At 41.7% G+C, this 72,089-nt stretch overlaps 2 protein-coding genes and 1 pseudogene across 2 annotated transcripts; all 3 read left to right on the forward strand.

The window, feature by feature from the left end:
• Positions 1-12,106: 12,106 nt before the first annotated feature.
• Positions 12,107-37,824, forward strand: LOC147885016 (fatty acid amide hydrolase-like). Its single transcript, XM_087397553.1, has 20 exons — positions 12,107-12,906; positions 13,590-13,699; positions 13,888-13,948; positions 14,175-14,365; positions 14,480-14,609; positions 28,296-28,373; positions 28,514-28,661; positions 28,873-28,985; positions 33,155-33,230; positions 33,795-33,866; positions 33,994-34,045; positions 34,162-34,251; positions 34,576-34,656; positions 35,650-35,753; positions 35,881-35,973; positions 36,174-36,242; positions 36,335-36,399; positions 36,727-36,788; positions 36,945-37,040; positions 37,305-37,824. Exons 1-20 carry the CDS (start codon positions 12,816-12,818, stop codon positions 37,359-37,361), a joined length of 1,839 nt encoding a protein of 612 aa, XP_087253679.1. The 5' UTR covers positions 12,107-12,815; the 3' UTR covers positions 37,362-37,824.
• On the forward strand, positions 23,151-23,909 carry LOC147885017 (uncharacterized; annotated as a pseudogene).
• Positions 37,825-56,562: 18,738 nt separating the features above from the next.
• On the forward strand, positions 56,563-59,349 carry LOC147885018 (phosphatidylinositol 4-kinase gamma 3-like). The gene is made up of 2 exons (XM_087397770.1): positions 56,563-58,777; positions 58,887-59,349. Exons 1-2 carry the CDS (start codon positions 57,308-57,310, stop codon positions 59,268-59,270), a joined length of 1,854 nt encoding a protein of 617 aa, XP_087253896.1. The 5' UTR covers positions 56,563-57,307; the 3' UTR covers positions 59,271-59,349.
• Positions 59,350-72,089: the final 12,740 nt, after the last annotated feature.

Below are 72,089 nucleotides of genomic sequence, written 5' to 3' on the forward strand. Positions count from 1 at the left end.
TGGTTATTTGTGATTGAGCTTTGGGATAGTTTACTTGTTTCATTTCTAAACTAGTTTGGCTTGGAGTTTTGGCCTGGAGTTAGTGTGATTGTCCTAAACCAGCCTCGTGGTTGGGACATCATGCAACCATGATTCAGCTCAAACAACAATTATGTGATTGTCTAGAACCAACGTACTTGTTTCATTTCTAAACCAAGCTAGCTTGGACTTAATGTGATTATCCTAAACCAGCCCAATAAACATCATGCAACTATGGCTGGTTCAGCTCAAACACAAGTTATGTGATTGTCCTAAACTAGTGTAATTAGACAAAAATTAACAGAAGTATACTTTCGCAATAGAACGGCAATATATTGTTATTGTCCTAAACTAGCCTAGTGGTTGGGACATCATGCAATAGTGGCTAGTTCAGCTCAAACACTACTTATGTGGTTGTCCTGAACTAGTGTGGTTAAGCAAAAATTAATAGCAATATATTTCATAATAGAACATCAATATATTATTATTTTACTAAACCAGCCCGGTGGTTGGAACATCAGTGCAACCGTGGCTGGTTTAGCTCAAACACTAGTTATGTGATTGTCTTGAACCAATGTGGTTGAACAGACATTAGTTGCTGACTAGCTCGGTTGTTGAAATTAATGTGTTTCTTAGTACTTAAATTAGTTAAATTTAATTTCCTACTACTCGAGTCATATACCACTTAATTTTTAGACTGAGATGGCTTGGACTTAATGTGATTGTCCTAAACTAGCCCGATGCTAGTTCAAGTCAAATAACAATTACTGGTTGAAATTGTGGTTGAACAAAAATAAAGAAATGAAAAGCAATACATTGGTATCGTCTAATTATGAAATTTGGAAATGGAAAGCAATATATTGTTATTTTCTAATTGTGAAATTCAAAAATGAAAAGAAATATACTTGTTATTGTCTAATATGTGAAGTTGTGACCATCAGGCTAAACCAACCTAGTAGTCGAAATTGTAACTGTCCTAAACCAACCCGGTGGTTGAAATTGTGACCATGTCCTAAACCAGCCCAATGGTTAAAATTTTGATTGTCCTAAACTAGCCCGATGGTTGAAATTGTGACTATCCTAAACCAGTATGGTGGTTGAAATTGTTTTGTTTTGCTAGTAGCTTCATGAGTTTAATTATTAGATTCGTTATATGTGATTGTATTAATCTAGCCTGGGGGTTGAAATTGTTTTGTTTTCCCATAGGTTGATTATATAATTAGACCATGTTTTTGCACGTATCGTGTTTTGTTTTGTTTTCCTCACATTAGTGTAAAAAGGGGGCTCAGTGTACTGTTGTTCCTACATGTTGGGTCAGTAGACGGAGCTATATCTCAAGTTTATGGATTAAAATCTTGACATTTCAATTGGGTAGAGGAGCTTTGAGCATTGTAAACCCTGGTACATCAGGAAACTCAAAGACATGAATGTTTGTTGTTGCAAAACACACCTAAACTTTGACGTGGCCTGGCAAGCTATAAATGACTTGAGATGAGGTCATGTTGGAGCATTGCTCCATGGGGATCGATGCCCATGTCTCCCCGATGAAGGCGTAGCTTGTAGGCCACTTGGATCCTCATCATGTGTTGCAAGGGGGACCAAGTTTTGTAGCCTAAGGTCTCTGTGGGAGCTAGTGGTTTATCCAAAGGGAGACCGTGAGTGGCACCACATTGAATGCATTTGTGGCACATGCAAGCATTGTAATGAAGCTGAACAAAAGGCAATTTCATGTCTGTCCAAGTGAAACAAGGGAAGACAACTCTGTTGCTCTAAAATGGAGGATATTTAAAAATGTCAATGTTGAAGGATCCAATAAAAAGAGATGGCTATCATATAAGAGCACCCAGCCAAGGGAGCTTATAGGTCACTTGGTTCAATACATCCCAAAATATGTGCTTCAAAATTTCATGGCCAGCTACTACTGGTAGGATAAGGACGTGCCTTGCCAATTTTCCCCATGACACTATTGTCTCTGTCATAGATTTTGTAGAAAATTATTCATTTCAAGAACAAGATGAGATACAAAGTGCTCAGTGGTATAACAAGCATATACAAATTCTTGTGCATATCATGTACAATCGTTTTATTGATTCTTCTACGATGACTGATGTCAATCTGCTTGCTAACTCACAGGAGTCCAGGTCAATGCAACACACATACCATTTCTACATTTCAGATGATAGGCAACATGGCACCTTATTTGTGCAGCATGCTTCTCTATTGCATTGGGAATGGCTGAAAAAAGAAGATCCCCATGTAGAAAATATAAAATAACATTGGGTGTGGTCAGATGGTGCTGCCTCTCAATTTAAATCAGCTCATGGATTCTACTTTGTCTCAAGGTTCAAATCCTTGATCGGTTTAGACATGATGTGGAATTTCCTTGGGTCTAGCCATGGCAAGGGTGAACATGATGGATGCGGTGTTGTTATTAAGCGAGCTCTATTTAAACACCCATTAACATGCCCACAAGAAAATTTTAATGATGCCCATGATGCTATAACATGGCTTATAGCCAACCTCTCCACATGCATACATTCAACATATAGTAAACAGAACCTTAAGAATAGTGTAGTGCACAGAGTGCTCCATGAAGTGAAAGTGGATGAAGTGCAAAGGAGAAGTTGTCACGATTGCGAGAAAGTTAAAGGAGTTTGTAGTTTGCACAGCATATGGGGCTTTTCAAATAACCACCTAATCAAAATAAGAAAACTTTTTTGTTTCTGTAGTGTGTTACACTTACTTGGGCCCATATGACGCCAAGGCATATGCTGATTATCTCAACCTTCTCTCTGTCTTCAAATGGCTCTTGTGTCATCCATATATGGGATCCAAATGGCTCTTGTGTTATCCTTAGCAATTGGGGCGATCCTGGCAACTACTTCGAAACTGAGCCATTTGTGGCTCAAAGCCCGTAGGGTTTGGATGGGCCAAATCTGTTAGCATGCTCAAGGGCTACCCGCTTTGAATAATAACTTTGTCTGATCCCTTCCCTACTTTCACAATACCTATGCACCCTTATCCCTAGGTTGAGATGTGGCCACTTTATCCTTCTTGGCCCTCTTCCAAACCTCCTTACTCATAGTTCTCGCTTAGGACCTAGTGACACATTTAAGGATATTGTCGAGACTTGGCTTCTCTCGATAATCAACAAATTAATCCTGGTCTTAGGATCCGTGGATGTTCTAGAGTTCCTTCTCATTGGACAACCCTTGTAAAGCTAGTCACCCTAGAGCATGAACACAATAGAGCATTCGTGTTGTTGGTGGTTGTTGCGAGCAATGGTTGATCATCCTTGTAGGGAAGTCCTTCAAGAATTGAGGGCCTTGGCATTTATAGCAAGCCATGATTGGTTGGTTGGGATCTTGTAGAGACAATCACTGGCTCAATGTGGTAGCAAGAGCCGTTTGGTAAACTAGGATGTATTGTTCATCATGCATGATATAATGTCTTATCTGCCTAGGCTGGTATAAGGGACTCTCAATGGCAAGGAGTCATCCACTGAAGGGGCATAATTTGGATCCTCCCACTCACTGGATGGCTCCTCAATGATCACTTAGTTCATAGGGGTGATTTGAGGTGGTAGAGGTTGAGGGCCTAAAACAGGTGGTGGCAATGGGAGGTTTTGAGCCCTATACTGCCCTAGGTTGGTAGAGAGGTCTCCTTGAATGGCCATTTGTCCCTGATTGAACTAATTCAGTGGTGTAGGGAGGGTCAGGGGCTACCTTTATTGGTACATTGGCTAGGGGATGACCTTAGGGTAGCGACACTGAGATGTCTCATGATTTTCCCATTTAGCGCAATGGGCACAGTAGAGTGTCGGCCTTGCCCTAAGGTAGTGGCACTCATTAGTAGGATGGTTTCCTGTGCAGAGACCACACCACACATTATCTCTTCTAGGGAATAGGTGAGGATTCCCTTGTTAATCCCCTCTTCCATTGTTGAGCCACTCGGTTCAAGAGCCACCTCATCTATATTTGCACCCTTGGCGAGTGGACTTGCCTCCTTGGCTTCACCTGCACTAATGGTTTTACCAATGTGGGACACATGAGATGAAGCCACTTGCAATTTTTCTACCTGGGCTTTGTCTTTCCTATTGTCATCGTGGAGCACAGCCATCTTGCTACACAACTCAAATGATGTGGGGTTCAGGATGAAAGATGATCATGAAGCTTTACATCCCTTGGCCCAATGAGGAAGCATTGCAACAATCGCTCATTACTCATCCTCTCACAAGACTCACAGCAGGACTTTAAATGCTTGATCCTTGTAATATACTCTTGCAAGGTCTCATTGTCCTTCTACTTTACCTCATACAACTTGTTAATAGGGCTCCCCATCTGGAACCAGTGTGGCCAAACCCCACTATAAATGTTTTTCTAAGCCTTTTCCAATTAATTTTCTCTTTGACGCTTAGAGCCCTATACCATTGGCTTGCCTTACCATTGAGGCTCAGACCAAATGCGTTGACCTTATCTAAGTCACCTATGTCTCTGAAGGTCTTGCAAATTTTCTTGAAGCTCTCTACGTGGGACACTGGATCTCCCTCTCCTAGGAATTTGGTGATAATCTTGGAGATGGTGATGACTGGCCTACTCCTTGAAGAGCTGGTATCCCTTCCAATGAAGTTTGGTGGCACAGCCCCCCTTCCTATTTCTTGCACTAGGATCCTCATAGCCTCATCAAGGAGAGTAATGTTTGCGGTGCAGGAGGAGTTGCTAGTGGAGCTGGTGCAATGTCATAGTTGGGTGGCACTAGGGGTGGATTGTAAAAGATCATTGGTTGTGTGGGTATAGCATTAGCGATTCCTAGTCCACTAGGAAAGCACTCTAGTTTTATTTGCAAAGGGGTTAACTAGGTTTGGGTCAGACAAACCAAACCTCCCCATAAAGTTCTAGAGTGATTCCCTAAGCCGTGAGGATGTGATTGATGGTGTGAGAGATTGGGATCTTAGTCATCTTGAGTTTGGATTCATGGAGGCCTTGGAGTTCAGGGTTTCACTCACTTCTGCATCGAAGCTCATTGTGTCCTCTGAGCTCGAGGTGTCCATGTATGTGGGACCATGCACTAAGTATGAACTTAAGGTCAAGATCCCAGAAGGAATCGACACCACGGTATTCATTGGGTCGGGTAGAATATTATTAGAGTCACTATCCTCTAGCCCTGGATCAAATCTTAGCACTCTATCAGACCTCAGGTGCATATGATGGTGACCTGTCGGGTTGCTCCAATCAATTTTAGTCACTGTGCAATTCTGGCCTTAAATCAACGAGTTGTTGCTTTAACCTTAAAGTAGTAACTTTTAGGTCGTTGCGTTGCATCAACCTTAAAGCAATGACTTTTTAAAGTGACGACTTCAATAAAGCGACGACTTCAGTAAAGCAACAACTTTAGTATGATAGTGACTTGTTAAAGCGATGACTTCTTAGCACGACGACTAGTTTATAGTATAATACTGTGAGGTCATAGTATTATACTTAAAGCAACGACTCCTTAACACAATGGGTCCTTAACACGACGGATTGGATATGGTAGCCACTTTTATAGCAGCAACTCAGTGGTTGTGTTAACCCCAATGCACAATTGACAGTTCTGTTAATGCCACATGTCGATTAGGTGAGGTAGGTGTCTGATAGAAATTAAAGAAGCGGGTCCCTACATTATTAAAACAAAGACTTTGTGTGCCCGGTGTGTTAAGCTTAACTCAATAACACATAGTATGGCTCTATAATGCTGACTGGTTTTTTATGATTCTTTCATATTTCTGAGTTTCTGTGTAGGATTTGTAAGCTATGGGGGTGCTATTCTACCTATTCTACCTACTCAAAGCAAAAAATAACAAAAAACAATAACTTTAAAGTGTAGAATAAGATGTTTTGAACGAAGAAATACAGTCCTCCTAGAAGAGGCTGCCTGTGAAGGGCTTTGCAGGCTAGCCCATATGGCTATCAAAGTGTGAATCGTCTCACTCCAAATACCCGTGAACACCTGTGATGGGTGTATGTGGGTGTCATCCAAGGCCTCTGTGCATTTGACTCTCCAAATGTGCCAAGAGGAAATTCTAGTCAAAATCTCCCAAGAGGTGTCCACTGAAACATGTGAAGCTCTGAAAGGAATATGTGGTACATCCTAAAGACAGTAGGGCTCTATCACCTGTCGGCGAGAGTGCCCAGGAAGAAGGCTCACCCTCATAAAACACCTGGGGCCCAGTAAGGGATAACCATGCAACCGAGCCCCAAGTCATGAAGAAAGGGGAAGTATGAAAAATGTTGAGTATCCGAGCAACTCCTTTCCAAACAATTCTCGCTTGATTGCAGTCCCAAAGGCAATGTCGCACTAACTCCTTTGCAAAATGATAGCAAGGGCAAGTGGGATCAGCCCCAAATCGTGATCTCCCCAGGTTCACCGCAACCCCTCCACGAATAGCCAAAAGAAAAGAGTGATCTTTCTATTTCTGAGGGATTTCCAAAGCCTCCTCTAGAAATTCCTACGCAAATCTGCAGTGATGAAGAAGCTATCGCAATGGGGGGCTCTAGAGGAAATCCAACCTCTACTGCTTAGCTGAAATCTCCTGGCATTACCAATTGTGAAACGAAAGAAGGGAATCCCCCTCTCTCGGTGCCCATGATCTATCCACTCCCACTCTCCTGGGTCCCACTGCAAGCACAGGGTTCCTGTCAACACACTCAAACCAGTTCTAAATTTGCTTGTAATTTCATTTCTTAGTGTTTTTTGTGATGTTTGACCGCATACAACCCTTACAATCATCTCTACTAGTTATTCCTATGAATCAACACCGAAAAACAACAAAAAAAAAGCTCCAATCAATCAAAATACTTGAAAAATAGATTTGGACAACTTCTTCTCTCGACACTCAACTTTCCACTCACAATTCACCTATACTCCACAATCAAAGCTCCTGGTTTAGCTGGAAACAATGAGAAATGGGTGGATAATGGAAGAAGGCTTATGCGTTGCAAAAGCATACCTTGAACTTCTCAGCAATGGCGCCAAAAAATGTGTGGTCTCTAGCGGTGACTCATGTGCCGTGGGGATCTTGAAGGAATGCCGAGGGAAATTCTCCTCCTACTACTCCTTGTGGGAGCAATGCAAGCATGAACCATCCTTGATTATCACACTCGAGACTCCTGGATTGTTGCAATGTCTTTCCACGAGAGAGAAAAAGAGGGAAGGGGAGATGGGAGAAGAGATAGGAGGAGGGGAGAGAAGAGTGGGTAACACAAGGGCATTACAATGGAAGCAAGAGAAGACTAGAGAAGACTCAAACACTTGGAAGCAAGAGAAGAGTACAATGGAAGCAAGAGAAGAGTCGAGAAGACTCAAACACTTGGAAGTTGAAAGAGAAAGAGAGAGCTCTATTTCCAATATTCTTATCAACCTTATTCTCTCTCTCTCTCTCTCTCTCTCTCTCTCTCTCTCTCTCTCTTTCTCTCTCTCTACAAGCACTTGGGCCCGCACGACTCCAAGGCGGATCTTGTATTGTCTACCTCTCATCCTCTCATTCTTCTCTGCTCTATCTTGCAAAATGTACGGCGCTTGTATGCATTGTTAATCATGGCAATTAACAATTGGCCAGAGTCCTAGTGGTTGTTAGGTTGACACTTGGACTAATGTCACTTTGGAAGGCATTATTGACATTCGGATTCATGGTAGACAATGATGTTTCATGTATTTAGTCAACCATCACATGATAACCTTTCAAGAACAAGTAAAATACAACTATTTGAATCTAGGCCAAATTAGCAATAGAGAATCTTCCAAAGGCCCTTACTCATCGACCCATTCCATGCTTGTGGGGCATTCAACATAGACTTTACGGATTCTAACAAATGGTGTTATGTTGGCAAAATAAATGCTTCCCTCATAGGCACATGGTCCTCAATTTCGTCTTTGGTTTTGAAGAGTGTCCATTGTTTTATGAACATATTCCAACATTCAAATTAGTATTGGTGACTTAAACAATGTTTCATGATCTCTCTTTTTGCATTTCCTACTTTTGGACTCAACTATCCACATTGCATGACAAGGATAAGTTTACACTATGCATGTGTGTGGATAATTAGAATGCACAGTTGTTAACAATCATGCACCACTAATGTTGAAAGTTTCCATGATTCTATGAACATGGTCCAAACATTCGAAATAGTATTGGTTATTCATACAATATTTCATGGGTTTACTTCTTTTTGCATTTTCCAATCATGCACCTAACTACCACGTATATGTTACGTACTCATATTGTAGGCTCATGCACAATACAAGAAAACATCATGTATGAATGTGGATAACCAATATGCACAAAGATGTTTTGATGTCCAAACTTGTGTAGGTGATATTAACAATGATAAATAATCTTTCTTATTTTGGCATTTCCACTCATGCACCCAACTATTACTTATCTACTATTTACCAACATTAGCCTCATGAACGTGTGTGGGAGGTTATCGGCCCATTAGTAACAAGCATAAGACTCCCAATTATGTGTGCTGGGATGGCATTTTATGGGCTTTTAAATCCTTTTAACCATTGCATAAGATGTTATGCATGTCACATTCAAACTTAGAACATAACCTCATCAGAGTGATTGTCAAGATAGCTTAAAGGTCACGATCCCGATGTTTGTAGCAACTTAAAGTTCATTAAAAATTTGGAACATCAGAGTGATTATATCAAGTTAAAGGCCATCATCCCAATGGTGGTTTGGAGTGGACTTCTAGAAGTCACTCTTTGTAAGTCCATATAGCACAAGTGAGTGCACATGCCAGCAGCCATGCATTTTAAATGCACTATATTTGAAGATTTTACCCCCTTCCATATGTATACATGTTTGGATGTTGAATTTGAAGCTCCTCTTTGTATTTTATAAAATCAAATCCTTATATATTGGTGCATAATTAAAAAAATCCCCTTTGTGAAGTAAAGTGCTAGATCTTCATAGCTTAAAGATTGTGTTCTTAGGCACCATCATCTTGACAATGCAAGCATTGGAGAGCATGACACATTTTTATCTGTTAATGTGTGTACCAATAGTAAGGCCTTAAGAGCAAAGATTTAGTTTATGAGCATGATGATAGATAACAATCAGTCTTAACAGAAAATATTTTTAGACAATGTCTGCTTGATGATAGATAACAAGCATAGCGTACTTGCCCTATATGGTTGTCCTCATCCAATATTAGGTCAAGGATGGGTAATTTTTCGTCATACCACAGATCTTAGGAGTGTGTCTAGGTGCATTTAGGATGAAGAAGCTTAACTTTATTTTTACCTTTTCTCCTAGGTAATGATTATGAAAGTGCTTTGTAAGATGTAAAAAATGATCATGTGCTTACAAACACATGTCCAAGCTTCCTGTTTTAGCTATCATCAACCTCGTGTAGCTAATATGTATAAGCAAGTCTGATTACTTATGATGAGAGAGAGAGAGAGAGAGAGAGAGAGAGAGAGAGAGAGATGCATCCATAGTAAGTTATATACACAATACATATATGCAAAGAGGCCCCCACGATGAGTTTAAATGCACTATATTTGAAGATTTGCATTTCTTTAAATAATTGTTTACACAAAAATCCCCTCAATGTAAAGTTAAGTGCTACATTTTAGATCTTCATAACGTAGTGTGATTGTCCAATGTGTGTGTGTGTGTGTGTGAGAGAGAGAGAGAGAGAGAGAGAGAGAGATGCATCCATGGGAAGCTATATACAGAATACTATACATGCATGTGTGCACCATTCTTTTTACCATTTAGCTCGTGTTGGAATTGACTTGTATGTTGTTTTCAAGCATTAATAAAGTGTTCTTTTCTCTTGGAAAAAAAACACGTATATGCATATATGTCTTGTATATACTTGCAAGAGAAATAAAATAAATAATATAGAGGTACAAGGTAGCTCAAGTGTGAAGTGTGAATGCACACATGTAAAGAGATGACAAGGATGGGAAATGAGGGAATGCTTTGTATAAAGACTTGGATGGTATATTTTAGAAAAAAACTCACCAACCGGCTCAACCACCCATTTCGCACCATTGAGGGGCATTGACCCTGGGCCTACATTGCATGCACGAAGTGGAGCTTCAACACGGGCCGCAACAACAATGGTAGGTCAAGAGTGAGTCATGTGGATGGAATAATTAATGGCAAAAAAGAATATGTATAGCATCTTATTGGTGGGTACAATTTATTTGGATGGATGTATAAACCAACAAGTTGTGCATCTTTTCATGTGGATATGGCAAAAAGGAATACATAGCATTTTATTGGTGGGAACAATTTATTTGGATGGATGTATAAAGCACACTAGCCAACAATTTGTGCAAGGGGGCTGCTTTTGTGCATTGTGCTTTGAAGATGGCATTTAACTCTTTCTTCAACAACAATGTCAACCTTGTATGTGTGCTTTTGTGCATAGATGCTTGTGTGCTTTGAAGTTGGCACTTTTTTTTTTGGGTACTTTGAAGATGGCACTTACTCTTTCTCCAACAACACTTCCAACCTTGTATCTGTGCTTTCCCTTCCGCATTCATTTTACTTGACGGTTCACAATCTGGACGGCAACTTGCAATCCGTTGATGCCGTGCGATGGAAATGCGATGGAAATGCAATGGAATAATTTTGCTTCTTGTTTTGTTACGTGAAACGGGAATCAATCTCACCACATTCATATTGGTCCTGTGCATGGCAGCTGCTGCTCGAACGAAGCTCTTTAATGTCACCCGTCGAACGCGCAAATTCCGAACGACAACATTCGTGAGACGGCTCAACTTTGAGGCCGAAGCAAGACACGGGCGGCGCTGGCGATTTTTGTATTGATAGATAGAAGAAGGCGTTAATAAGATGAGTTTGATACGTCGAAAGCAATCGAGAAGAAGCAAAGAGACCGAGGGGCAGCTGGCGATTTAGTATTGATAGATAGAAGGAAGGCGTTAAGATGAGGTTGACATGTCGAAAGCAACCCAACGAACTTAAAAAACAAGAAACGGCCGGCGGCAGTTGGCGATTAGTATTTGATAGATAGATCATAGAAGAGGAAGACGAGATGAGTAATTTGAACTTTGATACGTCGAAAGATTCAAACGGGTGGCTGGCGTTTATTAGCATTGATAGATAGATTAGATAAATAGAAGAAAAGAAAATAAAAGAAGACGTTACGACGTCGAAAGCAATCCAACGATTGAATGAGAATTCTGCCAATTTTCTCTGTATCGTTCCAATTTTTTGCGCAAAAGAAAAAGTTAAAGAAGCTTATAATCTTCTCTGGATCGTTCCAATTTTGTCTGTATAGTTCCAATTTTCAGGCAAAAGAAAAAGTTAAAGCAGCCAATAATCTTTCTTCTCTGTATCGTTCCAATTTTTAATCTTCTTGGTATCGTAATTTTTGGGCAAAAGAAAAAGTTAAAGCAGCTAATAATCTTCTGTGTGTCGTTCCAAATTTTGCGCACAAATTAGAAGAAGAGAACGCTGCTAATCTTCGTCTGTATCGTTCCAATGCGTGCGCGCAAAGAAGGAAAGCGAACTACCGATCGTTTCAATTTTCGCGCAAAAGAGAAAGCTAATCTTCTCTGATTTGAATTTATGCGCACAATTAATTTTCTCTGTATTGTTCCAATTTTAGAGCAAAAGAAAAAGTTAAAGAAGCGGATCTTCTCTGAATTTGTGCGTCCAAAGAAGAACCTATAATGATGCAAGTCTGGCACCTGGTCAGCTGCTGAGCTGGTGCTGATGCTGCTGCTGATTAAACTCATCATACGAAGATGCAATCACCGAAGATGGCAAACACCAACGTGGACAAGTTTCCGGTTGCACCCGACGGATCTTTTCTCGCCTCGCGATAAAATCAATTCATCACAAGCACAAGTTTACAAGACGACGGAGAAAGCCCGGTCGTAGTAGTACTTGTTGTTGACGGATCTTTGAACGGCTTTTTTTCAACATGAACGCATCTTTTTTCACGCACAATTGGTTGACGGATCCTTTTTTCATCCGTTTTCACACGTTCTTTCTGTTGGCAGAATCGCACTTTTTGTTGGCACTGTTGGTTGTCGTCTTCTCATCTTCTCTCTCAAGTCTGAACAGATGCAGCCATCTGGTAGATGGAGCACGTCGCCAAACTTCTTTTATGGCGAACCAAACAGCCAGCTAGCGCTCCATTGTCGTAACGCCAAAGACGAGCTCCTCCCGATTCCTCTTCATCTTCAATCCTTGCTTCTCTCTCCTATCATACCTTCTTGCCTCTCTCGCCATCTTTGGCACCTGCCCTGCATTCCTGCATTGGAATCCCCCGTGAATTCTACTTTTTCGCTCGACTTTCATCCCCGCCTTCCTCGTTCTTCCCCCCCCCCCCCCCCCCGCTCGTCACCCCTTGGGTCCCCCCGGCCCCCCTTCCGCTTTTCTTTTCAAACCATATTTCGAATGGTCCGCTTTCCCTTCTGCCTTTGTCCTTCCATCCTGTCTCACACCCAACAACTAGTTTTGCTCCGCCCTCGCGACTTGGGTCCCCCCTTCTTCACCACGTTTTTGCGTTCCCCTCTTTAAATTTAGAGTTGCTCAATCCTGGCCTCCCTGCATGCCGACTAGTGCCTTCTTCATCGCCCGATCACCTGCTGCATCGTCTTTATTCTTCTACCTCCAAATTTTGCAACTTCATACTCTCTTTTGGTCTCTCCTAGTTCTCCTCTTCAGAAGCATTGGCTACCCTTCTCCGAGACGGATTTCCCGTGTTATTGGGTCATTCCCTACACACTTTCTGATTGTTGTGTGAGAGACGAACACACTACGAATGGCCACAGAGCAATTACCGTTCAAACCCGTCGAGCTGATGAGCACGGATGAAGACAGTGATGCAGAGTATCTTTATGTTAAAGTCAAAGGTGCTTTCCTTAATCGTAACAAATTTTCGAATACCGTCGCTCAGGATATCCAGTTTTATTTTTGCGATTGAAGCTTTCTTCTTGCGTGTCTATATGGCTGCAAAAAATGAAAGCTTGATTTGCTTTCGCTCGTCTCGAGCAATTGACGCTCCTATGGAAGAAATATATATCAAGAACAAGAATATTATTAGAAATAGCTTGATTTGCTTTCGCTCGTCATTCACCGATTTTAGGCGACATTTACAAGAAATATATATCAAGAACAAGAATATTATTAGAAATAGGTGTTTGTATTTCAAATTGTATTACAAAGAGGCTTCATAGCATGTTTCTCTTCTTATTCAACTCTAATACACCAATAATAGGGTCTTTGAATCCTCGACTATGTCCTTAGAAAGACCGCTATGCTATTTGGAATCTCACATTCAACTCGTAAGTTCTTATAATCTCATGTAATGGATCATGTAGGTTGCCTTGGGTCAATACTTTGAATTCTCCATGCCTTCTTGTTCCAAATGGATAGATTCTCCATTCTTGCTTGCTACTACACACATGAAGAAACATCGTTTTAGAAATTTAAATTTATACCTTTGGCAAACTGAACTGTTTGCTGTGTGGGATTAAAGTGCTGTAATCTTTATATGTAGATGTCATTATAATTACACTGTATGTTTGTATTGCAGCACCACGGATGTCAGGAATGACACTTAAAATGTTTTGTTGGAGTCTGGAAGCTCGCATGGCAGGATCATTGCTTTTACAGTACTTGAAAAATGCAAATTTGATTACCAAGGTATGCAAGTTGCCTAGGGACATCTATGGGAATCTACAGAACCATGATTTGCAAACATAAAAAGACCACTCCTCGCAATTTATGCTTGTGTTTGCAGATGTAATTTATTGCACGAGGGTTTGCTTTCCCAATCATGGCTTGAATATTCGTTGCATAACGTTGCTTTATGAACTGTGGCTCTGTAATAGGTATTCATGAATTCCCGATACCATGAACCTCCGATGCATGTTCCACAATATCCCCTTGGAGGTGAGTAAGGTAGGAATCGGGCATTCTGGTCTCCCAACCCTTGGTATATAATGTGGGGAAGATCCAATTTCGGTAATATAAAAGCTTCGGATGCAAAGTGTGAAGCATATCACATTGCAATCGTCGCTGCAGAAGTAGTTCAACAGGCATAAAATACAAAATGCGCCATGCATTGCTTTTCATGGCTGTCAGTTAATTGTGTGCAGTTTGATATAAACTTGTGCAGCTTATGAGGAGCCTGCAGTGCTTCAGATAGACCCGAACCTTCCCTCCTGTGATCGCTTGGCATCTGCAGTTGGCTGTTTGGCATTGTCATCTTCCCAATTTGGCAATCCGGATACTGCTGAACAGTTTCATCGTTGGACCATTCAGGACTACTCAAAGGCTTACAGACTGGGGATGGTTACACCCACCTTGGTAGACTCTACACACTGAGAATCTCATTCTGATGCTACCGTGGATCAGCTGGTTAACGTCAGGAGGGTAAGTTTTTTGGTCTACCTCAATGAATATTCAGATTTGACATTTCAGGTCGCAGAACGACTCTTGGTTGCTCTGAAGGATTCCCTTCAACCTGAACCTGGCATGAGCTTCTTCATCAATTTTTATGAAGCGGACATTTTGAAGCAGGCGCAAGAATCCACTTCTCGATATAAAAGAGGTATCTTTATCTTCAAGCTTCTTACCTCGGTATGTATGGCATTTTATAATTATTTCCTGCTGTTACAAGTCCACTAGTGGGTCTGTCATAATGCAAAATAAATTGCAACATGCTCATCTTTTAAGGTTCACGGGAAACCTCTGCCCTCTGAGAATAACTATTGGCAGTTATTTCCTAGCATTCCCTAAAACTCCACTTAAGTGACTCCCTCTTCCTTGTCATAATACATATTGCCTCTAGACATGAGTGGATAGTTGTTAACATTGTACGCGACTATCATAGGTGAGAGCTGTGTAGTTGGTTTTTCTTTATATAAGATAAGTTTGGGCTTTTCCCTGGATCATTGTAGACATATGCCATCACAGTGGCTACTGCAATTTCAATGCAGCAGTAGTCTGCATACAGTTCTTGGGGGGCTTGTTCTACTAGCTGTTCGAGGCTGGAACAATGACTATTTCCATGTCTCTGTTTTGAACTTTTCTATTAAGTTGAACTTTAAGAGTGAGGAATTCATTCCAAGAAAGTGTGAGCCTGTTTTAAAGTTTCTGCAGTGCTTCCAAAAGAGCAGTTTTTAGAGTGCGTGAGCATAGCATAGCAATTTGGAATTGAAGGGGCATGTATGTTTATGTATGGATGATCACTCGCAGAACTCTGGAAGTGGCATCTCTGATATAAGTTTTAAAGGATAGTAGGAAGTACTTAGTGGCGGATATCTCTCCTAGCATGAGTAAATGTTTTATTGGATCACCATCTTTCTCCTAGCATGAGTAAATGTTTTATTGGATCACCATCTTTCCCTTGTTTTTTTTACATCCCTGGCCAACCATGGGTTATCATTAGCTAGCCCAAGAGCGGCTCCCCACGCATGCTAGTAGGGCTGGAAGAGCCTTACTAGCAGCTTGATTGCACATCCCCACGAGTGTTCAACTGATTGAGATTCTTTTTTTTCAACACTGCAATGCTAGCCCAGCAGCCCCGTTTCAAGCTGTGCTAGTCTAGCATTGCAATGCCTGGCCGCTCTGATTGGTCCATAGACCTTGACTGTCTCATGGTTGGTTGAAAGAACCTGCAGAATCATTGCCAGGTCATCATTAATCAAAGTCTCCAAACTCGCAAGCCTTCATGGGGACGTGCCATTCAAAATGCTAGTAGAGCATCCAAATGCTGGAGTTCTAGCATTAAGGAGAGTGTGGGGAGGTGCTCTAAGGATGAGGGGAGACCCTAGAGGGTCAGGTGAGTAACCTAGGGTGGAAGGCGTAAGGGTTAAGGTTAGGAAATATCTTTTGGATTAAATGTCAAAAGCATTCATGATATACTTGGCTGGCATGAGGGCTTGGTCCATGGGCCTTCAGAAATCTGTACCTGGATTTTGGATCTTGGCTATAAGTATCGCAGGCTGGCAAGCCAGTCCGATGCCCCTCTGGTGGAGGATATATCCGTTGTATGGGACACAGATGTCTATAGGACCCATAGAGCTTACCCAGGACCTCTATGTGCTCGGGGGTGAGCTTGAAGAGATCTATGGTTGGGTGCTGAGTTTCACACGGTGATTCATCTAGTTCAGTTCCTTGGTAAAGAAGATTGTGGTGGTTGGCTCGGAGCGGGAGTTGTTTCAGTGGTATCACAGCGGTAGCCTTAGTGCTGGTTGCAGATTCCATGCATGCGCAGCCAGCCGTAGTTGAGGAATTTAAAGACTTTCTTTAATTCACCCAGGGTCTAAGTCTCTTTGGCAAATCGCTCTAATGTGGAGCAGATCTCATGCGCTGTGTACGTGTATTGTTTGGTGCAGTCTGCAGGCTGAGCAGGCCATGAGCTCAGGTGCCACAAAACTTAAAGGATTTATTAGAAAGCCTTAAAAGACCATGATAGGTGGCCCTACAGTCACACTGAGAAAAAGAATAGAGAGCGGCAGACCTGAAGGCCGAGATCAAACTGTGAACAACCTAAGCAGCGTGTGCAGACTTTGGGCTCTGCGCACAATACATGTTTGGGGCAGAATGTGCATTGCGGCTGCTGGAACAGAGTTATTAAAGTCTGCCTGAGCGCTGGCAGCCTTGCAGATAGAGTTGACTGCATACAGTCCGGATCCAAGGCAGGTGTTCAGGAGGTGACAGACACGAACAGGGTAGACTGCAACTGTATGCAAAGCTGTAACCAAACCTGGGCTTGAGGAGAAGTGTGATTCTCATGTGTTGTGTGAAACCAAGCTATCAGAAATTTATGGTTGAGCCTTGAGAACTTGATGATTATGCTTCTTGGATGTAGATGACTAAAAAAATTTGTGTTTGCAATCATGGAAGGTACGAAGTAGTCGCTGAGACATGGGCGACCTCATCTCTTGTGCAAACCTTTGTGGTTTGGTCATGGGTACTCAGGAAAGGGATGTGACCAAGGAATGGTCAGCAGAGGAGCTTGATATGAGTGATTTTGGCATCCATAGGAGGGGCCTACCGTGAGAAGGGGGGTGGCCAGCTTTTGGCTGATTGTATGTGTATAGAAGATGGTTGTATGTGTATAGAAGCGGCCTACCATGAGAGGGGGCGACCAGCTTTTGGCTGATTGTATGTGTAGAGAAGATGGTTTCTTCCCCCATGAAGGTGACGGCCCAATGGTGGAACTCCCTCTAGATGCGTGTTAATTTGGCTAATTTCAGGCACAGGAAAGCAATGGAAAAGTGTGGTTGCTTTTTACTACGAAAGCATAGTTTTGTGGTTGAATTTGGCAGATAAGTTGGGAAGTTTCTACCATGATTTTCCCAAGTTCGTGATAGGCCATCCACCTGAATTCTTGCCAAATTTAGATGCTTTTCATGTGGGCTTCCCTAATTGTAAGCTTCTAGAGAGAATTCTTCTGAAAATTGCCCAGCTTTTGGCTTTGCTGTTCATGTCCTCACTCCTCTAGCTAATGCACAGAGAGCATTAGCCTTAATGCATCAGAGCCTTCGCACATCAGCCCCCAACAATTCCAGATTATGTAGTGCTCCTTATCTTCCCATTAGTTTGTTGAAACTTTCAAAGCACACGTGCACTTGAAAAGGCACTCCAAAATTGGTGGCCATTGGAAATCCTGCTTTCAATTTTATTGAGATAGAAAAAGAAGATCTAATGATCATAATACTATAGTTTCAATTAAATCTTAAATAATCAAAGAATAATATTTTGGTATGGGGGTTGTAGAGAAACCTCTAAGTTTCTTGAAACTATAGTGATGAATCAACCAGTTTTTGAGGAACCAAATTTGGAAAGTTTTCAGGATTATGTTGATGTTAATTCATGCATCGGTAATGCACGACACCAATGCCTATAAAATCTGTTTATCAATTAAAGGAATTGAAGGATAGTGGCCCCATGGAAATCAAGTCTTATCCCTTGAGCTGCCAAATGGACTTTTGGTAAGGTCCAAAAAAGTGAATCTTACAGATTCTTTGTAATTCTTTTTTGCAAAGACTTCTGCTAGGATCGAAGCCATAAAGATCTAGTCAAATTTAAACTTATCTGATCCAAGTCATTCTTAGTTTCTTGAAACTATAGTGATGAATCAGCCAGTCTTTGAGGAACCAAATTTGGAAAGTTTTCAGGATTATGTTAATGTTAATTCATGCATCGGTAATGCATGACACCAATGTCTATAAAATCTGTTTATCAATAGAGGAATTGGAGGATAGTGGCCGCATGGAAATCAAGTCTTATACCTTGAGCTGCCAAATGGACTTTTGGTAAGGTCCAAACAAGGGAATCTTGCAGATTCTTTGAAATTCTTTTTTGCAAAGACTTCTGCTAGAATCAAAGCCATAAAGATCTAGTCAAGTTTAAACTAATCTGACCTTACGAATGACTTGGATATTCTTTTGTTAGGGAGACAAAAGATTTGTTATATAGCTACACAATTGGATATTGAGTGAATTTGACTAAGGGTTGTTGAAGTCTCTAGATACAGATGAAACCATTATAATAAGTTCCATTTGTTGAATCAAATTCAAAAACTACCACATAAAATAAGAGAGAACGTCTTTAGATGCTAGACGCTGAGATAGCAGAGAAGTTGACTATTCTATGAAAGCTGAAACTATACATTGCAAAGGACAACAAAGACTCCAATAGGAAAGCGTTTCATCCCTACTGGGCTTGTTGTCATGAAGATCACTTCAGCAGTTATCACAGGCAATGCATGACAAGGGATCAGCCGAGAATAATCGAGAAGTATTTGAATAACGTGGGGAGCATAAATTACCAAGTACTCCATCTACAACAGTCAACATTCTCTCCAAAGTATTTGAATCTTATCAAGGTTTTGCCTCCTAACACCCCCTTCAAACCAAAGATAGGGATAATAGCAACATACTGTCCAAATGACTCTACCCCAAACAAACCAATGAATGCTCACAACAAATAGCTTCATAAAACAAAGTCTAAGTATAGGTTCAAAACGGGTGAACACTCAAAGAAATTTATCTCACAAAACATGGGGATTAAGAGTCTTCAACCCAAAATTTCGCACATCCAATATTGAAAGGCTAACCAAAACTAAAGCCAAAGGCAAAGACAACTAAAAACAAATCGATGTATACTTCAGAAATCATAGTCATCGTCACTTGGTCCAGCCACACACAGACTGGCATACTTGTCTCCAACAAGGTTTGCTGCTTCTTTGTTCTTCTTTCTAGTATAGTCATGGTTCTTGAAATAGTGACCCGCCTTACCACAATATGTACACATGACTTGGTCGTGATGCTCCTTAAGAAAGTTGTTCTTACCAATATGTGCCTTAGTGATACAAGCCTATTGTATGCCAATGCTCTTCATCCAAATCATCTCATTTAAGCTAACATCAGTGTTAACTTGAATAGTTTTCACAAGATCACCATAGTCCGCCGGTGATAGGCTTCACAAAGTACCGCTTTTGTATCGTCTTCATCCACCCGAAATCTCAAGTCCACCAGCTGCTTGGTGATGGAACGAAGATTGCTGAGGTGCTCTCCAAGTTTGACCTCTCCCAACATCTTTGGACCAAAAAACTCTTGCTTGAGCAGTACCTTGGAATTCTTCAATTTGGGCTGACAATTGACGATAGACTCTTAGATACAAGCAAACGTTGAGCCGCCATGCTAGAAAGCTAGAACTAGTAAAATTATCCAATTTCGTTATCCTTGCATAAGAGGACTATGTATTTGGCTCTAATATCATATGTTGAATCAAACTCGATAACTACCACATAAAATAAGACAAAACATTTCAGATGCTAGAAGCTGAGTTAAGAGAGAAGTCGACTATTCATATGACAGCTGAAACTATATATTGCAAATTAGGAAAAACAGGGACCTCAAAATTGAAAGCTCCTTATCCCTACTGGGCTTGTTGGAGAGTTCCATCAGCGTGCCATCATATAGACGCCTGTGAATATGTAGGTAGTAGCCACGATAATCATGGTTGATTGAGAATACTCCATAATATTGCGCCACAAACTTGGGGAGCATAAACAACCAAATACTCCATCTATAAAAGTCGACGTTCTCTCAAAATTTTCTCCATGTACAGCCATGCAAACCTCGACACTACCACGTGATCACGATGCTTGCTTACTCACTCCCATTATATCATGCTAGCTCAAACTACTACTAACCCATAGTTGCATACTATGAACCCTATCAAGGTTGTTCCTTCCTAACACCATTCATTTTTATGGTTGAAACTTGTTCTTGAAAAATTGAGGTATATATAATCTTTTATCAAGTTGTATGTATTAATTAATTCTCATGATGTGAGAATACTTGCCAAAAGATTAGATAGTGTACTTGGGAAATTTTGTTGGGAGAACAAGTCTCTCTCTTCATAGAGATTTAACCATGTTGGAGAAAAGTGTTAGACTCTGTACCATTTGAAACTTTTGAGTATCCTTACGAAAACCAAAACTGAAAATAAACCCATAGGATGAATGGATGGATCATCTCCTAGTAAACCCATAGAGGAAGGCTCTTTGATTATGGTAGTGGACATGGGTGGGGTGACTGGTTCTTTTTATCCATTCTCAGCTTCACTTTCGAGTGTCTTGAGGATGTATTGATGCTCCTTTTTTTTTTCTTTAAAATTTGCAGATCCTCACCTGTAAGTGGCAGCCTTCTTCTTGTATCTGTTACTAGTAGCCTCTAGCATGGTCAAAGTCTGTTGGTAGTAACCTATAAAGTGGTGCACTTTGCATGAATATTGGTCATGTTGTGCAAGTGTGCGTTGTGCTATTGTAGAAGTTGCCTCTCTAGCTGCAATTTTTCTGCATCATACTCAGCCTGCAAGGAAGCAAGAGTGGTTGAGGTAGGGGTTAATGCCTCTATGGCAGAATTTGAGGTCCTCTAGAGCTGATCCTTTCGATTTGGTGCAGCTGTCCATTCATCTAGAAATACTTCTTGTTGATCTGCCCATGCTTCTTTTCTCTCTTAAGAGCTGTCAATTCACTTTCATGGGTCTTGGTGACATGTTGCAAGTCCTAAATGCGTTCATCACAACACTCCTTTTCTTGTTGTTGCAGCTCACAAATCTGTTTTTCTCAGACTGCCCGCTCAGTATCAAATTTCATCTTTGGAGCTTGCGATTCTTTTTGTTTTTCTTGTGCTTGTGTCTCCACTTGCTTTATTTGGTTCAGTTTGAGATAGTTGTCCTATGAAAGAGACAAAGCGGTGCCCAACTGACCAAAACTATCATCCAAGACACGATGGATGCACTTTACCCAAGCGTACCTGTCTACAATTCGGAGGCGTTGGGCATTCTGTATCACCTATCACAAATCCAAGAATTGGAGATTGTGAGTTTGAGTCCCACTGTGATCACCATAAACTGTTTGAGGAGAGGTCCGGGTCCAGAGGCCAAAGGCCATTGGTGTGAGGTGCAAGAAGTGCGTAGAACTTGTGACTATGGGTGTTTATGCAATAAGACTTGTGGTCTCCTCATAGGTTATGGTGCAATTGATCACACGATGATGGTGCAACTATGAATGGTTACGGAGTAAACTAAGGTGCAAGTGATGGTGCAAGCATAGTTGCATTCGTACGTGTACGGATGTTTTTTCCGTATGGACGTCCGTACGGCTTTCTGTACGTGACTTTTTAGGGGAGGGGGATCGGAATCCGTACCTTATACTTTGATTTGCCTCCTATTTTCTATTCCGTACGACATGTTTGTGAAGGCTCCCGAATCCCGAGAAAGGCCATACACCCATGACCCAACTCTCCTGCCTGCAAACCGACCTTGCTACCTCAAGAGCCAATTTAGGCAGCCCTTTGCCCTCTTCTTCTTCTTCAGCACACATGTGACAGTCCCGAGTCCCGAGTCCCCTCAGTCCTTCACTTGGAGGTGAGTGGTCATCGTACAGTTGCAGCTCGCAGCCCGCAGCTGCATCAAGCATCAAGGTAATTGCAATGGCTTCTCTCTTTTCCCATTTTGCAACAAGTGCTCTCTCTTTAGTTGATGCCAGATAACAGGGCAGCATGCAAGGGCTTCAAGCCCTCTTTGGAAATTGTTCCTTTGCCCAAGGCCTTATTTGCTCTCTTTTGCAAATTTGCAACTTGCAGATCTGCAAATGGGAAGACAAAAAGGACCAGAATGGGAATTTGTAGAGGCCTTAAAGCCTTTGGGGAAGGGCCAATACACTTGTAAATGTAAATATTGCCCTCATTCATGGGATGGAGGACTGACCCGTATAAGGGCAAGTGTACCGCTCCTCCCGAAAATGTGAAAGATACTTGTCGAAGATTGCAGGCAAAGGCGGCTCTGAAAACTGCGCTACAAAACAGCTTGTTGAAGATGTGGCTGATTTGGGAGATGCCTTAGTGAGTACTACAAGTGGAAATGCATCTGTCAGTGCACATGAGCCAAAGCAAAAGGAGCAGAAGATGTCAAAGGGAGCCTTGACCAAGGCATGGGAGTCATAGGCACAGAAGGATGCATACATTGCTTTCCGTCGTTTTTTCTTTACAGAGGATATTCCTCATTGGAAGGTGAGGAGCCCTTATTTTTTGGAGATGGTTCGTGCCATTGGCTAAGTTGGGCCTACCTTCAAGCCTCCATCCCACAATGTTTTACTAATGATGTAGTATGCATAGATCAAGAGATGCTACAATTCCGGGATAAGTGGAAAAAATATGGCTGCACCATAACTTGTGATGGCTGGTTGGACACTCGGCGCCGGCCTATCATCAATATCATGGTCTCATGCATATTTGGTTCAGCCTTCTTGAAGTCCGTGGACACAACTAGGCAGTATAAGTCAGGGGTGTACATCTTTGGGATACTGAAAGATGCCATTCTTGATGTTCGGGCTGAAAATGTGGTGCAGGTGTGTATGGACAATGCATCTGACTGTGTACGGGTAGGAGAATTGGTGGAGGAAGAGTGGCCTCACATTTTCTATACTAGATGCACATGCCATTGCCTTGACCTCTTGTTTGAGGACATTGGAAAGCTTGCATGGATGGCCGAGAAGATGGCAACTATTGATGGGATTGACTCCTCAAAGCTGGCTGATGTTAGAGCCTTGTGTGTTGACAGGTCCGATATGATGCATTCTCCATTGCATGCGGCAACTTTTATTCTCCATCCTATTTGGAGAGAGAAAAATCCAGATAGTGACAAGGAGGTGCACGATGAGTGGATGGATGCCATAGAATGGTACACCAAGTATGATGTTGATAGCTTGGGCACCTTATGTGATGAGTTGGATATTTACAAATCCATGTCAGGCACATTTGCTCGTGCGATTGCAAAGGATGAAAAGAGAATGCACCAAGGGGTGAAATGGTGGGAGACATTTAGGGCTCACACACCAAATTTGCAGCGGTTAGCTCTTTGAGTGCTCTCCCAAGGCACATGTGCTTCTCCTTGTGAGAGGAATTGGAGCACATTCTCTCTTATCCATACTAAAAGAAGGAATAGGCTGCTTCCAAAGAATACCGAGAAATTAGTATACATCCATACTAATTTGCGTCTCATTTCCAAAATCAAGAAAAGGGGATTTGAGAAGATAGAAGTGACCCTAGAAATGATCAACAAGGAGAAGGATGATGATAGGTTGCTAGCAAGGCAAGCAGATATAGAGGGAGAAGACATTGCATCCCCTATTGTTACACTTATAGGAACGATGGATGTTGCTGCAGCTTCAAGTAGCTCTAGTATTTTGGAGTTCCATGGCGAGGCAGATGAGGATGATAGTGATGAGGAGGAGGAGGAGGATGAGGAGGAGGAGGGTGCTGGCATTGATGCAGATGATGACAAGGATGAGGATGAGCAAGAGGATGAGGATGAAGATGCAGCTTGAGGCTTGAGCCTCATTGGTTGTGAATTGTCATGCATGATTTATTTCCAGGTTGTGGCACACTGGCAGCCTTTTCTTTATGATGCTTTGCCTTTTATGTTTTGGTGTAGTTACTAGTACCTACTTCCTTTGATCATAATGTTTTGGTGTAGTATTGATGATTGATCTATGATCTATGATTCCATCATTTGACACAATGTATCAAAATCTAGAATCCAGATGACTACAGTCTCTGGAGGCTAGAGTCTTTCATGAATGATGAATGACGACTCATGAGTGATGACTTTAAAATTAATACAAGTTTCAAGTTTCAAGCTGGAAGTTTAATACCTCTATGTCAATTTAATGTGTACAATGATCAATCTATTATTTTCTGAAAATTTTTGGGTAAAATTAGGGTCACGTATGTTTCAGCCCCAGGGGTTGAACCGTACTCCAATCATACTTCCATACTCATAGGACATATGTGTATGGTAACGTATGGAAAAACCTATGGGTGCAAGTATTGAAAGAAACAGAACGAAGAGATGGAATGAAACACAAGGAAAGATCAATGCATATGCTTGTAAAAACCAAAGCAATGATACAAGTGCTAGAGAAGAATAGCACAAGAATTGGACTTGCCATAGTGTTAACAAGCCAACCAAAGCAACTTGGTTCCACCTCTTGAATGGTACAAAGATAACTCACCAAGTATCCCTAATACAATGTGCAAGCTTGTAGCTCAAGCCTCTCTCCTCTCACACTCTCCTTCTACTCTTATGAATGCCTCCCTTTCCTCTATTTCTCCCCTCTTTTCACCAACTCTCCTCCCCTCATATGGATCAACGTGCAATCTTTCTATTCGAAATCATGATTCTCCTCCCCCTCTATTGGTAGATTTCCCTACCCTTCGAACTCTTATCGCTAAGACGTTATCTACTAGCTTGCTCGCTTTGGGACTATGCCATTGCGTTAGGAGACTTCACCATCTCTATGTGATGCTTTGGTTTTTGCAGTTGCACCTGCACCAAGTCCTTGGCAATGTCATAAATGCTCCATTTGGAGGATAGCATCCATGTGCGTACTCTTTGGGAATCCAAGGTACCTCACTCTTGCTCCTCTTTGCCTTTGATTAGTTGTGCCGAATGGCCTATGCCGGTCATCGATCTATACCACACGAAGTCCAATCATCGATTTAGGCCAAGTCTGGTCATAGTCTAGGATCAAGTCCAGTATCATTGGCTTGGACCAAGTCTGATTATTAATGACAAAGGCTGGTCAACAGGTTCACCTTGCCTTGTCTCTATTGCAATCATTTCACTAATAATAGTGATAAGTGTCCCATCATCATCCATTCCGTTTGTTTTCCATTTACCGCATGGTGGAGGGGAAGTATTGGATTTCTTTAGGAATTCCTCTATTCCTCATCTCTACTCATGCCTTTTAACCAAGTCACCCGTGACCCCATCTCTAAGAGTCTCATTTTCAGTTCCTTGTTGTCTTCTGTATTTTAAATTTTGATTCTTGGGGATCCAAGAAATGGTATTTTCTCTGATATGTTGTCCCAATTGGTGTAAGAGTAGGCACTGATTTAACGGATGCATATGATTTCAGATATGTACTTTGGCTAACTGGCTATCCTCTGGTTGTAGGTGTCATAACTGTAAAATTCTTCTTGTTGAGCCTGTTTCCATCTTGCTTTGGTTTTGCTTGTCTCAACGGAGAGTGCCGATTCTTACTGCCCTTGCATTGAGGTTAATGTCTGGGCTGGGCAAAGGGCTCAACCGAGCCTAGAGCCTAGAGGCTAGAGTCTTTAAGCTCAAGGAGAGAAGTGAGGCACTAGCAAAGAGGCTAGCGGAGGGGGGTTGGTGGCATGAATTGGAAAGAAGCTGACCCGAATAGAAGACGAACCCAAAGAGAAGGCTACCCAAGTGGAGACTTGAGTAGAGTGGAACATGAGTGGAAGGTGATCTGAATGGCTACCAGAGTGGAGAAGGAGAAGAACACACTTTTTTTTGGGGGGTGAAATCTTTGATTGATTATATTATATGAGTAGCAACCTCAAAATAAGGTGCTACAATTACATCAACTGAAAATTTCAGTATATGCCAAAAAGACCTCATGATCTATGCAGCGGGTCTGTAAGCAATCAAAGAAAGATTGCTGCAGAGAATGCCTAAAAAAGCCAAACAGAGAGAAAGTAGGATGACCAAAGACTTTACAAGTCCTATATGTCCATAAAGTCCATAGTGCCCAGTAGCGAACCCAAACGAAGAAAAGATGAAACTCCGGTCTGGATGGACGAAACCCAAATAGCCAGAAGAACTTCCCAAACAGAACAGATGGAAATCTCGCTCACAGGGGCTGTCAAAGCAGATAAAAAAACTCACGAGAGCACGAACAATGCCAAAACAAGTGAGGCACAGTCTCCGAAGAAGCAGAACATCTGTGGCAAAGTGTAGGAGCAATGTGTTGATGAGCTAATAGCTGTCCAGATGGAAACACTCCCAAAAGAACTCGCCAAAGGAAAACCTGTTGCCGAAGCGGTACTTTATAGGCTGAAAGTTGCTGTAATGTTTTCCTCCACCACATGGCTGGGCGATGCATTCACCAAACAGAATCACCTCTCTCTGAAACCCAAGGTTGAGGCAAAAGGATTTTATACAATGCAGATACAGTAATCTAAGATAGCCTCAAAGGACGAGAAGAGGACCCTGGAGAAGTCAAAGTCCAATCTTCCAGCCAGTCCTGGAGTTTCAAAGGAGGAATCGGAACAAAAGGCAAAAGCATAGAAGTAATTTGTCATCACAAAGGACGATAATGAGAGCCCAATCCATATGTAGTGGCTGCTAGAGAAAAAAGGAGCAGAGTACCAGCATCATCTATAACATCAACAACCGAGGAGGTGATGCCTTTAAACGAGACAAAGTAGGAACGTCGAGGTTCCTGTAAAGCCAAGGGAGGCTGAAAGACTTTCGACCAGTGAATGCTTTCAGCTCTCAAAGAATTCCCAAGCAAAGATTGCCGTCCATTCCATTCCAGATGAGAAAGAACATGCTTCCAGTCAAGAAGCAAGTGGGAGATAAAAGGGCAGCCAGACAAAGTGCCATGAGTGCAGCCAAAAAAGAAATCCCATTGATCGAGTTGCCAATGACCAAAGGCAGAAATACTAATATGAGTGACCAGAGTCCTAATCATAAGAGCCCAAGGCTGATTACAAGAATTGCAGCAACATTTTTACCCTATGGGCAAGAATATGCACATGAATATCTGTGATGTTCAATCCACCATGCATCTTGGGAGAACAAATGTGATGCATCGAAAGGCGCCTGAGACTTTTTCTGCCATGTTTGGATCGCCAAAAGATTTCCATAAAGACAGACATGAAAGATGTAAGATCTACCTTAGTGAACATGATCAATGGCAAGTAAAATTGAATATATGCCACAAGGATGGACCGCACTATTCGAAGACGAACGTGCAAAGGCCAGGTCACCAGTTTTCAATCCTCAAGCTTTTTTTGAAGCTTAGCCAAAACCCAATCAGTTTGTTGTCCGCAAGTGAGTTCCCACCCCAAAGGGTAACCAAGATGACGAACAAACAGAGTGGGTGGAATGATATCCCCGGGCCATAATAGACTATGCGAGTCTTTGGAATGCAAAGGAAGCAGCTTAGACTTCTGAAAATTAACATGAAGACCAGCTGCCAAACCATAAACAGAGAGGGCCTGCATCAAGGCATCAAGATCATGGGGCATATTCTTCGGGGTAAAGAAAGAATCATCAGCATAAGCTTGAGCAACCATGCTGCAATTAGCATCCAATTCCAAGCCATGAAGTGATCCTGTAGCCACAAGAGAAGAACACAAACACACACACACACACACACACACACACACACACAGGTGCACTATGTATGGCATCTACTTGTATATGCAGTGTGCTCATACATATATACATACTTAAATGCATATACTGAGTTCTATCTATTAAAGTATTCTTCACCATGTGATCCAACTTTTAATGGTCTGTACAAATGTCAACTAAGGCTGCACACACACACACACGTGCATACTATGGCTGTTAGAAAAATAATTGAATGTTTGAAAGATTTAAGGCACAAAAATTTATGGTTGTAGTTATCAAAAAAGGCTTGAAATTTGTATGGATTTGATTATTATTTTGCTTCAATTTAGTAAGCTCTTATATATTTTTAAAATTCTTGTTAATGTTTCTCTCGATTGTTGGATGAATGGATGTAAAAGAAAATGTAATATGTCTTACTTATATGTGATCATTTTAGCATCACAATTTATCTAGGGCAAATGGATCAATTATTAGTTTTGTACAAGTGTTATTTTCCCTTTCAGTTTATATTTGTCCTCCAGACACTAGCTTTGTAATGCAGGGCTGCAGTTATCGATACTAGATGGAGTGCCAATAGCAGTGAAAGATGAGATAGACTGTTTGCCTTACCCCACCACTGGTAAGTCTATCTTGTTATGCTTTGTAAGGAGCAGTTTACAGATTTAGATAAAATTTGCAAAAGGTCCTTTTAGATATACCTTTTTCTGTGTTATACAGAATCAAAACATGCTAAGTCACAGTTGACATGATGCATTGCAGGAGGAACAAAGTGGCTACACAAGGTGCGGGAAGTAAAAGATGATGCAGCTTGTGTGAAGCGTTTGCGAGATTGTGGGGCTATTCTCATTGGGAAAACTAACATGCATGAGCTTGGCATGGGCACTACTGGCATCAACCCCCATTATGGGTGCTGAATTTTTATTCTCTTAATTATGAACATGTGTATTGTAGTCATCTTTTGACAGTGACCTGAATTTTCCAACTTTCTAATGAAGTGTCTGAATATGTTGGTGTAAAATTTGCCTGTTACCAGAGATTCTCTCTTTGTTTCGTATGTTTATTTCAAGGAATCACTATAAACTGAAATGGAGGTTTCATTCCGTGTGCCTGTTTTCCAGGGCAACCAGAAATCCTTATGATAGGAATAAATATTCAGGAGGCTCATCTGGTGGCTCAGCATCAGCTGTTGCTGCAGGCCTTTGTCCAGCTGCACTTGGTGTTGATGGTGGAGGTATTGGACTGGGTTTCCAAAATCTATTCTCTACATGCTATAGAAAATGATTAAATTTGAAGAAAATTTGAAGTATTCCAAAGTCAAGACGAACTCTTTCATATATCTGCCTTAAAGATGCTTTATCTCTGTTTAATGACAATCATATAATGTCCTGGAAGCATCTTCTCTAATAATCATGCTGTAAAAAATTTTAAATTCTACATGATGCTTCTTAAAGGATTTTAGTCTGCAGGCACTTAGTTTAGATGTTTAGATATTAGAAAAGCAACCACTGTAATGTCATGCATTGTGCTACAACATTGATACCAGCATTGCTCTACCAGTGGAATGGGTTTGGGGAATTCCAGAATTTTGTTTTGGGGGATGGAAGAAGCTACACCATGTTTGGAAAGTTGAAACAGGAGTGCTGCTACTTGGATTCATGGTAATGCACATGCGCACCAACAAGACCATAAAATGCTAACATGCATCCCAAATTGCCTTTGAAGGCTAGCTCAAAACATAGCCCTGGAGTGCCCTGCCTTTTCTCACATCTCGCATAAGTTTAAAGGAATCATACATAGCCCCTAGAAGTATTTTTTAAGCTTTCCATACAAAAGGCAAAAGCAAGGCAACTGGTGTGTATTAGACTCTTGAATTGAAATAAATACTTAATGAACATAAAGAAGAAAGCAAAGATGAGATGCAGCTGACAGATAGAGTTTAGACATCAGCATTCTAACAATCTGTAGTATTAGCTCCATACCGTTTTGTTTGTTGAAAAGAGAGTAGGGAGAGGGGTTTCTTGCTAAGGCCAACTCTCCCTTCACCCAGCAGAAGCTATTCAATAGTCTGGAGCCTAGGAATCACACAGTGGTAACTTCAAATTCAAATTCCCAAAGTGTGTACTATGTGGATGTGCAAAAAGCAAATAGACAATGCCCAATAGAGAGAAACCAACAAAATATATTTCCATCCAATGTGGACACAGTCCGATACAAAAGAGATGTTTAGTGTGCCACACTCTATCAGCTGAGTGCTGGCTAGATGTGGACTTGCACACTCAAAAGGCTGTTCTCTTACCTCCTTGGCACCTCCAACAATACTTGGCCTGTATTGCTCTTCTAAAGCTTATGTGGCCCAAGAGAGAGAAACCAACAAAATATGTTTCCATCCAATGTGGACACAGTCCTATACAAAAGAGATGTTTAGTGTGCCCCACTCTATCAGCTGACTGCTGGCTAGATGTGGACTTGCACACTCAAAAGGCTGTTCTCCTACCTCCTTGGCATTTCCAACAAACACTTGGCCTGTATTGCTCTTCTAAAGCTTATGTGGGCCGTAATATGTGCCCCGCAATCATGCCTCCATGCTACTCCTCTGGATAGCCAATGCTAAGGCAGTGCTTGCTATGGACCCTTGACCTCCCTGCTGATGTGGAGGCAGCCCAAACGGAGGCACGAGTCTCCACTGTGATCCCGTCTTCCTTTTCTGCTGAGAGGGAAGCCACATGGTGAAGACCCTTGAGCTCTTTGTTTCCTGCAGCCAGCCACTCCCCTTGCTGCGCTAATAGTTTCCTGGATGGCTCCTTGAGTTCCAGCCCCAAATTGGCCGACTAGGTCAGCCAGCCAACCACCCAGCCAACCAACCGACTGGATCTGGTACAGTCCTGACCAGATCCTGCAGATCTGATCTGTTCCGACCAGATTTGCTCCACTTTCCTCCTGAAACTGCCTAGATCTACTGTGGATGTAGGCGCTTCTGTCCCGGCCTGTATCTGCTCCCCTGCGCACTGTATTTCCATGCTCCACCTGCTCCTTTGTGTCACGCAGGCTGTCATATCCATGGCAGGTCTGTTCCAGACCATGTACCAGTCCGTACTAGTTCTGAGAACCCTCCAGAGACTACCAGGGGTCATTGTGGCATTCCAGGCAGAGTTCCATGGTTACATACCTGCGCAATATGGCTCTGTACTGCTCCTGGCTGTCTGTTCCGTACAGAACCTGTCCACCAGAACAGCCAGGTATTTTCTCTTGGAGCTGCCCATTGAAATTAGGATGCGTTTTGAACAAAGAGATGTTTGTTTAAGTGTTAAAGCTACAAATAACTTGCTCACCTAGCCCAACTTGTTACTCAAAGGAGAAGGGGTCTATGGCACCTGTGCAGTCCTATGACTTTGGCATAGATATGAAGCTTGGAAACACAGGTGTTATAGATTCCTTGTCTAGAGTGTGGGTATGCACATAATCTACTGTCTCCTCTCTTTCTTAGGATTGGATACATTGATCTACAAATCCCAAACAGTATAAACAATGACGTGGGTGCTGTTTTGTCTTGAGCCTATGCTACATCCACTCATAGAATGTAGGTGGATTGGACCCACCACAGAGAACCAACCTAAGGAGTGGTAGCCAGGACATTACATATATAAAGTGTGAGCATATTGCTAGCACCCTATTGAAAACCATGAAAAAGGAATACGCTTTGAAGATGGACTTGATTAGTAAGTAATGTGAGAGATTGACTGTGGAGAAACAAACTGTGATATCTGATTGGAAGAGAAAGGTGAGAGAAGAAAGTGAGATTGTTAGAATTTAAGGTTGCTACCTTAAATGATCATAATCTGTATCGATTGAGTGTGTAGCAAACTTGAGAATGTTTTGCATTCCTCTAGCCGGTTACTTGAACAAGAGCTAATGAAGGATTTGGAAAATGTGGAAACGAAGCTGGAATGCGCTACAAAAAGGTTGGAATGAACCAAAAGGACCAAGCAATGGAGAGAAGGCCGAGAGGGAGATAGGGAAGCAATTTTCAGAGTTTGAGTCACCTGGAATGTCAGGTCAATTCAGCTACAAGATCGAAACAGTTCTAGTGTGATTTTAGGACAGTCTTCTAAATTCTTCCCTTCCCAGGGTTGCATTTCACGATGGCTTGCCACATTGCATAATAATTTATTCTGTTGGGAAGAGATTTGGAAAAGTGACATGCTAGTAAAACAAAACTGACAATGTTTTTCTAAATGTTTATTGTCTTATCCATGCATTGGAGACATGTTGATACTTATATCCATAAATATCATGATAGGCTACTCTATGGGCAATGGATCATTTTTGTGGTATTTGATAGGCTTATCGAGCATGCTCAATTCCCTTGAGGCTCTGGATTTTACCATCTCAGACAGCAAATTACCAACTATGTTTTGAATCATTTTGGTCTGCGACAAGAAAAGGGAAAACCCATGGGACAGGATTGATAGGCTTATTTGAGCATGCTCAATTCCCTTGAGGCTCTGGATTCTACCATCTCAGACAGCAAATTACCAACTATGTTTTGAATCATTTTGGCCTGCGACAAAAAAGGCAAAACCCATGGGAGAGGCAATGCATTTTTGGAACAAAATTTAGTCCTAGCACAACATATGACCCTCAAATGGATGCAAATTTTGAGAGTGAATGGATAGGGGGAGGCGTATTTTGATATGCATCTATGTTGATACTTGGAAGTCTTGGGATAAGTGGTAAGTCTTACAGCATTTTGCAACGATAGCACAACAAACTCATACATTGGGACGAGCCTTTGGGAAAGCTCCATCGCAGTTGACCAGTACATAAAGAATGCTCAGGCCAGAATGAACATACAGATGCATCTTGAATTTAAGGTGGGAGATCATGTGCATTTGAGGTTGCACAAGAATGTGAACAACAAATAAGACATGTAACACATTCTGGATCCAGGATGTGGGTGGCCCTACAAAACAATATTTTTTTTCTTGTTTTGTACGGTTTTCTGAGAATGTTCTCCCCCCCCCCCCCTCCCCCCTTTTTTGAGGCTCTTATTCCGTGTTTTTCCTTCATTCTATATGTTCATCCTCCATTTTTTTGTGTTCGTTGAGCTTGCAGTAGCCACCATCCTTTTACATTATTAATGGATTTTTTGTTACGGGGAAAACTTTGTGAGCTTTCATGAGAGACCCCTTTGACGTAATCAGCTTGAAGCATAAACACAGCACTATGTCAGGAATTATGAGTACAAACAGTGTTGAAAGTTACTCTCTGTGGTTCCAGAATGGTTTCTTCTGCAGCAGCAAGACTTGGTCGCTGAAAATCTTTGTGCAGATAAACCCTAATGTAGATGTAGAATATAGAATTAGCAAGGTAAGAACTTCTATTTTTTGCTGCAAATTTCAGGATCTGTACGGATGCCATCAGCTCTTTGTGGGATCGTTGGATTTAAGGGAACTTTTGGCCGTGTCTCATCTTCTGGGTGGGTATTTTTTTATGAATTCCATTTTCTAAGAAATCTTTATAATACTGTTGTTACAGGCATTTTTCTGAAGTCAAATTAACAGACTAGGGAAATTTTCTTTCTTTTGGTAGGTTTATGGGGTGGTCTTGTTTCAAGGATCTGTCCTATAATCAGCCATAGGTGCTATGGGGTGTAAAAAAAATTTAAGAGCATGCACAATCTGGATATACAGGAGCTCAGGCTGGGTAGATTTCCACGTCAGGCAGGATTGCCAATGTTAAGCAGAATTTTTTCCTGGTATAATATGGTCATGGCTAATGGTCAAGATAGAACTAAGTGACTCCTGAGATGTATACTTTGAATATATACTGAATCATGTCTTCAAAGAAAGTTTTCTTAATAAAGAGGAGTTAAGAAAGGCTTCTTTGACACATAGAATGTGGCATGGTAAGAGACCACCAGGGTCACATTCACTAGTTTGCCAAAGTAAACTCCACTAACTCCGGATTCTGTAATAGAATAATGTTGAAAGTATCAGTTGGTCATTTTAAAGTAAATGGTTTTCTTTCGTCAATTTTGCAGGGTGCTCCCTTTAAACTGGACTGTTGGAATGGTTGGAGTTCATACGGCAACAGTGGAGGATGCACTGATAATGTAGGGTTTTCATATTGTCCTTTGAATAGAAATATGTATTGTGAGGCAGCTTTCATTATGTGCAGGGGTATCCTATATTTTTATTATATCTTACCATATTCATTTGTCTGTATTGATTGTTTTGTAGGTATGCAGCTATACATGGGCATGTTTCAAAGGACCCTATTGTATCAAATCCAGTATGTAGATGGCTTGTTCCGATTGGTATCCTTGGGCAGTTTTTTCTTTTCTTTCTTCCCGCTTGCACTTGGCAAGCATTGGATTGCCTGATAGCTATTTCTCACTGTCATGGCAGCCTCCGGTCAACATACCTTTGCTCAAGGAAATAGGGAGTCCACAAGGTGACAGCCTAATAAGTAGGATCAAATTTGCAAAATATACTAAGGTATGCTTGGTACATCAAATCTCTCAACAGGCTGCAATTTGACCTTGAACATCTTTGTTAATTGTTTTATTGCTCCTTCGTTTTCAATTAAGCTACATGTTAGGATTTTGTATGATTGTAGTCAATACGTCTCCCTCCATGTGATATTGTGTTTATTTCATTCTTTTGGATGACATTATTGATGCTTTGAGTAAGATATGAAGGTGAATTGTAAAGATTCTAAGTGAACCTGTACAGACGAAGTACTCTTTAGCTAAGGTTGATATTTTTATATTTTGGTTTCCTTCCCTTTTGCTGCTTATTATGTGACAATCTGTGGTACAGTGGTTTGAAGATTCTGATGGTCCAGTGACTGAGAATTGCTACAAAGCATTAGGACGCTTGCAGCAACACTATGGTTGTAAGGTGAACAACTTTCATTGATTAATATAGACTTGATGTAAAACTTTTCTTTGTTCCGAAGGTAGGTGATAGCAGCCTTATAACAAAAATCTTGCCATGTTTTAAGACCATAGAAAAATTTTGATTCATACAAGCTGCTAACAAGGTACCGACTGCCATATAACCTAAGGTTGAGCCAATACACCATATCTTGTAGCTTGTGTTAAGCAACATGCAATCAAATTTCTCATGGCCTCCCATAATTCCTATTCTTAGCTCCTGCTGCTTGCGTGCAGCAAGTAATCATAAAAATAGCCAAACAACAAGCCATTGAGCATCCGCATTCAAATAAAACTTGAAAACAAGGAGGTAGTATATTGTGAACAACTGTCCCACAATGGTAGTGGACAGTAGTGGCAACGTGCTTCCTGATAAAACTATATCAAAATTTGGATTCGTTGAAGCTGCTAACAAGGTTCCAGCTGCCGTAGAACCTAAGGTCAAGCCAATGAACTATATCTTGTATCTTTATCTTTGCCAATCATGTGAATTCTTTCTAATTGCCCTGACTAACATCTTTCTTGCCATTTTCAAGCAAACTTCTCACAGACTCCCATATTCTTAGGTCCTGCCGCTTGCCTGCAGCAAGTAGTTAATAAGATAGCCAAACAACAAACCATTGAGCAGCTACATTCAAACGGAACTTGAAAACAAGGAGGTAGTATTTTGTGAACTGATCCATAACATTAATGGACAGTAGCGCAATGCGCTTCCTGATAAAACCATGGTATTTGTAAACCACCCATCCACATATTAACCTCAAGCTCTGTCAGCTTGTGTGGCTATAAGCTTAAAGTGTAATAATGGATGGTGGTAAATCTCTTATCATCCGGATGGTTTGTTGCCAGGATTTTGTTGCCAGGATGTAATTCATTTTAGATATTGCAGGCATCATTCTACAATCGTTCTGATTAATTTTCCCTCTTTACTTTTGTGGTCCATGTGTGATCATGTAAGGTTATAGAAGTGACGTTACCGGAGGTGGAGGAAATGCGACTCGCTCATTTTATTACAATTGGTTGTGAATGTTACACCTCCCTTGGTCTGGACTATACAAAATCGTAGGTGTTGGAAAATCTTTTTGCCTTGTCCTTGAATTCAATTAACCTGTTCTCGTCTCAACTATGTAGAATTTGTGAATTTGGTCTAAATTTATGATTATTTGTGCAAATGGAAATGCACCTATAGAGGAACTGCTGATTCAGGCCTGGATGCTCGCGTTGGATTCTCTATCTACTCCTCCTTCAATAATCGAGAATTTCTAGGAGCGCAGAGATTGAGGTTTGAAATTGGTGTCTTTATTACAGCTCATACATGTGATGTTTATGGAGTCATATTTACATGTCTTCATCGAATGGTGGTAGATACACTCTTGTCCATACTTTTACGTCTCCAGAAATTTTTAAGCTCTTTGCTGGAGAAAGTGTATACATTTCTTTTGAGGGAAGAGGTTTTATGAGATTCCACATTTGACTGTTCAGATATCGGCAGATGCACTACCATATGGAGATATTCAAAAAAGCTGATATTATTGTGACTCCTACCACAGCGTAATGAGGATCCATTCCCATTCTTCATACTCGATTGCTCCCATTAAAATTATAACTTTAACATACTCAGATTTGCTACTGTTTGGTCACAGGTGTACTGCACAATTGATTCAACCAGGTGCTTTGAAGTTTGGAGAGCTCAACTACATTGATGGAGGTACAATTATTCTTTACTGTACTTTTAGGTTGGACCGCTGACATTTGATAACTAGTATTCTTCATATTGTGATCTTCCCATGCTGCCGCTGTCCTGCCCATGTCCCTGAGAACATCATCCTACAGCGAGGGGTTTAGGTTTGCAAAGGTTTCATTAATAATAGTGCCAAAACTGGCATTTTATTTCAAGTGGGAATGCCTTCACCTTATACAGCTCTTCTCACATATTCCTCCCTGCCCCATTTTTTACAAGGCAATGTGGATTCTATTTTTATGATTTCTATTAACCATGTGTTTACTGCTCTTGGACTGTTATGTTGAAAAACAGCTAAATTAATGCGCTATCAAATTGCAGCCAACTTTATTGGGCTTCCTGCAATTACCATTCCTGTAAATCTATACCCGTCTCTATTTTTGAAGTGTGATTATAACTTCAATGTGATTAGTCATGTTCTAATTTGCTGCAAGGTCGAAGAGAGCTCATTTGCATGTTTGCGATTTTCTTTTCACCATTCATTAGATTTCTTTGCTTGATGGTGTTCGCAGGTTGGGTATGACATGGAAGGTATGCCAATTGGAATTCAGTTACTTGGGCGTCCATGGTCAGAGGCGACATTGTTACGAGCTGCCTGTGCCATAGAGGTGCACTTTTTTCTCTCTTTTACCTTGAGAAAGATTGGGAAATGCAATATGGTTTGTTGTCGATCAGAGACTAGAGTAATTGATCTTTGTCAATACTCAGATCAATGTGAGTGTGGCTCAGTGGTCTTTCTTTTAGGGTCTTTTTCGGAATCGCTTTACATGATTGTGGACTTCTTCTCTTCTCACTCTTGAATTGTATATGTAGTTTCTTGTTATTACTTATCAACAGTGTATAACTTAGATATTTAATTTGATCATGTACAGAAATTGTGTGCGTCCGACATCAAACGGCCAGAAATCTGCTATGACTTGCTATCATAAGCATGCAAGTTGTCTTTCCTGCATTTTGGAGAGTAAATAAATAGAGCTCATACTTGATTCTTCCCCTGCAACATATAATGTCTATGAACCCTTCCACAGGTTCTTACAAACTTCTTGAAAATGTGCCATTCTCTTGTGTAAATTGCAATTTAATGTTTCAGATTCTCAGGCCAATTATTATGTATGGAATATTTTTGGTTCTCATTTCGACCATTTGCATGGGTTGGAAGGTTTTTCCATTTGCAAGGATATGAGCTAGGACTCGTGACTTCTACGCACGTGCTTATGCGCATGAAATAGGGACAGACACATACGACAACATGCTCAGTCACACCCCACACGTTGTTACACATATATGCAGGCATGCTTATGGTACAGCTTATCTGCAAAGTGATGTGTTTAAATAACGAATTTGCAGCCCTGTAATTGTCTCAGCAGCAATGCTAGCTTTCCATGAGAGGCCACACATGTAACACACCTATCTTTTGGCAGTATAGATCTAGTTTGCTAGTCATGCACACACTTTGATGCAATTTGTTTCACTGTTACAAATTAGCTTATCACAAAAATTCTATTAATTGTATTTCTGACACGTAATGATAGGACAAATGAGGCGACTAGGGCTTTTTATTATATCATGTATGATCGTGTCATGTTAGCGAACTTATGTGACTATTAATTCTAGTGATGAGTTGGCTAAAATATATGTATTATTTGTACAACATGCCATGACAAACATAGGAAATTGGACGATGCAATCACAAGGGAAGGATTGTTGCAAAAAAAAAGGCTTCACATTCTTACTTAGTTCTTTAAATCTTGGCCTCAATTGAGTACACAAATGACACACATGTACATGCAATACACTCATTACTTTGGTTGTGCTTTTATTAGGTCATCATAATGGCTGCATTAGCTTGTTAGGCGAGTAATCTGAATAGTAATTAGCGCAAGAAGGGTATGGGGAAACATTTTCATGTAGCCTTGATTAAGACAATTTTTGCATTAACCTAGACAACCACACCATTCTCACAACAATGAGTTTGGTAACGTGGGCATGATGACATCCTTGTCATGGAATGTATGAGATAATCCTCTTCAAAGGTTGTCACTTGGATCAAGAATATAGGTGCTACTGGCAATTTTGTTGTTCTATTTTCCTGGCCAATCTATCCTAAATTTTGCATCATTGTCCACACATAGGGACTCCTTCCATTTGAAGGGCCAATCTATCCTAAATTTTGCATCATTATCCACACATGAACATCCTGCATTTATGTTTGTGACAATTGCTATCCAAGCTAAGATTGTCTTCTTGTGTGGACTTGCGAGGCAGGGGTTTTTTCAAACATCCATATCAGCATGACATCATAAAAGGTACAAAGAGACACTAAAAGAATCTAGGGGGGGGCTTTGTTTCCACTTTTCCCTAAGTGAATTTTGAGAGATAAGACTTAGGAGAGAGAGCGATCAATTTCATCCCCTTCCTAGCTGTTGCCATTCTCTCTTTAGGCAACATTTACATATTTCCAACACCACAACCGGTAGTTGAAACCCTTTCTTTTTTGCTATGTAGCTGCTGTAGGTAGCAGTTGTGCCCCCCCCCCCCCCCCCCCCCTCAATTCTTTTGCTGCACTCTAGCTCAGTGCCATTTCTCAACGGTGTATCTTAACATTTGAGCACATTGTCCGTTGCCATACAAAGTTCAACCTACCACTATTTCGATTACGAGAAGTTGCCAAACTAGGGAGAAAGCTCTTAGACTTGTGTGCTCATCAACTGTTTTAGTGGGACTCTATCCACTGCGATTGGAAAGTGAGGGGAAAACTCGATCATACTTCCTTGTTTGATTGTGCAAGGCAAAGGGCCTGCCCTTGGGCAAACCCGACATTGATTGTCAATAGATCGAAGAGAGATTGGCAGAATAAAGTGATCGCAAAGGGCCTACCCTTGGACAAAGCCAACATTGTGACTGGAGCTTTATAGCAAGGGGAAAAGGGCTTACATGATGGAACCTTGATTTGTCTTTCTGGAACCAAACACTATTTTTTAAAGGGAAATGTACAGTTGATGAAAATTCATATCATTGACTATTTTTACTCAATATGATCAAACAAAGGCCAAGTCCCTTGCACAAGCTGTGAGTTCCTTTATAGGGGCCTCTCTTGTCACATCATGAACAAGGGTGAAATAAAGAACAAGATAAGAACCTCCAAAGGGAGAACCATGAGCTAAAAATGCAAATGGACAATGTACTCGAGCACCTTGCCTGCACCTAGCCGCAGTAGAGACCCAACTGGAGAAGCAATCTAATTTCCAAGCTTTCTAATTTGATTTCACATGAGATCAAATCAAAACTCAGTAAACTTGTGGGTTTTATATATTTTGTAAACTTGTGGATTTTGCATTTAAGGAGGAGAAATTGAGGGAGAAACTTGCACTTAATGTATGGATTGGTAGTTTGAGGGAGCATTGGCAAAGCAAGGATTTGAAAGTTCCTTTACCATTTGAGCAATGTGTTGATAATATAGTGAATGCCATGCCCATGCTCACTTGACATACTACAATAGTTGAGGCATTAGAAAAGCGAGGATTTAAAAGTTGCTTTACCATTTGGGGGTTTGACGGAGCATTGGCCAAGTGAGGATTTAAAAGTTCCTCTACCATTTGAGCAATGTCTTAACAATATAGTGAATGCCATGCCCATGCTCACTTGAGATACTACAGTAGTTGAGGCATTCCAATGCACATCACAAAATCATGTCATCGTTACACTCAAGACATAAGAGGATTGGTTGGCAATCCTTTGCCAAAGGATTTAGAACAATACTAGGGCATCGAATCCCTCTCCATCCGTCAATATAGACATAAGTTAACATTCTCATGTGGTACAACTTCCACTCTATTTTTAAGAGCACTTCTTGCAAGTTTATGAGCAGAGCTAAGCCTAAGAGCGAAGCCTTGAAAGACACCAAGATATGGATAGAAGTAGATTGTGCCCCTTAACAACTTAAGATGAAGGCTAATGAACTTCCAAAAGTATCGGAGGCTAAAAGAATGTAAGTGGGCAGTATCTCATGAAGGCATTACTCTCATTGAAGATTTAAAATTGGCTAAGAAGCCAATGTAGATGTGGAAACTTTGAATCCTTCATTGACATTTTGGTTGTGATGGACTCTCAGTCCTTAACTGACATTTTGGTTGTGATGCACTCTCAGCAACCCCCCGCCCCCCACCCCCCCTTCTTCTATCTCTTAATCACTCCTTCATTTATGTATGCTCTAAGAAAAAAGACCACGTAATATATCTACCAGCAAAACTATCGCAAATTCAAATTCGCACACTTTCTGCAACAAACTGAGTATAGTCAAAGGCACTAGCAGTACAATTAATATTGTACAACGTGGATGCCTTTAGACTAGCATGAAGCATGGATGCTTCATCGAAAGGGAGAGGGGAAGTGTCACTATTGTTACCCCCTCTTTTCATAACTCACTCGAAATTTTCCATTGAATCATCACATTTCACTAGTTTCATTATCATCATTTAAAAACATGGAAAATAGTCAAGAATTCATACCCAACTTTGATCCACAAGCAACACCAAACTTCATTGAAACAACACTACATACCTTTGTATACCAAAACATACTTGATCTCCTCTTGATCTATTACCAAATGGCCCTCAATCACGAAAAAAACCTCAACCAAGAACATCATGAATGCAATACCATCCAAGCAATGCAATTCAATCAAGTATTATCAACCATTATAACTCATCCTTAACTCATACAATTCCGTGAAAGATGCCCTCAAGAGGAAACTATTCGAGGATCAATAAGACCTACTAGAAAAGGGTAAGAAAAGGAGAATAGATCCTAAGCAACAACATAAATTTCCAAAATATGATGGGGTTAGGAAACCCAAGAAATTTCTAAATTGGATTCAACATTTTCAAATATACTTCTACAATTTGAGTGGTGGAAGGAAAGTTAGGGGTAGCTACTCCACTTCTAGAAAAGGATACACTACTTTGGTGGTTTGTGCGTCAATGGAAAAAAGAAAAGTAAATCCTAGGGGGATAGATGCAACAAGTGCAGTGTCGACTTTAAGGAGTAGACCATTAAATGAATCGAGTAATTCTAGGCATAATGGACAAAATTTTCTTGCACGAGTGGGAGTTCAAACTACTAGTAGCAGACCCAAAATGAAACCTATTCTAAACTTCTAGTAGCAGACCCTCATTTATGTCTACTCAAGAATGAGACAGATTGTTTAGGGAGAAGAAATATTTTGGATGCAAGCGGAGTGCAGATGTGCCCCCAAAATCACTTGAAGAAGGTCATTGTTAAACCATCCTCTTAAGGGAACTTCTACAAAGGTGGGGCCTTGAGAGCCTTTGAGATATCCTAGTCGGTGAAAGGCATCTGAAGCTGTCTACTTATGCTCTGTGACACCACTGTTGGAACGTGATCTTAGACAATCTCTCCTAGGGGAGCCTCCTCCTCAGCTTGCCCTATAGAACTATGTGGTCAACTCGAGAATCTTTGAGCGGTTCAAATGTAAAACACCCCTGATACATGTAAGGGATACAAAGTCCCACACTTGGCACCCCTGGCCAAAAGCATAGAGCCCTTCTGAATTTTCCAACTTCCAAAACCAAAGTTGGTCTGAAAACCAGCATCATCTAGCTAACCCGTTGAAATAAGACTCTTGGTCAGCTTAGGCACATGTCTCACATTTTTCAAAATGAGGACCCATTTGCAAAAAAAAACTTTGTCACCTACTCCCACAATGCCACATGCATAGTCATTTCCAAGATGCACAAAACCTGTCTTTCCACTGTCATAAGTGGAGAACCATTCCCTATGGGGAGTAACATGGAATGAAGCACCAGAATCCAAAATCCAATCTTGGGAATATGCATCATCTAGAGTGGTAAGCAACTCTGCAGATAAACTAGACATGAAGAGAATGTCATTGTCACTATCATGTGTGACTGCATTGATCTCCTTGAGTTTCACTTTTCCTTTGTTCTCCCCTGGACTCTCTTCCTTCTGATTTGCACCCAATTTGCATTCTTTTTCTTATCCTTTTGCTCTCTTTTCAGCTTGTAGCAATCCTTTTTCATATGGCCCTTCTCGCCACGGTGGTAACACTCAATGTTCCGTGCCCTGGATTTGCTACGAGACTTCCCTCTTTCTTGGGACTTCCCCCTGAACTCTGATCTACCCCTTTGCACATTTAAGGCTGCATCCTGCTTGTTACCATCCATAGAATTCCATCTAATCTCCTCAGCCAACAAGCTACCCACAACATCATCAAATTTCAGTACTCCACCAGGTGCAGAGTTGCTGACAGCTGTACGGAAGGTATCCCATGAGGATGGCAATGAACATAAGAGAAATATTGCCTTAGTCTCCACATCAAAATGAACCTGAAGCTGGCTGAAAATAATATTGAATTCATTCAAATGAGAAGCAATGGAGACCCCTTCCTTCATCTACAGCTCAAACAACCTCTTCATGAGGTAAACTTTATTAGAGGCAGTTTCCTTCTCATAAGTGGCACACAGTTTCTTCCACAAATTTTCCATAGTCTGCTCATTTACTACTGTGAAATAAACTGACTCTGCAAGATGAAGTCTAATAGTAGACTTTTCTAATGCATCCAACTCATTCCAATCATCCTCAGACATATTTGCAGGCTTAGCTTCAATCCCTACCAAGGGTTTAATCTGCTTCTTTTGAATAAGCACATCCCTTATCTTTTCTTTCCACAAAGAAAAGTTTGTCCCATCAAACTTTTTAATGTTGAAAAACTGCTTTTCAAACATGGAAGAGGATGCCATGATGCAAATAAAGTAGAATCCCAAATGTTAGTGTGTGGAAGAGAGAATCACACTAAATACTAGGTGCACCCAAATGTGTATGCCACAATAGAGTGAAATATCACCAAAACTCAAACCTCAAAGCATCAAAAGATACAGCTGACTCATGTGCACGTACTATGCATCCATATGAGCAAATCTGGCCCAAAAGAAAATGCCAACTGCAATGGCAAAATAAGTGCCAAATGGGTCAAGCATAAATACCGTCCATGGGTATATGCATTAACAATATCTCATCCAAGAGAGCATAACACTATCAGTGCATCACCTGCAATGTGTCAAAGCTGTCCCTCATCATAAAATAGCTTATATGTGCAAAGCGTCCATAAAAAATAGCATCCCACAAGGAAATCTGGGCCTATCAGCGCATCCAATAACGATCGCAATGCATCCAAATGGCCTATAAATCATCCACTCCAACCCAATGCACACTAAGAATGAGCGCAGACAGCCCAAACTACAACTAGAGTAATCTGCATAAGGTATGCTCAAAAAATCATGGTCCCATGGCAATGACCGCTACTGAAAATAGGAACTGAGATGCCTCAAAACATGGGCGCCATTGCATAATCGGACTCAGCAAGAAAATCTGCAAATATCTCTCTTCTCTAAAAATACTCCACCGAATCACGCAAGAAGTGACAGGTAGGGGTTTTTAGGCATCTGAAACGCAATGGGACAGACAGTTTTGAAAACCGTGGTCCCAATCACTGGGTCAAATACACAGACTGTAAAACGTTTTTTGAAACAGAACTATTTGTAAACTCCACCGAAGTGAGAATGATGAGCAATATAGAAGTTTTAGGACCTCCTGAGTCCATGGGAACTAACAGATCTGCAAATGGTTGCTCCAAACTTGAGTTCCAACACTCGGGCAGAAAAACGTAGGAACTGACACAGTGAGTCAAAAATCCAATGAAATGATCCCAGATTCAAGAATGAAGGTGTTTCCAAGCTCCTGAAGTGAAGTGGACACCAAAAGCAAGCAATAGTTGCCTCTACAAGTCAATACGGAGTCTCTATCGTCGAACGGAACAGGGAAAACTTAAAAAACAACTTTTTCTTTGAAAACACTTAATAGGCTCTCAAAACCACTTCGCAAAACCAAAGTGACTTTTTCAAAGGTTCCTTCAAGATCTTTGCGCACTCGGATGCAAGTAAAATCACCCACAAGGCTTCCCACAGAGCTTCTCTTTCCTCCCACAGAGCTGCTGAGCTTCTAGGCATTCACGCACACTCAGCTAGACCACCCAGGCTCTGATACCAATTGAGAGTGCTCTCAACGGAAGCCAGAACGGAAGAGGGAGAGAGAGAAACAGAGAGCTACACAGGTTTTGGTGGGTGTAGAACACCTTAATCTTCTTTTTCATTCATTTATATATGTGTTTAAGCATTATACATAACCGAGGTAAAGGCATAGTGACAGTTAACCGCCACACCAACTATTCACATGAAGAGAGCATGGAAGTGGTGTATGGCACATCACTCGCCGAATCGTTATGTTATACTCCCATTGCCAAAGAAGCAGAGCTCCCAAGCCAATCACAAAAGCCAGCAACAAGGAAGATTAAGCTAAATCCAAGAGCAAAGATAGTTGCGAAACAGACATGGGTGCAGCCTGAAGATGACCTTCCAAGGATCCTACTCAATCCTCCTCCATATAGCCCAGTAGGTGGTTTCTCCCCACTACGTAAACTGATTGTTCTTTCGGAGACCCCGCGATCAGATGCACTGGCAAAGAGAACACATGAGGAGGTGTCAACAATGGAGGTAGACCATGCATCAATCACATTGAGAGACTACTGTGATTAGCAAAGAAAAAAGAACCGGGAATTGCAAAAGCAAGTGCAGGAATCACAGAGAGAGAAAGAGGTAACAAATAGTTTACTTCTTAAACAGATGTGGTAGGGAGAGAAGCAAGCTAACACAAGGAATGAAAAGGAAAGATAACAAGCATAATGGAAATGAAACGGAAAGAAAATGAAAGCAATGGACAAGTACTCACATGATACCAAAGTGCTTGATGTTGACTGATATGAAAACACTCAAGACAAGTACAACACTATATAGTGTGACACTAGACTCTAGAAAGCCATCGTGTATATGGAATAACTCCCAATATGACACATGGCATGTCTAGGACTCACTAGACTATAAAACACCCCCTAGACACCTAGAACACTCATTTTTTACTCTTTGAATAAATTCAGACATTATCTTTTGGCTAACAAAGTACATTTTCATGTTGACCACCAAGCTTTAATTTACTTGGTCAACAAACAGCATCTAACAGGAAGATTAGCAAGATGGATGCTATTGTTGCAAGAGTTTGACTACACAATTGTCCATAGACCAGGGAAGCAACATGTAATTGTAGATTATTAGAGTAGGCTACAGTCAGGAGAGCCTCCGATAGGTATACCAGATGAACTTCCAGATGCAAATTTGTTCATGGTACGAATTGAGGAGCAACCAAATTGGTATGAAAAATGTTATTTTTTCTCACTAATGGACTAATCCTAGAAACAATGAATCAAGATCAAAGAAAGAAGTTGGTGTTACAAAGCATAACCTTTCTTATCATTGTTGGAGTGTTGTACAGAAGAGGCATTGACTAGGTCCTCAGAAGATGTGTCCAGGACCATGAGCAAAAAGCTGTGTTAACAGAAGCACATGGAGGTGCATCAGGAGGACATTTCTTAGGAGATATTGTTGGAATATGAAGCCAGACTAAAAAATGAGTGTTCTAGGTGTCTAGGGGGTGTTTTATAGTCTAGTGAGTCCTAAACATGCCACGTGTCATATTGGGAGTTATCCCATATACACTATGGCTTTCTAGAGTCTAATGTCACACTATATAGTGTTGTACTTGTCTTGAGTCTTTTCATATCAGTCAACATCAAGCTCTTTAATACCATGTGAGTACTTGTCCATTGCTTTCATTTTCTTTCCATTTCATTTCCATTATGCTTGTTATCTTTCCTTTCCATTCCTAGTGTTAGCTTGCTTCTCTCCCTACCACTATGATCTTTCATGTGGTATCAAAGCCATGTTCCTACCCTGCTCTCTCTTTCCCTTTCCCTTCCAAGAGGTTGAGGTGAGGGAGGCCAATGCAGCTACTCTACCTCCTCCTCCTTGGGAGGCTGCCCTCTTCTCTCCTTCCTTGAGCTCTCTTCTCCATGCCATGATCTGCCACCTCTCTTCTCCTTCCTTCAGCTACATCTTTTTGTGACCTGTGGACGATGTGACGCTGTTATCCGGATCTAGAAGCAGAATCATGGCTTTGTGTCTTTAGTAAAGTTGTAGAGGACTTTGAGTACTACAAATTTTGTTTTATATCATTGCAATCCGAGTTCTTTGTGAAAAGTTACGGCCCTTGCAAGAAGTGACAAAATTTGTTTTTGCACGCGAATTTTGTTCTAGAGCTCAATGATTTGATAGCCCAAGCATGATGCAACCATCTCAACGTGGAGCTGTCCATCCTCTTCATTGTTCACCTCTGCTCCAACCCACCATTTGCTCCTTCTGCCCGACATTCTCTTGGAGTTGCTGCCCACAAGTTGGTGCCCGTATTCTGCCCGCCATTCTCTTGGAGCTGCTGTCCTTCTACTTCTGTCTACCATGAAGAAGTTCCAGACTTGCTCCAGCTCATGAAGAACTTATCAAGGTGATCTTTCCATAGTTACACTTGCATTTCTACTATTTTTGAGTCTTCAAAATCAACTACCATTTCGTTCGAGAAGTTTAATGGTAAGAATTTTCCTACATGGCAAACAAAGATGCGTCTTGTACTTATGAAAGATGGAGTGTGGAATGTTGTGCGTGGCAAGGAGAAAAAGCCACAATCAGATGAAAAGAATATCGCACACTGGGAGAATCTGAATGACAAAGCTCTTTCTCTCATTGGTTTGGGGTTGGGTGATGACGTTATTCATCATTTTGATTTTGACTCCACTACTCAACTTATGGGCTAAGTTTGAAGAATCGTTCGGTAACAAAATCATCAATTCAAAGGTATTCCTCAGATAGGAATTCTTCAAGTTGCAAATGAAGCATGAAGACTCTCTTCTTGCTCACTTGAATCATATGGAATCCCTTGTCACTTAGCTTGCTAGTCTGAAGGCCCCTGTAGGGGAAGATGATCAAAGTTGTTGTGCTCCTCTCGAGCATTGAGGAAAATTCTAAGTACCGGGAGATCATACCAGCATTGCGTGTAACACAAATGGGTTATCATGATATGGTTGCTATGCTTATTGGTTATGGTAGACGGTATGCAGACACTCTGGACTCCACTGTACTATACTCCAAGGGCAAAGACAAAGGCAAATTCAAGCCTTTCAAATGCAATCACTGTGGGAAGCTTGGTCACACTGAGGATCGTTGCTTCCAGAAGCTTGCCAAGCAACAACATAAGGATCATGTCAACTTGGTTGGGACTACAATAAGTGAAGACGATGAAGAAGATGATGTTTCGACACCGACTCATGCTCTTACTGCCGACATCAGAGATCTCTCTCTCTATTCAGAGGTGTATGTGCTTGATGATCGGGACTTTTGTTTCTGATCTATTTTTTTTATTCCTATAGTTTGATGTATTTTGGGGTCCTCTACCTTGGGTAGTCCCCCTAAAATGATATGTATTAAGTGTTTGGTTTTTATTGAGTCTAAAGGTCCTCTGCCTTGGATAGTCCTCCTAACAAGATGTATTGGTTTTCCTATTTTGGTGTGTGGCTTCCTAACATGTCCTGTTATGAAGCCAAGGGTGGATGTACTGTGGGATACATATGTATTGGCTTCAATAGGTCTCATTATCAGGCCTAGTTGAGTTCCAAGATGTTGGTGTATTCCTAGACCTATGAGTTGGTCATGTAGCCATGCTATAACGTGAGCCTCTGAGCATGTTGAGTCTCAAGCCATGAGAGTGCTTGAATCAACCTCTAAACACACTCAGACTTTAGCCTCTGAGTTACATAGGGTGCACAGTTTGATGACTGTCATTGTCATGTTCTGTTCTTGGTTCCATTCCAGTAGTCTCTCACCTTACCTTCATGGGGGGGTGTTGGAATATGCCTACCCAAGAGCATGTTGTAAGCAAAATCTTTTTCCTCCATTCTAAGTACCATAAATGTAACTGATGATTGTAATTTCTTGCCCTCTCAAGATTTTAAGAGGTTGGATTCTTCTTTGGTCAGCCATCCTCACTTGGGATGGCCAGCTCATTACAGCAAAATTTTTTAAATGTATCCTCTGATAGGATATTCACGCCTGAACCTCCATCAACTAAAACTTATGGAATTTTTTGCCTCTTGTATAGTACATCAATGAGTGGGGCTCTCTCTCTCTCTCTCTCTCTCTCTCTCTCTCTCTCTCTCTCCCCCTCCTTCTTCTCTCTGTCTGTCTCTCTTTCTCTACTATTCTCTCTCTCTCTCTCTCTTCTCTCTCGCTCTACTCTGTGTGTGTGTGTCCCTCTGTCCCCTCCCCCCCCCCTCTCTCTCTCTCTCTGTGACTCTCGCCACGTGCTCTCTGTCTTTGTCTCTCTCCGTCAGCTCTCTCTCTCTCTCTCTCTTACCACCTACTCTCTCTCTCTCTCTCTCGCTCTCATCTCTCTAACTCTGACCACGTGCTGTCTCTCTTTGTCTCTCTCTGTCATCTCTGTCTCTCTCCCTCTCTCCCTCCTTCTTCTCTCTGTCTCTCTCTCTTTCTCTATCTCTCTCCATCTCTCTCTCTCTCTATCGCCGCGTATCTGGCTCTTTGTCCCTCTGTTCCACTCACCCTGTTGTCACGTAGTGCTACGTGTCTGTGATGAGGCCGTTGTTGTGTGTCGGTTTGGCCCGCACGCAAGCTCCATAGTCCACCTCACTTGTGGTTCCACTGCCGACACCGTAAGAGCCCTATTGGAGTTTGCTGACTGTGCTCGTCTGCTGAGTGTTCAGTGCGTGCCGCCACGTGTTACCACCGCGAACCACTATGTGGCATCCAATTTACTCCCTGTTGCCCCATGCATTTACTCTGCATTGAGTAGCACTAGGCGAAGCCGCTATGTGTGCTTCTAGCCGCGCGTGCCAGCATGGCAGTTTGTGCACCTTTGTGGCCTTGGCTCGCCACATCATTCGGTGCCTGCATCTCCAGGACCCGTGCTGCCACCGACCCTTTGTTACCATCTGTAGTTCTGCCATGCCATCCATTCCAATTTCCTCCGTCGATTCTTCTACGTGTCTGTTATATGACGTGCGCATGACTATGCGTTTGCTATAAGACCCGCACGCGATGGCCTCCACGCACCACTCAAAGACCCTCCACCACACGATACGTGGCCCTCGAGTCCTCCAGACCCTCCCAAACCTCCCTCCTCCCCTGAATCTCTAGAATGCTACTCAAAGCCTTTAGCCTCAAGGCACGTGGCTGGTCTAGGATTAGTAGTTCCTGTAAGGAATATAAGAGAAGAGATGCCTCTACTTCACTCTAACTCTAACTTTCACTGCATAAACCCAATCAAGATAATTCCAAAGCAAATATTTTTTTGAAAATGCCTAGACAATTAACCGGCTAAAAACCAAATCAATTTACAACTTCAAATTGGACATGAATAGACATTTAATCACATTAATTTTACCTATCTTAAGATACTAAGACTAACACATAATTAAGTTACCCTACTTGACCTAACTTGATCCTAACCCTATCTTAAGCTAAAATAAATCCAACCCATACCTACACTAATCATTAACTAGCCCTAAGCTTAACCTAATCCGTCCATTCATGGCTGTGCTCCATCGTGCAGCCAAGCCAGTGCTAGGGAGCTTCAAGATCTGGATGCTAGCGAGGGATAGGCTATAGCCAATGCCAAGCTAGGCTCTGTGCAGATAGTGGGAGAGAGGGAAGGAGTCTCACTTGCGGCTTTCTCACATACACAATGGGGGAATACACACAAAGGTTGTGGGTTCTGGTTCCTGTATCACTTTCACCATATAGGCATAGTGAATGGCTGTAAAACCATCATATTTCAGCCTATCCACAGGATACCTAGCTCTGGTAGACCTACGCAATATAGGCTCACTTCCAGGTGCTCTCAAAACATCCCTGGTCTTCCTTACTCCAGGTGTAACAACAGAAGGAATACCCAACTCATCATCAATGCTCTGTTCTGAGCCACTGGATTCACCATCCACATAAGAGTGACCTACATTCACATCAAACATGGGCTGATCTACCTTCTCTTTTCCTTTTCGTGATACCTGCATACCACTATCTGCATTGCTTTGAGGAGATTCTCCTGATCTCAATTTGCCTGTCCATGGCGCAGTATGTGAACCACTACTAGAGGACACTGCAGGTCCACTAATATTTTGTGATTATTGCTGTGAATTCTGTGCAGCATTACCATTTTGTGCATCTACATCATCAATCACATTTACTGGTTTATACCAGCTGCTCATCTCATCAAAAACAACATCTCTGCTCACTATAACCTTACGAGTAGAAGGGTTATAGCATCTATACCCTTTCTGTTGTAGAGAATAAAGATGCACTTCTCAGCTTTTGGATTCAACTTGGACCAACTCATCTGGCACATGAACATAGGCAATGCAACAAAAAATTTTCAAATGAGAAATATCTGGTTTCCTACCAGTATACATCTCCTCTGGCGTCATGCCATGTATTGCTGCAGTGGGAGTCCTGTTCATTATGTAAACTGCTATAGCAACTGCTTCAGCCCAATAATAATCTGGTAGGTCTTTTTCATTTAGCATGGCCCAAGATACCTCTCCAATATGCCTGTTTTTCGTTTCTGCAAGTCCATTTTGCTGTGGGGTATGACTGCATGAATGTTGCTGCTTTATGCCATGCTCCTGCAGGAACCTTGCAAACTCATTTGACAGGTACTCTCCCCCTCCATCTGACCTTAGGCATTTTATTTGCAGGCCTGTTTCTTTTTCAGCCATAGCTTTAAAAGCTTTGAAATGCCCAAACACTTCACTTTTCTTTTTCATAAAAAGCACCCAAACTTTTCTGCTGTAGTCATCAATAAAAGTGACAAAATAATGACAGCCTCCAATAGATGCAGCTTTAGTAGTCCACACATCAGAGTGGATTAATTCCAATGGCTTCTTACTCTCTTGAACATGTCTAGGAAATGGTTTTCTTGCATGTTTTCCAAATTGACAGGCTTCACATACCTTATGCATTTCTGCAACCTTGAATTTAGGCAATCCTGCGGCAATGTTTTGGGCCTGCATTGATTTAAGTCGTTGTACATTAACATGACTAATGCGTTTATGCCAGATATCAATATCTGCAACTACACCGGTCCCATGTGCAAACATTGCTGCACTTAATTCAGGCATGTCCGCATCCAACGTAAACATCCTGCCCTTCTTCTTCCCTTTTGCTATCAAGCGACCATTATTTTTCATATCCTCAACAAAGCATCCATGAGGATTAAATCTGACCTGCAAGCCCTGCTCAACCATTTGACCAACAGAAACCAGGTTCTTGGTGATATTCGGGACATGAAATACATCAGAGACAAGTATTTCTTTTTCCCATCCTGCATAGACAAAGGAATTTTACCAATCTGCACAATAGGATGTGCAGTATCATCACCAGTCTCCACAAATCCTGGTCTTTCCATTTTCCTTGCATCCTACATCCATTCTACATGACCTGTCATGTGGTTTGATGCACCTGAGTCAACATACCACACATCATTACTTTCTTCTGCGCTTGTCGCAGTATTGGTCATGTGCTGCACCATAAACAAATGCTCATTCTATCATCACCCTGTCTACAAGAGGATGCATAATTGCCTTGCTGCAATTTTCCATTCATAATGTCATTATGCTTTTTGTAGCAGTCTTTAGCCATATGACCCATTTTACCACAATAGTAGCATTCGACATTGCTGTTTGCATTTTGGCCTCTCTGCCATCCACCACGACCTCTTTGGCTCCCCCTGCCTCTAGAGTTACCACGTCCTCCTCCGAAGGACTGGTTTTCTTGAGTTTGCTGCATATTCTGATTTCTACCACGGCCTCCAGATCGGCCTCCTCTACCTCTGCCTCTACCTCTTCTAGCATTTGAGTAGAAGACAGTTTCTTTTGAAGTTCCTCCTGAAGAAGATGCACCACCATTTCTCTGCTCTTTAAAAATTAGAAAAGCAAACAACTCCTCAAAATCAGGAAATTTTTCATGGACGGCAATGGATGTCCAGAACTGTGCATAATCCTTTCCTAGACCATTCAAGGTCACATAAACTAAATCATCATCTTCCACTGGCGACCCAATGGAAGCAAATGCATCTGCAATTTTCTTCACCTTCATGTGGTAGTCATTGATGCTCATGTTTTCTCTCTGCGCATTGTGCAACTCCTGCTTGAGCTGCATTTTCCTTGCTTGCGTATTTGTGCTGTACATTTTTGCCAAAGTATCCCATGCCTCCTTTGGCGTACTTGCATCTTGAATATGCACAATCATAGAATCCGAAATACTAATAGACAGCCAGTACATAACTTTTCTGGCTCTCTCATGCCATCCTTTAAATGCCTGCATTTCTTGTTGATTGGGAACATTCGGAAGAACTGGTTCTTCTTCATTTCCTGTAATGAACTCCCAATAGCCTTTTCCCATAACATTACAGAACACTGCAAAATATTTTGTCACTGCAAAAAACACAGCTTCTGCCTCACACGGGCAAATCTGCAAAACTGATGAAAGTGATATTTGACCACACACAGTCACTTCCTAGTGACGATTTTGGATCAACAGGCAATAAGGATGATTCTGGAAGTCCCAGTATCTCTGCGCTTAGGCATACGATGCAATTTCTGCAGCAACTTTTCACAGGCCTGCAGAGCAGTGGTCGCACAGAAAAACAAGGCCCTTTTTCTCAGTGCTTGCGGAGAACTTCCGCCTCCAAAACGGGCCCCGAAATGGCCTCGAATCAGAAAAATAAAGTCATCAAGGGCATTGCCCTTACCTGCAGCATATATAGCCCTCTCGCCACACCGCGAAGGGCATTTCAATCTGAGACAATGCACTCTTGCACTTTCCGGCTGTGCTACCTGCAGAGATTTGCTCCCAATCTCGAAAAAGGAAAGCAACACTGGTCCTCTTACCAGGACACCGCGAACTTGGTTTGCTTTCTTGAGCTCCTTACCACGAACCAAGCTCTGATACCATGTGAAGATAGTGGGAGAGAGGAAAGGAGTCTCACTTGCGGCTTTCTCACATACACAATGGGGGAATACACACAAAGGTGGAGGCTGAAAATAGTTTTCCTCTTCTTAGTTGTGTAAGCCAAAAGAACTCTAGTACAAAGAAATAGGAGAACCCTGTATATGGGTCTCAAACCAAACTCAGCTAACTAAGGTGGCATACTAACTGAGCCACGAACTAGAGTACATAAGGATAGCTGTCATCCAGCTATTATTCATGGGCGGTGTACCAATCGCATCTGCAGCTAACAAGTCGGTGACATAAATGCACAATGGTCACCCTGGCATATCACGAGTGGAGCTCAATATCTCAACAGGCTCTGCTCCACCGCTCCTTCCTTCACCATATCCATCATGAAGGCTCGAGCACTGGTGGCAACAAGCAAGGGGGGAGGCAGGGTTGTCACCAAGAGAGTGAGAGGGGTGCGCTAGAGAGGGAGAAGAATAAGAGGAGACAAAGGGAGGAGCAGGGCACGCCAGTGGAGAGGTCGAATAGGGAGCAGGGGAAGAAGAGGAGGCCAAATAGGGCAAATAGGAAGCGAGGAGGATGGAGGGTAGGCAAGAAGAAGAGAAGGAGAGCCAAAGACGGGAGGGCAAAAAGGAGAGGAAGTGACCATCAATGGAGGAGAGCCAGAAGTGGGAGAGGGGAGAGGGCAGAAAGGAGAGGATGGAGTAGCGGTGCCAACATCGAGAGGGAATGGGAGAGGAAAGGTCAAAGAGGCCAAGGATGAGGAGTGAAGGTGGCCGCCAATTTACGGAAGGGCAAAGCAAGGGGAGAGGAAGGCAGGGGGGAGGGAGGCTAATTAGCAAAATCGTAGAGCCTTAATTCTTCTGAAGGGGATCCTTAATTTTTATTATCCCTCGTTTACCTTACGTGTATTTTTTGCGGGGCCAAGACTAGGACTAATACTATTTTTCAATGTATGGAGGAACATACTACTAGAGTTTTAAAATAAAATAAGATAAATAAAAAAGCCGATTTTTATTATATGGGGGGGTCAGACCCAAAAGGATTCGATACAAAAAATGGCCAACTAGTGTGCAAAAGGCCCTAGGCCTACGCATAAAAGCATATCTTAGACAACTGAATCAGGAAAAGGGGCTGCACCAAAACAAACCAGATATCCTGTAGGTCACTTCCCACCACATCATCAAACTTACTCATCAACTAAGCCAGATCCAACAGACAGGTTTTCACTGAGTTGAAAATCAGACACTCACTCTGCCCTACTGCCGAGCCATCCCTAAAAATCAACGTATTCCTAGTCATCCATTACACCATAGTAGATTGCCCCTCGAATGTAGGGCCAACAAGCTTTTCAAGTAGAGGGTAGACTGCTAGAGTCCCCCAACAAAGCCAGCCTTCAAATCGATCAGACATTAAACCCTGCCATCAAACTTGACACCCGCGTGGCTTTTTCAGTACGGACCCAAGCACCTTTAGTTGTTGTGGGTAGTGCCACAACAGATGTTCGATAGTCTCAACTGACTTCCCACAAAATAGACACAAGGGCGAAACCTGCACCTTATTTGCTAGCTTGACAGGCAGCCATTTGTACAAAACTTTCCATAGAAGGAACACAAATTTTCCCACCTTGCAACCGTGCCAAAGTTCCTTAAATCTCCTCCTCCACCAACTCATGGACCTACTTAATCCCTAACATGAACTCAAGTCACATTAATCTTGGACACCTTCTCGTAATTGTCTATAGAGATCTTGGCAAGTTGTGTCTTACCTGTAAACCATTGCTTATTTCTCATTCTTTCCACAAGGCATGTATTAGTAGGCCATTGATCATGAAGCCTTTAAATAATATGAAACATGCATGCAGCCTCCCTTACACTAAGGGAAAAGTTACAACTGATGTCCCCCTATAGGCATCCAAGAACCTTTATGAGTATCCCAAATTTGCTCCCAGCAATTGAAACCCTTCTTGAACATGCGAGGGGCACACTGAGGCTGGTTACACATCGCCCATGCTTGCCCCAGTGAGGATGGGCGATGGGCGAGGTGTGTTTACACACCAGCTGGACAAATTTTAAGAAAAAATGTGCGCATGTAGATCAGCATAGCTGAAATTGGCATAGTGGTCAATGCTTTCATGAAATCTTATTTGATGGTTGCAGGCTAGATCTAATCCTAGTTTGGCGCTTGAGCGGGGAAGGTTACTTGCCCATCTTGATGGGCGGCCTTTTTTTTGCGCTACCAATTCCTTTTTGCCACGCCAATGCTACATGGAAATTCGCCCCTTCCCTACGATGGGCGGGTGCCTTGGTATGTAACCGCTGTGATCGACGTTCGACATACTAGGGTAGTGCTATGAATTTTAGATTAAGGTGTGCACATTTAAAGTTCGATGGCAGGTGTTTCGCAATGCGCCAACTTTTTGTGCAAGCTATACATGGGTCCCCAAAACCACAAACCCACCCACAAAAAGAAAAACGTTGTCTCGAGCCCATGGAATCCACAATTCAATCACGTGTGCTGGGCTAGAAATAGCCGGTTTTTGGTGAGAGCAGCAATGTAGAGATCCACGGCTCGAATGAGTTCCATGATGGCAGGATCGACGGCTGATGTAGGGAGGACAAAAACAGACACGTGGACCTGCGATCACAGGGAGAATGACGAATTTAGGAAGAAGGACCACGTCCCATGTCAGTGATGACAAGACTCTTAAGCGTTCATCTATGACCTGGCGTTCCACGAATGAATGCTTGCGTGGCACCCACGGCTTGCCCCTTTCTACTTAGGATTTCATCTCCCTCGGTTATGTCTCGACTCACACACATTTGAGGTTGGTAATATATATTGGCATGTGTAACCTACTGGGTCTACCAATGGAAAAAAATGTCTAACCCATATCCGTTTTACATGCGGTTTGCTGCAATTTGAATCGTACTTTGATTCACACAACTCATAAAGTTTGGAAAAAAATGAAAAAATCCACAAACCCAAAAACATGTGAACTCCAAAATTCAACAGTAAGAGCTGAATCGATCAGGGATAAATGAGAAGCACGTTGGAAGGGAAGAAGAAACCAGGAGCGTGCAAAACCAGGAGTAAAGGGCTCCAATTCCCAAAAAAGAACAACTTTCATTAGGGAGTGCAGTGCAAGGCACGAAACATCCTTCTCACTTTCCTCTCAGGTCTCTCTCCTCTCCAAAACCCACCCAGAACAAGAAAAAACCAAGCTCTCCTTTTCAAACACTCCTCTTCTTCTCTTCTCTTCCTGTCTTTCTGTTTCTCCTACCTTCCTTCTTGGCCTTGCTCAGTTTGATCTATCCACTTCACAGTTTGCTTCTTCCTTTGTCCCTCTCTTGCTTCTTTTCTCTTCAAAATCCCACACCTTTCAATCCCCCTCCCCAAAGCTCTAGCTCTGCAACATCCCACCTTTCAACCCCTCCCTCCTCCCCTGCATTCACACCCCCCTCTCCCCTGTCCAAAACCCACATATCTTTCCTTCCTTTCCATTCTCCTTCGGGGGCCTCAGAGCCTCCATCCGTCTTTGCCTCCTCTTTCCCCTAGCTCCTCTGTATTGGGTATTCTTTTGTGCCCATTTTTTGCTAGGGGATCTTTGTGACACTCGACGTCATGCTCCCTTACCTCGCCTTTCGGTTAAAGCCCTTGTAATATATGCTGCAGCCAATCCCTCCCTGACAGTAACCGGTCTGCACCAATTCGAACCTCTAATTTCATGGGTGCTTTTATCCCCCGCTCGTTCGTCTTCACAGGTTTGATGGCACTTTAGACAGTACCGCGTAGGCAAGCCTGCCCCTCAAAGGCAGGGGATCCTTTGAGAGTCCCTCCTCTAGTATTTTCCGGGAACTCCACTCTCCACAGCTATGGCAGCTTCAGGGCTTGTTTTGAAACCGTCGGCGTTAGAGGATTTCAACGCATCTGCTTCTCGCCACAATTTGGATCATTTTGGTCTGGAGGTGAAGCCCATACAGGTATTTGTGACAATGTTGGGCCCAGAATCATCAATGGTGCCACTGGAAGTGTGCAAATCTGACACCATAGCATCTATTAAAATTCAGATTCAGGACCGCAGAGGTTTCTACGTAGACCAGCAGAGGCTGGTATATGGCGGACGAGAGCTCACCCAGGATGAACGGCGTCTTAAGGACTACGGAATACGCCATGGTGATGTGCTCCATTTAGTGCTGCGACTATCGGATCTCATATGTATAACAGTAAAGACTGTGAATGGTGACACGTTTTTGTACAGGGTTAGACGCACCGGCAGTGTGAAAGACTTGAAAAATCTCATTTCGGGCAGACAGAGGGACTTACCCCTAGATCAGCAGCTCCTCACGTTGAGAGTTGAACAACTCAAAGATTCCATTGTCATTGAGGATATATCTTTAGATGGCGATGCCGTTCTGTGTCTTCGTGTACAGAAGTCGAGTAATTTTCGAAGCAAGTGTATAGGAAGAAAAGACGTGGAGCTTGTAGTAACCGCTTCTGAGATACTTTCGCAGCCCGAAGTTGCCAGCTTGAAAGAGGACGTGCTTCCGAAACATTCTGTAGCATCTTCTGAGTTTGAGCCAGCTTCTTCCCTAAGGTTTTCTTCTGTGAAAGCGGGGAAGGAAGACGATCAGTTGCAACAGGTAAAGTTTACCCAGGACCCAGCTCGACATTACAGCACATTAGGAATAGCAAAGAATCCTATCAAATATGAGGTCTCTGAATCCCTCAAAGATCTTGTGGAGCTTGTGAAGATGGGTCTTCATGCAGGTCAGGCTCCCAAACTGACCTCTGAAGGGTCTGGGGGAGTGTATTTCTTGAAGGAGGAATGCGGCTTGCAAAATATTGCTGTATTTAAGCCCATGGATGAAGAACCCATGGCTGTAAATAACCCTCGTGGCTTTTCTTCAACCTATTTTGGAGAAGGCTTGAAGAGAGGCACGAGAAGTGGGGAAGGAGCCATCAGGGAGGTTGCAGCCTACATCCTTGATTATCCTGCCAGAGGTCTAAGAAACCAGGTAAAAAAGGATGAGGAAGGGTTTTCAGGGGTACCCCCTACTACGATGGTCAGGTGTTACCATGAGGCATTCAATTACAGTCCTGCGGATCGCAAGCCGTATATGAAACCGAAGGTAGGATCACTACAGCAGTATGTTCTTGCGCTTAGCAGTTGTGAGGATATGGGTTCATCTGGTTTTCCAGTGGAGGAGGTTCACAAAATTACTGTGCTTGATTTGAGGCTGGCAAACGCTGATCGCAATGGTGGTAACATATTGGTTTGCAAAGGAAAGGATGAAGTCTTGAAGCTAATTCCCATTGATCATGGCTATTGCTTGCCAGAAAAAGTAAGGACTACCACCATTTATTTTTGCTTTCAAGTTTATGAACATGTTAACCAGTAAACTGGACTAGATTGCAGGAGTCTGATAATATTTGCCATTTTCTTGTCTTCAGTTTGAAGAATGCACGTTTGAGTGGCTTTACTGGCCACAAGCATCCGAACCTTATGGGCCATCTTCTCTAGAGTATATTGAGTCCCTGGACGCTGAGCAGGACATTGCCTTGCTGCAGCAATGTGGGTGGAGGCTCCGACCTCAGTGTGCTCTTGTGCTACGCGTCTCAACGATGTTGCTTAAGAAAGGTGCTGCTGCTGGTCTGACACCTTTCCAAATAGGTTCCATCATGTCCAGGGGTGAATCTTTGGATAAGAAGGCTCCTATTGAACTTATGCTTGAGGAGGCTGAAGCTGTGAGGCTTACAAAGGTGAGATCGGGTGACTTACTTAAAATTCTTTCAGGCCTGCTTGACGATTGCATCAGCAAATTGAAATCTGTGTAAATTTCACCTCCTGTACAGGCAAACATGTGACACATTTCTGTTCATAGCATAGAATGAAAGAAAGTTTTCCAATATTGGTTATTTTTATTTAATTTCCTGTGTCGGTTTAATTGTGCATTGCTGAGAATTGAGAGCAATTAAAGTTTTTGTAGTCTCTTTGTCCTCAAATCATTTCTTCTTGTGAGCCTATCCATCAGCAGATAGTTTGCAAGGGTGCACCTGCACAGCAGGTGCTGAGCTGTCTCAACATTTTTATATAGGCGGGAGAGAATTTTGTACTATTTGTGTATTGTCTCACATTGACACATGCAAGCATGGGCCAGCATCCCTTAAAACTAGAGACCTAAATAAACTCCAGCGTTTCTCGCTTTGAATTTCTAAGGGCTAGGATCGTTAAGTCATCCTCAACAGATGATTTTGTTTTCACATTTTTAGCACTGCCTTCCAGGCAGAGCTATCGTAACACTCGTGTTAAAAAAGTGTCCCACACCAATTTTTGCCACGTGTCCTACTATTTTGGTTCTCTGTGTGTGTGTGTGTGTGTGTCTCACGGAGTTTGCAAATCATCATACACGGGCTTCCATCACAGGTGTTGCAAATTAATCATTCATTCATCTTGACAATTGTTTTCCTTTGACAGACCCAATTGAAGGCAGTGCTCACGAGTACTTGTACTCACTTGTTAAGTTTATTAGCGCAAACTGTGAATCCTTGTAAAGGATGAATGTAGGGTACAATTGAGACGTGGTTGTTTATTGTTAGACTAGAGTAAATGGTATGAATCTCCTTTGTTGCCCCTCAGAAAGTGATGAGTTAGATGGTGAGCAGCCAAAAAGATTTAAGTCTTTGGCATGACAAAGATAGCCTTGTAAACTTGGGGATTCTATTGGTTACATGCCCTAACCAAGTAGAAAATTCTAAAAACTGTTTGTTACGTGTTACACTTTAAAGCAGACTTTCTTTGCCTTCTAAACATAAGACATTGAGGGCTCACAAAAAAAAACAAAAAACTATGAACTATAAGTCACTTGCAATGAAATGCTAAGATGTACTTGATAAAGGTTGCTCTTAAATTCGTAGGACATTTTAATGCACCTTCATGACTTGACAACAACGAAAATCTTTTCTTCTTATGCTAATAAAACCTTTACAAAAATCCATGTGACCAGATTTTCTTCTTATGCTAATAAAACCTTGATAAAAATGCGTGTGACCTTAATTGACAATATGAGCTCATGCATGCATTATCATTCCAAGATGTAGAGGGGATTCTTCATGGTAGAATGTAAATCCATGCTCTAAGGGATCCATTGTTATGGTTGCCCTCATATGAGAGCTAGATTATGTCTTGGAGTTTGGGCTTTTTTTAAGGGACCAATAGGGAGACCACCAAGAGTATAAATATGGGATTCTTCTAAGGGACCCCCATAAGACGAGAAGAAGCCTAGGAAGGTGGAAGCAAGAAGAATGTCACAAAAACTAGAAAAACGCGTGGATAAATATGACATGGATTTTGTGGGGCCTTATGCATGCACTCTTGTTTTATCTAATAAGACCATGAAAGTGTTCTCCAAGAGAGGCCTTGAGGTATGGCATAAGTAAGTACTCTATCACTTGCTATTAATTTAGATTGTGGCGAATAGTCAAGATGACCTAGAGGAGCTAGGACATCTATGGACACCAAGTGATGAGACCCATTCATTATCGAACTCTTTAGATAATATGTGGGCCGTTGCTCCTTAAATAGGGCCCCCCTTTTGGTGAAAAATGGTATTAGCCCATGGGGAGGGGGTGAAGAGGGATATCGGGGGTAGGGAGAAGATCAATTGGGGGAGGGATAAATGCCACGTGTCCCTAGAGCGGCTCTTTTGGATCTCTAAACCACCATTGAAGTTTGTATAAAGAGAGTTGGACTGTAGCATGATGGCGGGATAAAGAAAGAGGGCATGCATGATGGATATCACGGGATTGCATGCATACAGGATTGCATGCATGATGGAAAGAGGGCATGCATGATGGAAATCTTCTCTTCTTCTTTTCTGTAGTTCATGATGTGGCCAGGAAGCTCTTCGGGAGCCTTGCCTGATCTTCGGGAGCCTTGCCTGATCTTCGAGATGTATTATTATAGTAGTTATATAACATTTTGGGGAACCTCCCACTCCTCAGGAGTTATACACATACATGAGAACTCAAAATACCTTGTGCTAGTCTACGAATGGAATGTGTGATCCACCTCGAATGGGATATTTGCTCCGTATGGCTTCTCCTAATGGCTTCCAACCCCCTCTTCCCAGGGAACCTTGCTGACAATCAGCTGGGAGAGGCGGGGATCACCCGAGAGGGGTGAACTAAGGAAGAGGGAGGTGAGCCGCCAAATAGTAACACACCGATGAGGAAAGAGGTACGTCGTTAGCTGCGTAGTGGCCAGTGATAGCGCACCTAAACGTAGTCAACTCTCCTCACAGTCGTCCTCATAGTAGCTCCTCGTTGTCCCGCCTGCCCCACATTCACTTGATTCCAACCACAGGTGGAGCGTGATGTGTTGCCACACGACAAGCTTGTTAGGGGCTCTCACGCAATGAATCATGAAGGCTTACAGCATAGCAAGTGTGATGTGCGTCTAGTAGTCGATTGTAGCCCTCAGCGTGTGGGGAGGGTAGATGAGACGCAAGGGGGGGGAGAGGCACAACGATACACCGGGGGAGGGGCTAAGTGGAGGGAGTGAGAGAGAGGGCATTGTGTGCTGACCGGAGGGAGTGAGGGATGGGGGGGCCCGTTGAGGCTGAGCGGAGGGCGGAGAGGTGGAGGGGAACTTAAATTAAATAGATTAGATTAGACTAATTAGATTACATTAATTACATTAGGGGGTTAAGCTTAGGCTAAAGTGTTAATTAGATTAGCAATCATTTTTAAAAGCAAATTTTGCAAATCCAAGAAGTTTTGTAGATGCAATGCAATGTCTGAATGCACGGACAATTGAAACACAAAATTACAAACCCGTTGCAACATATCCCATCGAAATCCAATGCTTCAATACGTAGATCATTGAGGTGGAGGGGAACTTAAATTAAATAGATTAGATTAGACTAATTAGATTGCATTAATTACATTAGGGGGTTAAAGTTAGGCTAAAGTGTTAATTAGATTAGCAATCATTTTTAAAAGCAAATTTTGCAAATCCAAGACGTTTTGTAGATGCAATGCAATGTCTGAATGCATGGACAATTGAAACACAAAATTACAAACCCATTGCAACATATCCCATCGAAATCCAATGCTTCAATACGTAGATCATGAATTTTGAATAGAAACAATATCATGTTTACATGACTTGTATAAAGGGTCATTGTTCAAGAAGCTAACACCCTTCTTGGTCCTTGGCACTAATGAGACAAACAACGGGTTTTTCCCTTGTTCCTAGGAGGAAGGCACACACAAGGTTAGGGGCCCATGCACACACAAATACAAACCAAGGGGTGCGCGTGTGCGCGTGCGCGCACACGCACACACACACACCCACACACGCACATGTGCATGCATGTGTACACATGCACTCACGCATGCACACTTTTTTTTTGTGGAATCGCGTGCACACACGCAAACAAACCTACAGGTAAGGGGCACAAACAACCAAATAGGTATAATGCCAACACTGCTTGAGAGGGAGGAGAGGGTTTTCTTCTTTGGGGAGGATGTAGGAGAAAGGGAACACAACGTTAGAAAGAGAGAGAACGAGTATAATGCCAACACTGCTTGAGGGCGAGAAGAGGGTTTTCCTCTTGGGGGGGGGGATGTAAGAGAAAGGGAAGCACAACGTTAGAAAGAGAGAGGGCGGACACACACACAAATACACATTGTGGGCATCTAGGAGGAAGGGACACACAAGGTTAGGAATAGAGAGGGGGCCCACACACACACAATTACACACTAAGGGGGGGGAAGGAGGGGGGTGGGAGGGGGAGGTAGTATAGTTGCGAAGGAAGACACACACAATACCACTACATGATGAGGAAGAGATTTGGGTGAAAGAAGGGGGGGGGATAGGGGAGAGGGACACAAACACACACACACACTCACACTACCTACAAGGGGGGGGTAGAGAATTCGTGGGTAAAAGGGGACCTAATGGATGAGAGGGCTCCAAAATAAACATACAATTTTTTGTTGTCATAAGCACTATTCTATTAGCTAACATTGTGCACACAGACATAGACACAAGGTCCTAGGATAGGGGGACAAGACACACACACACACACACGCACACACACACATACACACACAAACACACATGCACATACAACCACACACTACCCTAGGTGGAAGAGAGACGTGTTTCATAGTTCAAGGGTTGGGGGGGGGGGATTTAGGAGAGCACAAGGTTGGGAAGAGATTGAGGAAGGGGAGGTGCATACAAAACACACACACACACACACACACACACACACACGCACACACAAATTTAACTTAATAACAAACGCCCCCCCATACACACACACACAAATTTAACTTAATAACACCCCCCCTCCCCCCCACACACACAAATTCAACTTAATAATTTTTCTCATTCTCTCACACACAAATTTAACTTAATAATTTGTCTCATTTTCACACACACACACATTTCCCATTTCTTTTAATTACATGCATTCATGATGTGTGCACACACTTTCTCACCTTTACTACCCCCCCCCCCCCCCCCCCAATATGTATACCTTAGGCCTTTTCTCTTCTTTAATTTATTGAGTAACGGTGCACCTTTTTCTCTAATTTAACTAATATGGCTAAACATCCATATTTAAAACTTATTTTTTATTTTATTATATGAGCCTACCTTAGGTAATTTTTTTCTTCTTTAATTGATGATGTCTTTATAATTTATGATAATGAGCTTGTAATCTCATGAATTAAACTTATTTATGGCTTATGAATAATAAGCATACACACACACACAACCCTTAGGGTACCGTACCCACTCACCCTTTGGTAGTATGATAATTATTGGATTTAGTTAATGCCCTCGAGGGTATTAGGTTCCTTAGAAGATTTTATTAATGATTTATTTCTAGACTCCCCCCCCCTCCTTTTTTGGTTTTCCATTGGTTTTGCCCTTTCATTGTAGGAAAATTAAACTTATAAAGTGTTATTCACATGTCTTATTGCCCACAACATTGACCGCCCACGACCTTGCAATGGTGTAATCTCTTGTAACGCCTCACCCTTACCTTGAACTTTATAAACATATGCTCCTACTCTTTGTATTGCTATCTTGATCGCTAAAGCTCTTTTGAACTATCGGGATTCCTTTAGCTAACCACCGTGATCCCCTTATAGACTCTGCTCCATGAATTCTCCTTCCTATTAGGAAATCCTTACGCACAGCCGGCCCTATGATTCTTTTCTCAGGTCTAATAGCAAAAAGCACATCAATGTCTACTTTTACGTCCACTTCTTATTCACTTCTAAATGGCTCTTTGCATTGCATTGGCTAGCTTTGTTAGTATCGGTTCCACTGTCATGGTATTTTGCTTTTCCTCGACTTCCTCTCATCTTGTTGTAGCTAGCCTTATGTGCGACTCTTCTTTTGCATCTCTTGCTCTTGCTAAATGTCTCCCTTGACATTTTACTTGCTACTACCTTCTTCTCGTCCCTTTTTCGTTATCACCACCTCTACTTTCTTTGTCTTTGGTTCTCTCCCTAGCTCAAGCTTTCAACTAAGTTGCTTGTCCACCACCCTGCTGCTTTTTTCATAATGCCCTTCCCTCCACCCTTCGTTAGTAACGACCCTCCCTTATTGGTCGTGGGTTCGCCCAATGTGCTTACATCTCCTCCTTAAGTGCTTGCATCTTCTCACTTGTGGCTTGCCTCCCTTGCCTTGCCTCTATTCGATCTACTATCCACCTCCTTGCTCTTCATCACTCGACCTCTTGGCTACCATATTCTCTCGAGGGCATCCTTCTTCTGATGCTTCACTCTCCCTTCCCCTTCCGTTGATGCTCAGGTTGGTTCCCGACATGTTTAGCTTGTGCCTTTGTTGCATGGTCGTGGGTTTTTTTCATGGCGCTCACGTAGAGACAGCATGCTTTTTCACCTTTGAAACACAGAGCAAACCATCGACACCCTCCTTTTACATGGCTACCTCTTAGTTACCTTACCCACAAGGCGTCGCTTGCTCTTTTTCTTTTGTCCTCTCCCTCCATGATAGACTAGCCAGGTTCTCTGGTGACTTCGCCACCTTGCTCACAGCCAATAGAAATTCCTAACTCCACGTATAGTGCTCCTACACCAATTCTCTTGAGTTGTATATATAGGCTTATCTCTCTCGGCCCTTTAATGGGTTCTTGTGATTTGTTTAAGCATACGATTCCTTTGCGGTGTGATCATCCTTTTTTTATTCTGCCACGTAGAGACGTTACCTTCGCCCATGGCTACAATGCTCAGTGTTTATATACACTTATGAAAACCACACGTCATGGCACTGGGTGCCTTCCTAGGTGGTCAACGATTGCGATCAGCTCCTACACTCTTGCAAACTCTTTGCCATATGAAAGCTCTCATTCCATGCACTAAGCCAATTCATTATTGGCTCTCACAAGAGGCTGTCATTCACAACCAGTTGCATGGTGATTAGCGCAAATGACTCACTGCCCTTCTTTAGTCATTGCTCTTACTATCTCTACGTGTGCATGGACGTGACTGGATGGCTCTTTCTTTTTTTTTTGGCTTACACTTCTATTAGCTTGCCTTTCTCCTCAAAGTCAACGCTTGGTTCCCTTTAGAAACTTGTTTATAATTAGCATAAGGTAGGATAGTCTCTTATGACCTCTTATGTGCTCACTTTATCATCTCCAAATTTTTTACATATATATAAGTAATTTAATTTTAGTCCTTTAGTACACAATAGTCTTTAATCTTTTTTGTTTCATGGTTCCTTTTTTTAATTGTTTTGATTTTCCTCGATTGTATAAAAATAACTCTTTATCTTTCTCGCCTTGACTAGCATTTTATCCCCAATATTTTATATATATATATATATATATATATATATACATACATACATACATACATATATCTCCTTTAATTGTTTGGTGTTCTCTTTGCTAGTTTTAATCTCCCTTCTTTCTAAAGAAATTTGAATTTAATTATTATATAATTCTATATATGTCTCTCTAGTTATTTATTTCTATTTATTTCTCATTCTTTATATATATATATATATATATATATATATATATATATATATAAACATAGGAAATGTCTGTAGCACCACAATTTCTTGACTTTTAAATAAAAACATTTCATAATTATCCAACTCCCCTTTTTGTTTTACTTAATACTTCTTAGGAGTTCATTCAATTTTTTATGAAATTTATGATGTAATTTTGGTAATGTATATGGAAATTTTCTAAGGGTGTGGAATACTTCCCTATTCCTTTTGATTTAATTCTTAAAAACTTATTTGGTTAAGGGTGTGGACTATCCCCCTTTTTAAGTGTTTTCTCAAGTAATTTATGTACATTTTATTACCCTCACAATTTACTCCTCTCTCTTAAATAATCCTTTTTGTTGATCTTAAATCTTGTTAAATTTTCTAGCAATCTTAGAAGTCGTTTCACTTTCCTTCTAGAATGTGAAAGGTTTGTTCAAATTCTTAGGTAAAGCGATAGCAAGCCAAGGAATACATGCATTACCTGTCAACCCAAATTCAACTATATTGTTCTAACAAATGTTTGGATTGGATGGTGGCAGCAGGTAAGTGAACCTTGACCTCGAAGCCTGGACTACCTGATGGATTCGACACTTTTGTACTAATTCTTTGCCTAAGTTTGCAAACTCAATATAAGAAAATTTCTCCTCTTGCTTTCCTTGCCAAATTTTTAGATTGCAATATTTTTAATAGTTATTTCAATTTCATTTTTAAAAAAAATAAATCCATTGATTCTTATAATTATCCAAATGATTGAATTTATTGTATGGATGGGATTATTAAATCTAAACACACATACACACACTTTTTTCTGTTGGTAAAACACACACACACACACATGTATATATCTATAAAGAGATATGTAGATGTGTTAGTTTGTAACTATAGACTTTTAGAAACATAAATAAGTGTTTATCCACTTCTTCAATAATCATTGTTGCCTAAGGACAATATTCCAAATTCCCTTGAGCACCTCAATAAGGGTAACCTTTTCTTGATGTGATTACAAGCCTTGATTATGTAGTGCTTGATAGTACAAAAGGCTTCCCTTGGGAGGTGTAATAAAGACTTCAAAAAACTATATTCAAAGATTGCTAAACTTAGGTTATGATAAGATATTAGAAAGTGGGTGAAGTCCCTTCCAAATCTTTGTCCCCTTCTTCAAGCATCATTTGACTTTTACGTAGATTCTACTTGAAAGTTTTCTAAGTATTAAATATAGAGAATAGCTTTCTTACCCAACTGAAAGCCACAACAAGGCTTAACATTGATCCAATTTGAAAATTCCCTAATAGGCATTTTGATATTGAGATTTATAAATAAATGTTTAAGGATTTTTTCTTGAAATGAAAAGGAGCCTACAATTCCAACCTTAGACCCAATGGAGTGGGTCTTTAACCTATCATAGATGGGTCATGCTACTCGTAGTACATAACTTTACAAGCCCATATAAAATTTAATCTAATCCATCTGCCATCACCCATCGTCTTTGTTGTATCGTGATTAACAATGTGCAGGATGCGCTCTATTGGCTCCCTCACCCTCGTTGCTTTCTGCTACACTTGGACTACCATTGACCTCTTCTGCCTCTATTGCTCCCAAGCTCCCACGATCAAGGAGGAGCACGCCTCAAAGTAGAGGACATGAGGGAGGGGGGCTAAAAGAGGGGAGGGGCGAATAGGCAAGGAGAAGGGTAGTGCAAGCAGGGAAGGCGAGGTGAGCCGTGGAGCCTAGACGATGGTTGCATCCAATGCACTTGCCCTAGCAATAGCTACGACTTTCCACTTAGGTGAGGGCATCACCATAGCCACGAGAGGGCTCCTCGCCAGCATCAATTTTCACCAATCGCTATAAAAAAACAACGTTTCAAGTAATGTTTAGCCCATTTTGCACAAGCAATGAACAACTGCACGAATTGTTGGGAGAACGATGCATGATCGCCACTCTTTCTCAATTCCCATGAAACAAGCAAACAAAAGGATGAGAAAAAGTGAGTACTTCAGCAAAAGTGTGGTTGAATGAGCGTGATGCCCGTCTCCCTTGATGTCGAACCAAAAAGGGCTTGATTTCCATCGTCGCATTGCTTCAAACCCTCCCTTTTATCCCCTAGGCTGCGCTTCCCTCCTCTCTAGCAGGCAACAGTTGGATCTTATTGTTGCAGGCATCAAGATTGAACCAGAGAGGCATGCTTTGGATGCACTCTTGCTTTGCAGTTGTGTCCATAAGAGGGCATTGGTGCATGCCAAACTAGAAACTAGAGACCGAAGGCAAAGAGAGGGTTGAGCGAGGCAAAGAGAAGGGAAGGGCTATGAGGAAGATGGTTGAGGAAGGGCTAGTGCATGGGCTTTCGTGGGGGCTGTCAAGGGCAATGCGGAGGCAACACGTCGCACCAAAATTTTGGAGGGGCACCGAGATTTTCGAGGGCATATTCTGCATTTTAGGGGCCTGTGATCTGACGACTGAGATTTAATCTCAGCTGACGCATGTCCTTGACAGGTAGAAAAGGGAAGGAAGGCACACCGAATAGGGCAAAGAGAGCAAGAATCCAGAGGGGAAGACGGGGATAGAGATATAGGGACAATAGATTTTTTTGAGATGGGGAGTCTTAATTTCTAACTTCGAACAATGTTTAGTTGCTTATTAATCACGACACTTTCACAAGCTAGGCTAACCATGTGAGGACTTCGAGGACTAATTAATCGAATTTTGATTTTAAGTTCACTAGGGGCACATATTTCCCTTAGTCTACTAATCTTTATCAATGTCATGGGGACATACTTGCATTAGCTAGATTTCCATTCCAACCAGAGTTCCATTAGTGGCTTTACTTTGCCCAATGTGTTTATTTTTCCTCTCAATTCTTTGTGGATGACAAATATGAACTCACTTATTGTGTTGATAGTGATAATCTTGCCAATTTAATGGAGATATATGAGGCCTTTCAAATTCCAAAGTAAAGCTACTAAGACAAGCACTCTTTTATTAAGTTGGGGTTTGCTCTGAAGAAATATGAGTTTGCTCTGAAGAAATATGAGTTTGCTTTTCTTTAACCTGAAGAGGCAGTTTGCCAATTCCGTGGTTGGCTGAAAGCGGTGATCCCTTTTAGTAATAACTTGAAGAAATCTGAGTACTCTAGGTCCGGGAATGGATGATCGGGTCACCCCCCCTTCTTGGTTGGCTACTTGTTTGGGATGGTTACTTAATGATTCCTACTAGGGACTTTGTTTAGATACTTGGGATGCCCTCTTGGATTTTGAGTAACTATGAAGCAGCTACTGCTGCTCTGGATTGGTTTTTCCATAAACAAAGAAATGACCATAACTTTTTGTGTCCAATAGCACTTGTAGTTTGTGTCTTGCGCTTTTAAACACCTACTTGTCCACTTCCAAAATCCTTTGGATTTCTCCCTTGCTTGTAGTTTTTCCCTTCTTGAAGACATCTTTATGCCTAGAAACTTTGGAGTATAGAACAACAAAGTGACTTGACCTAGTGGATACTCACAATTGTTAAGCATGGTTGGGCTAGAGCAATATCGAGATGGGTGACCTCCCGAGAAATTTTGAGAGCAGTCTCAGAAGTCTCCCTCGCACAGCCAATAGTGCCTTCGATGCCACGTATGCCAAGGACTATGCCTTGGTCATTGCCTTTCTCTAGTGTTGGACTTCTCTTTGGTTGGTAGTGATCGTTTTCCACATCCTTGGCATGATGTAGGTCTTCAAGATTACCTATTTATGATTCCAACAAGTGTGTTTATGTTGCAAAGTACAAAGCAAAGCTCGTATCACAATGACTATGGTTGATAGCAAACCTCAAAAAGTTATGGTCGATTCTTTGTCTATGGAAAAACTAGTCTAGAGCAGCAGCTAGTTGAGGTAGAACGGTAGAAAGAAGGAGCTCATAAGGTTATTTTTGAGTGATATCACCTTGAGGGAAGCTCTTAGAGGATTCCTAACCCCCTAGACTGGGCCATGGAGCACAGCCCAGTAAGGAGTAGGAGAAAAGGATAAGAAATAGGGTAAAGGAGAGGGGCTGAAGGAGCTTGTTTTTTCCTTTCTTTGAATTTGAGTTCAACAAGAAGTCGCGAGAACAATAGGGATTGCTTCTTGACTTTATCCTTCTCGTATAATGAGTGGAATCTCAATGGATCTTTCCAATACTTGATCCCCTTGCTTCTTTGTGCACTTTTCTTAGTATCTCCTCGAGCTACCATCCTCACCTTTGATCTAGAATCAACATTATTTGGTTCAGTATCTTCCATCCTAACATCTTCATTCCCTCCCCCTTCTCTTCTTTCCCTAATGATACTATTTACCATTGCACTCAATTTATTTTATCATTTTATATTCAAAATACTCTTGTTTCAATTGAGTTATATGTCAAACAAGTCCACTTGATATTTAGTATCTATGATGTTCACATCAATACCCTTCTATAGCAATGTTTAGCAATGAAGCTTATTCAATATAATGCTCCTATCCATCAAAAATATGTTTACATATAATGAAACCTATTCAATATAATGATACCATCTATCCACCAAATATATGTTTACCATATCTTCTATCAAGAGGGATGCTTTGTCTTTCGATAGTCCACACGTGCCACATTCAATCCATCCCTTTTTTTTTCTTAAAACGAGAGCTAAACAACCTTCTTCGGAAGTTTGAATGGAGACCACTTTATATATGCAAGAATCTAACCATCATAGGTTGTAAGTCTTCAATGCTAATGCCTCCTTGATAATTCAAGTCAATATGAAAAGCATACAATGAAATACTTGCAAGTAGATCCACAAGTGTAGAATTGCATACAGTGGATCCCTTTTTGCTTCTAGTGTGATGAAAAGGGCTAGTGTTGATCTTTATTATTTTGTCAAAGGACCTTCTATGAAAACTTGTATAAGATCATCAATCCCTAAGACTCCAAGGTCATATAATTCATTCAAGAAGAATACACTTGTCTTCCCTAACCATCAACGCTCATCACCATGAATTGCTCTACATCAATGCTATTGACAAGTACCAATTTTGTAGCACCCGTTGATAGCAAAAAATATCATAGGAGAAGCTAAAAGCAATATTGCATCTACATTGCAAGGTGCTCTCCATGGGTTTCTTCTTTATAAATCATCTCCACAATATTTGGCATCTTGGCTCTTACATCCTTTGTGGTGTAGATACATTCCCCATGATTTCATCTGCCTATTAGACCAAGACTTATCGACCACTTGACTAGGGAAAGGTTCTTTCTTCTAATCCACATCACATGTTCTATTGGCTAACTCTTCATCTAAATTAAATAGAAACAATATTGTTGGTGAATAAGTAACTTCAGCTAGATATTGATATGCTTTCTCTTCTTTCCAAAGGTTCTTTGCAGTTTTAACTAGAATAATTCTTAATGGCCTCTACCAAATGATAGATAACTTGCCTCTGACCTATCATATGCTCTTGTGCCTTGTAGGATATCTTTCTTGATCTACATGCTATACATACATCCATGATATATTGAAAGATATATGGCACAATGCAAGCATAACCTATGTATCGTGTATTGGAGGTCTTCAATGGGGCTTGGTTGGACAACATTCTCTTCAAGCATCAATAAATTGCCCC

This window comes from Dipteris shenzhenensis, chromosome 26 (assembly GCF_047967505.1).
Source record: "Dipteris shenzhenensis isolate YYH24624 ecotype China chromosome 26, Dip_SZ_1.0, whole genome shotgun sequence".
In the NCBI taxonomy this organism is placed as follows: Eukaryota; Viridiplantae; Streptophyta; class Polypodiopsida; order Gleicheniales; family Dipteridaceae; genus Dipteris; species Dipteris shenzhenensis.

Excerpts from the sequence above, each read along its gene's own strand:
- LOC147885018 (XM_087397770.1), top strand. The coding sequence starts at position 57,308 with ATGGCAGCTTCAGGGCTTGTTTTGAAACCGTCGGCGTTAGAGGATTTC. Across the intron at positions 58,778-58,886 it reads GCTATTGCTTGCCAGAAAAA|TTTGAAGAATGCACGTTTGA; the intron begins GTAAGGACTACC and ends TCTTGTCTTCAG.
- LOC147885016 (XM_087397553.1), top strand. The coding sequence starts at position 12,816 with ATGGCCACAGAGCAATTACCGTTCAAACCCGTCGAGCTGATGAGCACG. Across the intron at positions 14,366-14,479 it reads GGATGGTTACACCCACCTTG|GTCGCAGAACGACTCTTGGT; the intron begins GTAGACTCTACA and ends TTGACATTTCAG. Across the intron at positions 33,867-33,993 it reads GTGGAGGATGCACTGATAAT|GTATGCAGCTATACATGGGC; the intron begins GTAGGGTTTTCA and ends ATTGTTTTGTAG.